The following is a 72,089-nucleotide window of genomic DNA, read 5'->3' as shown; positions in this document are numbered from 1 at the left end:
AGTTCACTGGGTTGAGGGGGCCAGTTTGACGAGGTAGCAGCCAGTCCCAAGCTTAGGAGTGGAAGCAGTTTGGCCGGGCTGAGGTAGTGTAGAGTATGATGACTTACTTGAAGGACCGACTAGAGTTAAGTCCCGCCTACAGGCCGCACAACCCTATCATGAGGAGTCAAATCATGATATACAGAGTCTTAGGAAAAGAGCACAATTATGTATGTGTATATGTATACAGTTTTACAGCTTTTTTCGTATGTAGTATAATATAACAGTATGAATGATAGAAAGTTCAAATGATACAAATATTTTAAGCTAATATACATGTGTTTTACAAATTTGTTAGACCATGTAGTTTTAAACAATATTATTATAGTTTTACGATTCGGTCGCCACACATAAGTAATAGCATGTTTCCACTTACTGAGCGTCATCTCATCCCATTACTTTACTACTTTTCAGGTGAGCCAGTTAGGCGAGCAAATTAGGCTCGCGGATAGAGAGTTGACTTGGTTACCCTGGTTGTAGGGTAAGTTCATAACATGGTTTTGTATTTTTTTTTTTTTTTTTTTGGGTAGATGATACTGGAGGGAGTTATTGTATATGATTATGGTCTGAATGAATTGAATTCTGATATTATTTGGTATATATGGTTGTATGACTTGTATATCCGCTGCGTAGATATGATTATGAATGTCACAGATTTCCTTAACATTTAGGAGCGTGGGTTTTATGGGAATTTTGAGGTCGTTACAATGGAGTTCTCACATCATCAATATATATATATATATATATATATATATATATATATGTATGTATATATTTGCTATAAAACTTATAATCATCCTAAGAGAAACAATCTATTTAAAAAAGAAATGAATTTATTTTTTCAAGAAAAGATGATAGTTATGAGAATAACCAGAAATTTCAAACTTAAAAATTATAATAATGAAAACGTGCATATATAGGAAGAAAGGAAGTAATATAATATTAATATTAATTTAGTTGTGGAGAAAGACGAAAAGGTGAGAGGAGAAGAAGATGAGCAGAGGGGTACGAAGTAGATAGCCGGAAGAATCATGGTGGGGCGCTGGGCGCAGAGATCACGGCGACCGAAAAATCCGGCAGAGCACCGCCGTACCAATTTCAGAGAGAGAGAGAGAGAGAGGAATCAATCAGTCAGAGGCTGAGCAGAGGATTTTACCCGTCTTACCAATAATTTCTACCCACGCTTCCCCGACATCAAATTATGGTGTCGGCCCACCACCTCCTCCTCCTCTTGTGTCCACATTTCTTCTTCTTTCCTATTTTCTATTTCCTAATTTACCCCCTCCTGCCCTTCTTATTTATTCTCATATATATATATATATATATATATATACATTACATTCTTAAACAATTATTTCTAAAATTACAAGCAACTTCAAACTGAGTTTTTTCCCGTTCTATTATTAAAAATAAATAAAATATTAAATAATACTCTTATTGGAAAAAAAATTTTCCAAACTGATGCTCACGTAATCTCGCAACTTGATGCTACAAAATTTAAAAACCCAGAGAATGAGAAGCTGACGCATGGTACGGTGGCAGAACAAATCTCATAGCACCAAACTGCGAGATTTAAATGGCCAACGAGTGAGAAGCTGACGCCTGGCAAATCTCACAATATCATGCTGCGAGATTTAAGTGTCCTTATTTTCCTTCCTTTTTCTTTTTCTCAAATAAAATTCTTCCAAAAAGGTAGTATTAACATATTTTATATATATATATATATATATATATATATATATATATATATAGAAAGAAGAAAAAAAAGTCAAAAAATTATGAAACACTAAAACTAGATTCAAAAATAAAATAAATAAAATAAAATTAGTATTTTAAATAATATTTATAAAATTAATACAAGTTAAAATTTAAATCGAATAAATGCTCATTTTTATCCTTGAATAAAATCCTTAATATAACCCAAAAGATAAAAAATAAAATTTTTAATAGAATATAAATTATTTAATTTCAAAACTTGTTTTTTAATTAGTGATATAGAAACAATCTTATTATACATGCACATTGACAAATAGTAAATATAATTTTTAAATGAATTTTTTTTCAAATAATATATAATAATAATAAGTGATGATAAAAGGGGGGATTTACTTATTTATTGTAAAATTGCCTCATGGTTAGGGGTGAGCATAATTCGGGTTTAACTGAATTAACTGATCGAGTTCGATTGGTTTGGTTCAATTCTAGATTTAAATAATTTTGGGTATTCGATTTTCGGTTCAGGTATGAGGAGTCTTTAATTTGGTTAATTGAATTACCTGAATTACTAATTAATTAATAATTAAGTATAAATTAGTAATTTTAATATATGATATATGTTAAATCTTAAAAATATCTCTTTTATCAATAAATTATTTTATTAATTAAGTTGGAATTAAATTTAATACAATAAGATTATCTATATATATATATATATATTATTTTTTATAGATTATCTATCAATAAATCCTTTTATTAATTAAGTTGGAATTAAAATACTGATTTTATTTTTTTTTATTTTTTTGAATTTAGTTTTAATGTTTCATAATCTTTTGACATTTTTTTTTTCTTTATATATATAATATGTTAATGTTACATTTTTGAAAAGATTTTATTTGAGAAAAAGAAAAAGGAAAGAAAATAAGGACACTTAAATCTCGTAGCATCATGCTGCGAGATTTGCCACGTGTCAGTTTCTCACTCACTGACCATTTAAATCTCGCAACTTGGTGCTGCGAGATTTGCTCTACCACCATGCCACGCGTCAGTTTCTCATTCGTTGGGCTTTTAAATCTCGCAGCACCAAGCTGCAAGATTACGTGAACAGCAGTTTGAAAAATTTTTTCCCAATAAGAGTATTATTTAATATTTTATTTATTTTTAATAATAAAACGGGAAAAAACTCACTTCGAACTTACAAAGAAGATTGTTCAACCTCATGGCCCATGTGGCGAAGTCTTACTGGGTACGACACTATGGGCTATGCTTTAAGTCTCACCTTGGAAAAAAATTATATTGGGAACTTTTTACTTTCATTTATGTATGTCTTTATATTTTAAATATTAGATATGTGATAAATTAATTTTACATTCATTAATATTTAAACGGACACAGACACATATAGAAGATGTCTTCTATAGAATTTCTCATACTCTTACTATAAAACTCTTAAACACATTAAACTCTTGAAGAAAAGTGCAAAATTTTATTTGACTTTAGAAAAATTTAACACCTTGATTGAGATTATATAAAAAAAAAATGCACACCTTTATTAAAATTTTATTAATTTTAAATTTAATTTTTAAGATACTTATAGTCTTATACCCTCTCATTGAACTTTTTTTTTTTTTTTTTTGTGTATATAAAATTTAAAGGAGGTTAGCTTTTGTGAGAAAAAAAAAATTGTAGAAAAGGTTTGTAAAATTTTTGAAATTTAAAAAAATAGTTACATGTTTTAGCCAAATTATAAGAGGAATGCATTATTTTATATCGACATATTTTTCACACAAAAAAATTATGTTAATGTTGATTGCCCTTTTTTATGTCATTTAAAAAGAAAATATCCAAATACATCTTAAATTTTATTAATATAAAACTATCCAAAATAATTTGTAAGATGGAATGGAGGGTTATTTTAATCGATAGTATAATTTCAAGTAGTTTTTGATAATTGTTAGAAACGTGTTGTGTCATAATTAGACAATTTAAAGCTAATTTCTTAAATTATTTTTTTTAAAAAATCCTTATTAATTGATATTAAAATAAATATTTAAAATGTATTTTTGATATTACTATTGATTTATTTATAACTATTTGAAAGCTATAATAACCTCTCTCTCTCTCTCTCTCTCTCTCTCTCTCTCTCACAGTTAATCTTCCGGCAAACAGGCAAACACACATTCTTTATCCATTTGTAATGCCCTAAACTAATTAATTAATTAATACCCATTTTAATTACTTTGTAGGAATTACTTGGGCCGTGTGTCCAAGGCTTCTTCCATTATAAAATTCCATTAATTTGTTATTCTTTCCAAAGCTTCTTTATTTTTGCTCAAATCTATTTTGTTTTTGAAAAGACCACGCTCAGCCATTGAACCTAAAATTTGAACATTCAAAACTATATATAAATAATAATATTAATTTTTTAATTAAAATAACTTTAAAGTTAATAACCAAATTGTTATTTTTGCTATTTTTTTATGGAGAGAGGTGAAAGGTAAAAGGAAGATTCATTGGCGCTCTTGGAAGAAAATTTGCAAACCTATCTCGGAATGGGGTATGGGTTTAAGAGATCTTTAAAAAGTTCAGAAATATCTTCTTATGAAATTTGCTTTCAGATTGCTCATTTCTAACAATCTATGGGCAGATTTTTTCAGGACTAAATATTACAAAAATGATCATTTATTAATAAGAAAAGGGGAACCAAATAACTCTCGGTTATGGAGATTAATGATGGTCATCATTCCGAAAGTTATGAATAATGTTGAAATTTTGGTGAGAGGCGGGAACTCTTCCTCTTGGTTCAATAGGTGGCTGACATCAGGCCCATTATCTGTGAGCAGTAAGGATATTTCGAACAAGAAACTGTGTATTAAAGATTGTTGGCTATATAACAACTGGAACTCTGATTTATTATTGGAATTGTTTGGTACCGATAGAACAATGGAAATTTTACATAATGTGTCGGCTGGTAAAAGTGGGAAGGATATATTCATCTAGAATGACTGGTTTTGACATTCTTTATTATCTAGAAGAATCTCGATGTGTTTATGAAAAGTCTGGTTTAAATGTTTGACAATAGATGATAGAATTCAGGCCAAAGGAATTTCTCTGTGTTCAACATAGAGGATATGATTGGTTTTCTGAAATATGATATAATTAAACTATAAAACATAATAATTTCTATAAAAAAAAAAAAGAGTGTATTTTGCATTAGTTGGGTAAATTGTACTTTTTAAGTCCAAATGATATTAAAGAGATAGAAAATATTTTTGTTGAAATTGATGTATTCCCAAGAGGGGATGAATTGGGTATTTAAAAATTCTTCTTAGGTTTAGCTAATCCAACAGCAATATTTCAAAATGTAGGGTCTTTCTAAGTATATACCAATTGCACAGATAATATGTGAAAATTAAATCATACGCAACATTCATAATATACCATACACGTGCAGTAAATAAATTGTGAAAATATAAAGTGCACGCGATATGTTATTGGGGTTCGGCCAACTGCCTACTTCCCCGACTCAGCTCGCAAGCCCGAGAATTATCACTATTGCTCACTTAATGAGTGGAGCGACACCGATTACAACCAAGTCAAATTAAAGTAAGGCTGACCTCAACCTTTACAAACTCTCTTTGCGAGGCGGAAAAGGCCCTAGGTCCAATTCACAGGACTAACCCCAACCTGATCCTTACGGGTTAGATCAAACTCTCTCAGGCCACGCTGAAATACAATCAGATAAACTTTTTTATACAATGAAAATACTTCTAACACAAACAGATTTGTACAAAAATTTAATATAGTATAATCAATGCACACCAATAATGTAAGAATTATAAGTTCGGTTTTATATATGTGCAATCAACATTCAAAGTAAAGATTATATTCAATCAGACATAAGAGTGTATTAACAAGCTAATCTTTGAAACTATATATAGATGTAAATCTCAATCACAGTTTAGGGTTTTAAAGATTTGTACCAAAAGTATTTTAAATATCTCTACAAAATATTTTCTCAACATTCAAGGCAAAAAGAGATATACAAAAATGAGCTTGTGAAAATATTCTTGCATAATATTAATGCAAATACTCACTTAGCTATAAGATTTTTTCCCACACACAGATTTATTAAATAAAATCAGGGGAAAAACCTAGCTAACCCCCCAATCCGAAAATCAAATATGCAATAAATCAAGGAGGGTCTTTAGTACACTAGAATAATTAATAAACACTCACAAGGCTTGATTCTTAAGAAATAGTAGTATATGAGTATATAGGGTGTGTATGAAGAAATAAGGCTTAGGAAATTTCAGAGGATTTTTGCTTAATCAATGTGCTAATTAGGTGCTAATCCAAGCAAATGAACCCCTATATATAGAGAAGGTTAAAATTATAATCGTTGGGGATACGCAGGAAATTATTAAATTTGTTTTAAAAACGTTTAAGAAAATTAGCCTTATTTAACTTAAAATAACCACGGTAAAAATTAGGACAACCCAAGAGTTTCGGGCGCCTGACCTGTGGTTCGGTCGCCCGAACAGACACAACAGGAAAAGTGATTTTTCAAGGTTCGGGTACCTAAATAAAGGTTTGGTTTGCTAAGCCGAGGCGATTTTCCAAAAGACCACGGTTCGGTCGCTTGGTAACCAATTCGGTTTACCGAACTTGAATTATCGGTAGCCCGAGACTATTTTGAATGTGAGAGTTCGAGCTGCCGAGGTGGTGGAAAAAGTAAAAATTGACGTTCGGTTAACCGAGGAAGATGGTGCCATTTTCGGTTCAATCGCCCGAAATTTGGTCAACTGTTTGACCTTTCAACGGTTCGGTCGCCCGAGGCAATTTAACTTGCCTAGTTCGATTGCCCGAAAACCCTTGTGATTTACCCTTTAAGTCTTGATTTAATTTAGTTGATTCCCCTGATATTATATGTGATATTGGGGACTATTTTACATGTAAGTGCAAGGACCTAGGGTCATTTTAAGGTTTTTGAGCTTATTAATTCTTACATGCATGATATGCATTTAATTATTACATACATTTCCTATATTACTATTACAGACCCGAATTGAACATTAAATAAATTACGATGAATGAAACTTTTGGGTCTTTATTCTTCAAGTCTTCATATGTCATCAAGTAATCTTGCTAAAATAAACTTGCACACAGACTTGATAAACATTAAATACCTTCTATTTGTCATTATAAAAAGAGAGATAGGATTTAAAAAGTCAACAATATATTAAAAGGAGTTACCTTTAGAATTAAAGGGATTGTTTTCATAGACCTAAAGATATAATCACTTTGGCTGTAGCCAACCTTATATTAAATATATTATATTTATTTATTAATATATATATTTATTTATTGCTAGATGAATGTTCTTTTACTTTTTTTTTTTAGCTATTATAGTCACCTTGCTTAATGAATCTTTGTTATTTTATTTATGCAAAAACAACTTTTAGGTGTACTACCCTATTCATCATAGGGCATGCATAATTCAACTCATGATGTTTATGCTAATAAGTTGTTATACTATGTGCTAATATCTATTTGCATGTCTCGTGACATGACTATCTTTTTATTTAATCTTTTTGTTTATTTATTTATTTATTTTTGGTACACGAGAAGGATAAAGCCATGTAAATAGGAAAGAAGGACTCAAAGCTAAGGCCATAGGCAACTATTGCAGCTTAATTAGGTGGGATTGGCATGCCCTAGACTCCACCTTGTTTGCCTTGACAATATAATGAGGATTAGCTAAAATCATGTTTGCCTCACTTCATCCTAGCCTATAGAAAGAAAAACCATCTCTTTTCACATCTCTCACCATTTAAAATGATTGGGTTAGGATTTTTAGAATATTCACCATGTGGGGAATGTGTTTCCTCATCCAATTAAAAAAACCCAAAAGGTCAATGTGTAACAGTATAATTTCTAATTAAATTTTCAAAAAAAATAAAAATAACAAACTTGAAAAATTTGTTCGTGCTTTCATCATGTTAGTATTTTTCATGCTAGTAAGATTCACTAGCATAAGTGTGAAACTCTGGGTTCTATTAACACAATTTTAATAATAACTAACTCTTTGAATTAATGTTGCTAAATTTGAATTGTGACTTAACATGCGTTTAAGTAATCAATGTTGGAAGTATAAGAAAAGTAATTTGAAGAAAAGTTTTTAGTCAATCCCCAATTTTTCTTTTTGATAATATTGATGGGGAGTAGTATGAACGTAAATGTATAATATTGATACACTATAAAAGCTAATTTTGAGATTAATTATGAATACACATTATCATTGAGATATGAATATAATATTGAGGTTATTGAAAATTTGAGTAGATGAGCACATTCAATTAAATTATTTATTTGTTGACTTTCTCTGGTGCACAAGTTTTGGTTTTGATGATGTTAAGAGGGAAGGTGGGGAAAATATGATATGTGTGTAATATATATATTGAATATTTGTACGAGTTAAGAATATTAAGAAAATGTTGGATTGCTTATGAATATAATGTTGGATTGCTTATGAATATTTTGATGTTTTAATGAATTGTGATGAGATGATTGTAATGAATTGTTTTATGGGTAAAATAGATGAATCATAAAAATAGTGTATAAATTGACAAATGATCAACATTTTTGTTGACAAAATTAAGAATATATTATATTACTGAAATGTTTATTGTAAAATCAAGTTGAAACTTGAATATTTATGCATTAATTAGAGGAGGAGCTTTTTGACCTCTATTTTAAAGGTAGTTTATCACCATGAAAAAAGGGCAATTGTCGGCCCGTGGTTTCTCATTAATGCAATCAATCTCAACGATAAGAAACTCTTTAGACCAATTTATCTGTATTTACAATAAAAAATCCTGCCTTGCGCCCAGCCAAATCCCCCTCACTCTTCTATTACGCAGAAGCCCTAATTTGCCGCCATGAAGCCTTGCACCCTGCTGTTTGTGAACTGAATCTACCACCGTGAATCCAAGAAGCCCAAAAATCCTACTACACGAGACATTGCTCCCTTGTTGCTTTGACGCTCTTTGAGAATCTGTCGCCATGAAGCCCTTTCCACTGGCAAGGATGCTGCATGCCTGAAGGTTGCAGTCGCCATCGCACCTCATAGGGGGCAAGGATGCCGCACGCCTGAAGGTTGCAGTCGCGGTCGCACCGCATGGGGGTCTCCGTCGTTGTTGCACGCCGCACTTTCAGATGCTGCTGGGCCAGTTGTACTCATTGGTAAGAAGTAGCTACCGCACGCCGTCCCTCTCAGGCGTTGCTTTGGAGTGCTAAGGGTAACGACCCTTGCCGCACACCCTAGGGCAAAGACGCCGCACGCCAAAAGGTTGATGTCGTCGTTGCACCACACAAGGGTCGCCATCATCACCACACGCCGCATGCTGTCATTCCATCTCAGGCGCTACTGGGTCGATTTTGTACTCGTCGAGAAGAAGCAGCTACCGCACGCCATCTGTTTCAGGCGTTGTTGGGCCAATTTAGCTAAGTTCCAGGCATATAGAACTCACTTGGAAGAAGCAGGGCAAGCTCCTCTACGTTTTCATTGCGAAAGATTGAAGTTTTGGGGGACGCTGCATGCCAGAAGGAGATTGTCCTCGCCATCACACCTTAGGTTCCATCTACTCTTTCCACAAAAGGTTTGGTTTTTTTTTAAGGCTTTCAACATGGAAAACAAGTAGTGTTGTTGGGAAGGTGTTGTACCACCTCCGATGGCCTCACCATCGGTGGGGAATGCCACCCAGGCTGGTTCGGGGAAGTAGTCGTATGCGCAAGTTGTGAATTAAAAAGTGGAGATACCTGCGTTCAAAATTCCTATGAGATTGCCAGTTAATATCAATGGTGAGTTGGGATTTATTTTCTCATAAGAGGAGATGGTTAAGGCTGAGGAAGAGTTTTGTTTTGCATTAGCGATGAAATTTTTGAAGAATCGGCCATCTATTGATAAAATTCAGTTATCAATTGTGAAAATGTGAGGCTTAACAGAAATTCCAATGATCAGTGTTATGGATGATTACCATGTGCTTATACACATGAAAAATGAACATGACCTTTTACATGGGTGGGTAAGGAAAGGTAGAACTATGGAAGACAAATCATTTCGGCTATTTAAGTGGACAAAGGATTTTGATGTCAAAAGAGAATCTCCATTGGCTCCTTAATGAATTTTCTTATCGGGGTTACCAATGCATCTTTACCAAGCGGATTTTATTCAAATTATAGCGACTTGTTTTGGTCATTATCTTAGGACTGAAAATGCAACACTTAACAATACGAGAGCCTCGGGGGCACGTATTTGCGTGGAAGTTGAACTGACGATGGAGCCGCTTAAGGGATTTCCTCTTATTTTATCTCCGAAACAATGTATTTGGTAAGAGGTCAAATATAAAAAGATGGATTTTTTTTTGCTCTAAATGTTGCCAGTAAGGACATACCTCGATTGTTTGCAGAGTAGGAGATAAGCGAAGGGATAAGAGAAAATATAAAGAAAAAAGATATGGAAACCAAAGACAAATGGCAGTTTAATGGAAACCAGTACCGAGGTGGATAAAAGGGCAAAGAGGGTGGAGCAGGAAGCAAGACCCAATAATGTGCCGATGACGAAGACGACTAAGGATAGGTGCCCTGTATTACCGGAAATTCCTGCAACTTAACAAAAAGGGGATTACGAAATTCAAAATTCTAATGTACCTCAAAGAGGCTTAGAAAATAATGTGAATGAAGGTTTAACGGAAAGTGATGAAGAGGAGTGTGAGGAAGTTAGGTGTGATGACGATGCTCAAGTTTCATATGGTGAATCTATGTCTCAAGAGAAAGTGGATCATACGGATAGTATTAAACAGACTGAAGGTGGGAACCATGGTTTGCATCAGGGGGGAATTGGCTCTACGTTATTCGTCCGAGAGAGAGGAAGGTGAAATTTTAGTGTTGAAGGGCAAAGAAAAAATATATGAGTCTGATACCGGGCAGGGATGGACATTCGAAAACACCAAAATCGGAAAGGAAAAATCTTTGAGGAAATATCAGAGGGTTCACATCCGACTGCATAAATTAAATTTATAACTGATACAATTTATTTATTTTTGGAATATTAGAGAGTTGGGCAAGTCTAGAGGCAGGTTAAAGAAGCTGATCAATAAGTTTAATATTGGTTTGTTTGCTATTTCAGAACCTTTCGTGGTTGAGGAGCGGATGGTAATGCTTCGTAATTTTCTGAATTATCACCATTTTATATCTAATGAAAATCAAGGCGGTAAATTGTAGCTATTTTGGAAGGATATGATTGCCTTAAAAGTGATTTTAATCACGACTCGGATGATCTCGAGGTGTTTCTTTAGGAACACCCACAGGATTTTGGTGAGTTTTGTTTATGCCAATTTTTCTTATGTTGAAAGAAGGGAATTATGGTGGCAACTGGAGGCGTACCAATTGGAATAAATTCAAATATCTGAGTCGAAAATCCTAATATCATACTCCTATGGTGGTTTATACGAATATGTCATTCTCTTTGTATGACCATACCGCATTTCGGTTCCTTAATATGTGGAGTTCACATAATTTATTTTTGTCGTGTGTTAAAGATGCCTAGATCAGGAATGACTTGGCCTCAGGTCATTTGAAACTTGCTATTCATCTTAAGAGAACTAAAGTTGCTTTACATGCATGGAATAAAAATGTCTTTGGGAGAGTGGAAGAAAACCTACAAACTCTTGAGAAAAGGATGGTATTTCTAGAAAATCAGCTACAATTAGGTTTTTCTGAGGAGGTCGAAGCCGATTACTTGACTACTAAGTTGGAGATTCAGGTGTGGGAGAATAGGGAAGCATCTCACATAGGACAAATTGTGAAGAAAAAAAATGGTTGATTGAGGGGGGATTAAAACTCTAAATTATCTCATTCAGTTATCAATCAGACACAGAATAAGGGCTGTATGGACCGTATGGCTCTGAAAGACGGGAGGATATTGGATGGTGCAGAAGGAATACATAATGAAGTCGCTGCTTTTTTTTTTTTCATAATTTTCTCTTAGAGTCTTCAGTGGTTGAACCTTGTGATCTCTCCGAGTTAATTCAAAGGTAGATTTCAGATGCTAATAATAATTTTCTCTATGCCGATTCAACGGAAGAAGAAGTTAAAAGAGCGGTGTACTCTATTCCCAAAGAAAGCAGTCTGGGACCAGATGTGTTTGGCTCTGAATTTTATATTTCTTGCTGGGACATTGTTAAAAAAGCGGTCTTGGATGTGGCAAAGAATTTTTTTCAGGGCACTCCTCTTCCAGGCTTTTTTCCTCTTCATTTATTGTTTTAATTCCAAAGGTGGACAATCCTTCTAGGTTTGATAAATTCTGACCTATTAGTTTGTGCTCTATGACATACAAAATTTTTTCCAAGATTATTGTTTTTGGGCTAACTGAAATTTTTGATAAGTTGGCCTCGCATAAGCAAGGTGCTATTATTCCGGGGTGTAGTATTTTTGAGAATATTACGCTTGCATAGGAAATGGTTCATTCTTTACACAAAAAAATGGCTAGTGGCAATGTGATGGTAAAACTGGATATGGTTAAGGCTTATAACAGAGTGAATTGAAATTTTCTCCTAGAGGTTCTTAAGGCTTTTGGCTTCTCTGTGAGGTTTTGCAAGCTTATAAAAAATGTGTGGAGTCCCCGTGGTTTTCCATTATGATGAACGAAACTTTTCAACGGTTTTTTCAATCGACTAGAGGCTTGAGGCAAGGGGATCCACTTTCTCCTTATTTGTTCATCATAATGGAGGAGGTTTTGACAAGGTTGCTTAGGAAAAACTATGAGACCGGTCGTATTGGACAATTTAATCATCCAATTGGGGCCCCTTTGGTTTCATATTTGCTTTATGCCGATGATATTCTTATTTTTGCAAATGGTGGGAAAAGGTCTATTAGAAATTTGGTTTACACTCTAGAGATGTATGAGAAGTGGTTGGGTCAAAAAATCAGCACGACAAAGTCTACGTTATTCCTTTTGAAATACATTACTTTTGCTATGAAACGTGGTTTATTGAGAATCACGAGTTTCATGGAAGGTAAATTCCCAGTTACATATTTGGGTGCGCTTTTGGATTTTGGAAAATTGTCTTCTAGGATCGTGGAGCCTCTTGTGGAGAAGATTAGGAAGAAAATTGTAAGGTGAAAATTTAAGTTGCTCTCGCAAGGTGGAAGATTGATTTTATTAAGACACGTGTTATCTAGCATGCCGATACATTTTATGTTGGTTATTAATATTTTGAAGGTCACATTTTCCCACATAAACTCTCTTCTTGCTAATTTTTTATAGGGAGGTGAAAAGTAAAAAGAAGATTCATTGGAACTCTTAGGAGAAAATTTGTAAGCCTACCTCGGAAGGGAGTATGGGCTTGAGAGATCTTAAAGAAGTTCAAAAATCGCTTCTCACGAAATTTGCCTTCAAACTGCTCACTTCTAACAATCTATGGTCGGGTCTTTTTAGGACTAAATATTGCAGAAATGATCATTTATTAATAAGGAAGGAGAAACCAAATGACTCTCGGTTCTAGAAATCAATTATGGCCACCATTCCAGAAGTTATGATTAATGTTAAAATTTTGGTAAGAGGTGGGAACCCCTCTTTTTGGTTCGATGCGTGGCTTATATAAGGCCTGTTAGCTATGCGCACTGAGGATATTTCAAACAAGAAGCTGTGTATTAAGAATTGCTAGCTGAATAACAACTAAAACTTTGATTTATTAATGGAATTAGTTGGGTCCAATAGAACAATGGAAATCTTGCATAATGTGTTAGCTGGTAAAAGTGGTCAGGATATATTCATCTGAAAGTCTGCTCCTGATGGAAATTTCTCTACAAAAACGACATGGGAGGCAGTGAGGAGGAAAAGTGATAATTTTGAGTCGAATGACTGGTTTTGACATTCTTTATTGCCGAGAAGAATCTCAATGTGTTTATGGAAAGCCTAGTTCAGATTCTTAGTAGTAGATGATAGAATTCAGGCCAAAAAAATATCGAAGGCTTCAACTTGTGATTGTTGCGTTCAGAGAAGTCAGGAAAACGTTGATCACATTCTTTCTTTAGGCGAGGTGGTTTCAGAGGTTTGGCATCGGGCTAGTGTGGTGTTGGGGATTCCTTTCCAACGGTTCCTTCCCTGGAAGAACAGAATTGCAAACTAGTTCCACTATGCTCGAAAATCTTCTATTAAAGGTATTTTAATCGGTCTGATTCCGTGTTTGATTACATGGTGCCTCTAGAATCTAAGATGCAAAGCGAGAATGGAAGGAGTTTATCAAAGTGCTGATCAAATGTGGAGAAGTGTTCGATCCTAGGTTAGTTCTTTAGCTGACAACTCTAATTCGTTTCAAAAATTAAAGATATCGAACATTATGATTTTGAAAGAGTTTTTAGTTCAGCATCTGGGAGTTTGTGCTAGGACTGGAAAAATTATTTCTTGGGTTAAACTCCCAGCAAAGTGGATAAAACTTAATTGTGATAGAAGCTGTAGGGGCAATTCGGGTACTTCAAGAGGTGGAGGAATTATTCGAAACTGCCATGATATGATAAAAGTGTTTTTTCAAACTATTTTGGTAATGGTACGAACAATAGTGCGGAATTAAAAGCAATTCTAGAAAGAATTCGTTTATGTAAACAACTTCATTATTTTAATGTGATTATTGAAAATAAGTCATGAATTGTTGTTGATTGGATTCGGAAAGAAAGATGTACCTTGTGGTATCTTTGAGATTTTTGGGAGGACCTCATGGTAGAGCTCGAAGAAGTGAACTTCATGGTGATCCATCAATATAGGAAAGACAATAGTGCGACTGATTTTCTCACTAGAAAAGGAAAAATGGGATACAATGTCATCTACGAAGAACAACATCTTTTACCATGTTCTCTGAAAGGTATCCTTTGGATGGATAGGTTGGGTCTCCCTTCCTTTCGTCATTAGTTTATCCTCTCGATTTTTGTTTAGTTGGTTTAGATTTTTGTTTATTTTATTATTTTTTTTATAGGTCTATTTATGTTTATTTCTTATTTAGCTTTGTTTGGACTTATAGTCTTATTTTGGTTGGTTGTTGGTGTTGTTTTTACAAGGCCTTTAATCTGTTTTTTTTTTTTTTTTTTTTTATATGTAATCTCCCAATGCTTGTCTTGTAACCACGAAATTCCTCCGCCAAAAGTGAGGGTATATCAATAAATAAATGAAGGTGCCGCCCTCCTTTAGTAAAAAAAAAAAAAAAAACTCTTTGGACTAATGTTATTATATTTGGTTTTGATTCAACAAAGTTTTCTAAGTAATGAAAATTAGAAGTTTGAGAGAGTATGAAGAATATTTTAGTTAATATTTTCTATTTTCAATCTCTCATTGTATCGTTGTGTGCTAAAAAAAATTATATGTTTTATCACTTTATGACTAAGCAATCAAAAATAAAAGCAATGGTGTATTTTGGGCATGTTCTTTTGAGGATGGTCGACCACCTTCTAAAGAGTGGTCGATTGATATTGACAATATGCTTGTATGGTCGACCAACCCCAAATGGTGGTTGACCAAGCCCTAGATAGATTATATCTATTGCCTCAATAAGGCAAGTTGATAGATCTACAACCTTAAGGACAAACCATCCTAACACAACTAACACATTGTATCGAGAAAAAAAAAAAAAAGGTACTCATTTGACCTCAAAATCGATATATACACCCTCATAGTCTAAAGGAACATCAAAAGACTATTGATATCATATTTTCTAATTGCCTACCCTCAATCTCTCTAAAATATTTAGATCATCTTCTTTTTCATGGAGATAATATTACAAAATTATAATGACATAGCTTCATCTTTTTGCTTGAGAGGTTTTATTTTACACTTGAATTTATAATTGTACATTTATCCTTGTGATGACCTTCTTCCCATGAATTAAAGCATTTAGTGTCCTTGTTTCCATCAAAGCAAGTGGCACATTTAGTGTTCGTGCCTCCATATAAAGTTAGGGGTTGTAGTTTTGCGGGTGATAGTAGAATCTTAATGTGATTGGGGTATTGAGATAATGTACATAGGATTGGGATAACAAAACCACCATAAAAGTTTGCATATCTTTTTCTTTTGTTCTCTTTAGTTGCTTTCATTTGTGTGGATTTTCTTGTGTTTACCTACATTGCTTTAAGTTTTCAAGCAAGCATTTTAAGTTTAATTAGACACAACTCACCCCTCTTGGTTTGTCTTTAAAATAACAATAAGAATGTGGACCCTACTTATATAAAATGTGAGTACAAATAGTCCCACTAGTGTAAAAAAAAAAAAAAAAAGCTAATGTGACAAAATGAGATTGGGACGTTAGAAATCCTATATAGTTCCTGGTTGCCTATAAGTGTTTTCACCTCTATAATCTTTGAAGGTGATTCCCATTCATCAATGAAGCTTTGGATTATTGTATATTACCACCCTTTGTCTTCTCTTAGATGATGCATTTGTTGAGTTGAAGAATATGACCTTAGTATAGTCAATTTCTTCTTCATTTCATTTGATTGCTCTTCAATTTCTATCTCAATCCTTTTATCCTTTATGCTTTTTTCATCTATTGGACTTATATGACTTTCACTACTAGTTGAATCACCTTCTCTCTTTATCATTCCCTCAATATCATTTAAGAATCTCCCAAATTATGAGATTGAGATTTTCCATTAGTGACAAATTCATTAACAGCACTATCAATTGACACCATTTTCTAGTGACATTCGCTAATCCCTCGCCATTATTGCCCTTACCCTTCTTAACTACCAATTATAGAACCCAAATTTGTTTATAAATTGTAACCATATTCTCCCCTTAAAGAAGCTCCCCCCCCCCCCCCCCCCCTCTCTTTCCTCCTTTAGACCTAGACATATCAACATGGATTGTGATTGTTGTAGGGAAAAAAATGAATTGAAAGATTACAAAAGTCTTAGAAATTACATTTAAAAAAATAAAGGCAACATTATAATTACACTTTAGACAAAGATGCAATGGAGGATGCTAAAATACCATCCTAACCCTAAATTCAATGGCAATAATTTTCTTATGTCTCACCTTGGAAATTCATTTAAATCCATTAAAATGACCCCATTTAGGACAAAATTTTGAACTTTCTATTTTCATCATCATTTTAAATAAAGTCATAGCTCAAATAACAAAATACTTCATTTATGTATACACGCTATGTTATAACATTAAAAGGTCAAAATACACATGATTTGTATATGAACTGGAAAAAATAATTGATTAATTATTTATCGATACTTAAACAATAAATGAATTTAAACTTTTGACGCTTGTGGTTGACTAAATATGGCGTAATGGGAAACCCATTACAAAAAGCAAAATATACGCTAATTATAAGGTTGATAAGAATTGATACAATTACATGACTGAATTAATGGGAATGGGGGCTTAATTACGTGTGAAGTTTACCCACACCATGCTCCAACTAAAAATAATTCGTTGTTGCATATTTGTGAAATAAGCTTAGTATTATGGAAATCAAATGATGCCAAAGTAAAGCACTGGATGGCTTTTTGTGACCTTTGTTACCAATTCTCCCCCACACATAATAGTTAATTATATAAAACAGTTTGACCATTCTTTTAAAATATATAGCATTATACAAAATGCAAAGGGTTTTTTTTTGTTCATTTCATTGGCATACATGTATAATCCATCAAGGAGTGGATCATTTAGGTTGTAACGACCCCAAAATTCATATAATTTTTTTCCCTTATAAACCTGTCAAACTATATAACATAACCCTAATATTCTATAAATATAATCATATCATCATCACGGGCCCAAAGTGGGTGTCGTGGTAACTTATGCATTCCATGCATACTACCTACACAGCGGAAAATATAAATATCCAAACCATATACCAAGTTACACAATACCAGAGTATTAACAAATCTACTCATATATATACAATCTACCCAAAAATCCCAAAATACTGAGGGTTGGTTAACCCTACTACTCAGCCCAAAACTCACCCTAGATCTATGTCAACTCAGCCGCCTCCTCTATCACTGAGTCGACCCTGCTCGTCTCTCTGGGTTACCTGAAATGTTTATAATACTGGGGTAAGACACCTCTCAGTAAGGAGAAATATATTATTATCAGTGTGTGACAAATGATATTATACACATAACATAACTTTTAATTAAACTATGTAATCTCTGTTTTCTATAGAAACTATATATGTACATAACTATGAAAACTTCCTTGGATGGATAGTTGTATGTCATGATTTAACCCTTCATGACAGGGTTGTACGATCTGTAGGTTGGACTAAACACTGGTTGTCCTACCAGTGCTAGTTAAACTATGTATATCTATAGCACGAAAGGCATGTTCCATTTGGTCTGAATGCCAGGAAGCCCTCTACTCTCCTCGGGCACAATCGGCATCCAACACTAAACACTATCTGAGATGTATGGTTGCACTAACTTTTTTTGAATTTTTGAGTCCGATCTCTATTTTGATGTTGACAAACACAAGCGGTTATTATGTTTGCTTTTAAGTGCGTGAACAGGTATAATTCAGGTGATACATAAGATCAAGAGGAGATGAAGCCATGACACGACTCAAAGCTCATATCTGGCATCTTCCATAGAGTTAAAGAGCAAAGAAGAAAGAAGAATACATTTGTGTTTTATTTGTATTGCATTTAATTTTTTATATCTCTGGTCTGTAATAATGCATGCATTTGCATGATGTGTTTGAATGTTTAGAACAACCATAGATAGACCCTAGGGACCAACACATTTCACCAAAATCCTTTTTCTAAAAATACTAAAATCATAAAAAGTTTTTGGAATAGCTTTAGGGTCAAAATCGAGGCTAAACGAAGTTTACAAAAACTTCAGTTGACCGTCGACCGACCCCGGGTTTTTTTGGTCGGCTCTCAAAGACCTTAGACTAGCCATAGGACACTATTATGCCTGAAAATGTTCCCTATTGACTTAAAATTTATCATCATATGTATAGGGACATCATTTTAAAGAAAAAGACCGAAATGCCCAAGGATGGCATGTTCGGTCGTCTAAACTCAGTTACACTAAGTTCGTCGATCGACTAAACTCCCACCGAGTCAACAGTTGATCGACCGGATATATATAGGCAGACCTGGTCGACCAAACCTCCTCCGGTCAACAAGTTAACCTCCCTGTCGACCGACCATAATTATATGGGAAACGCCCTGTTCGACTGAACCCCCACGTTGGAGATTCCAACCGCCCAGTCGACCGAACCTCCTAGTTTAAAATGACTTAATCGAACGAACTGCATGGATTTGGAAAATCGCCCTTGAACACCTCTCATACAACTTTCTCATTTAGTGACACCCTTGGTGATTGATTAATCGAGAAACATGCCATACCCACTGACTTTACCAAGAAATTCCTTGCAAGCCCTACATACAACTTGTCATGCTACTCACAAAACTCCTTGAACACCAGCATACTCAATTCCAGTGTTTGACCTGAGGATCTTTCTCCTAGTTTGGTTTTCCACCTCAGTAACAAGTTAAACCTAGAAAATATCTCTGACTTGTGTTGTATGAAGTTCACCAAGACCTTTCTTGTTAAACTCACGAAGTACATATGTCCACCTCATAATGCTATCATCACTGGTCCCCAAACATCTAAATAAATGTAGTTATGAATATCCTTTATCTTGTGTGTCGTTGTTTTACATACAGTTGCAGCTCCACCTACAACTGTGGTACACCATAATACATAGATATTTCCTGCTAACTTCTGTCCCTTCATCACCATCAAGTCGCCTTCACACACTTGCAGTACCCCATTTTTAGACTTGTAACTATGCTCGTTACAATCTAAAGTATCCAATGAAATTGCATTCTTCTTTAGATCTGGTACATGCGTTACATCACATAATGTTCTCACAACACCATCATACAGTTTAATTCAACTATTTTGCATGAAGCATCATTTCCCATTAAAATAGGACCAGAATTAACTTATATGTATGTGTTGAACTAATTTCTGTCATGTGATAAGAACATCCTGAATCTAGGATCTAAGAATTCATGAGGCCATCTGACCCAATGAAACAGAAAGCATATCACTATCACTGCTCCCTGAGTCTTTTTCTTCCACAAAATTTGCATATTTTGATGAACCCTCTTGATTTTCGGCATTCCCCTTCTTCCACTCTGGACACTCCGATTTTATGTGCCCAATTTTCTAGCACTTAAAACACCTTATGTCCTTTTTCTTTCCAGACTGCGACCAAGACTTGTTATAACTCGATCTATTCTGGAACTTACTTCTCCTATGATCCTAATTACCCTTTACCACAAGCTCTTCACCATATGAAATTTTATCGCTGGCCATATTTCTTTAATGAAAATCCAGCAGTGTGCTTGTCACCTCTTCCAAATTTAGGGTTCTGTTGAATTTTTTGAGTTCAATCCCTATTTTGATAATGACAAATGACAGTGTCTCATCTGTGTGTCAAGTGTATGAATAGGTTTATTTTTCTAAGCACGGATGATAAATGAGAAATGGAAGCCATAAATGTACTTAAAGCTCACACCAACCGATGTATTCTATGGGAAATAAGGATCAGAATACTTGAAAATTTTATTCATTTTTCATGTTGTAATAATAATTAGGGTTTTATGTGCATGCAGATCATATGATTAAATGGAAGCTCACAAAATGAACTTAGATTGACCATAGGAACCCCAACCTTTATAATAACCTTTCATTTACAAAGTTAAACTTATACCAAAAGGTTTTAAATGGTTTTTAAGTTAAAATAAGGTAAAAACTAACTTTTACAAAGGGGTCGGTCAACCGGCTATTAAAGCCTAGTCGACCAAACAATAGAAATGTAATGATCCCAAAAAAAAAAAGAATTAAAATTAAAATTAAAATTAAATTAATTAATTAATTAATTAATTAATAATTAATTAAACTATATATTATAATATATTAATATATTAATATAATATTATATTCATAAATTGATATGTAAAGGAAGTTTCATTCCCGGAAATTTAGGAATTGAATGTTCAATTCCAGAGACCAGTGAATTTCAAGCTCTCTCACTCGCCATTCTCTCTCCTCCGCCTTGCCTCTCTCTCTCTCTCTCTCTCTCTCTCTCTCTCTCTCTCTCTCTCTCTCTCTCTCCTCATTTTCTCTCTCCTCATTTTCTCAGCAAATATCCAATCGATCGAAAAATGGAAGATACTGTTGGGTTCCTATCTCCGCCACCGACATTCCTACCGGAGTGAATTTGTTGTAGGAGCGACACAGGCACTACTCCTAGGATAAGGTATACTCCCTCTCTTTCCTCAATTTCTCTTTAAATCTTCAGCTAAATCGATAATCGGGCACTGCTAAGGGGTCCTAGTCTTGACTGTCGTCAATTTGGCAAAAGCAAATTTTTAATTTGGAGGTCCTAGGCACCAATCCAAAGTGAGGGTTTAATTTAGGGAATTAAGAAAATTGATTATTTTTGGGAGTTTAATTGTTTATTTGGAATTGATGGGCCTAGGAAATGTTTAAATAGTATTTTATTTAGTGTTGATTTGATTGAACTAGAGTTATTGAATTAGGGTTCGGGTGAGCGCTGCAGGCATTATTCTGGGGTCCCTACGAGCATAATTCAAGAAACCAGGTAAGGGGAATAGATTAAACCAGTTGATTTGTAAATTTCACCGGTTACAATAGAAATTATATGTATATATAAATATACATGTTTAACATGTGAGTTTTAAAACAAAGCCAACTGTTTGAAGTGTGTATTTTAAGCCTAGGGTTGTGTTATTAATTATTATTTGCGAAAATGGAATGATTAAAGTAATGGATTTTCTGAATAAATTGTGAAGATAATTTAACGTGTATTTTCAGTAAAACAGATGATGAACATAGGTTGACTTATTATTTCAAATGATATAATTATGTGTATTATTCAAATCGTATGGCATGAGTAAAGTGAATATACTGTGTTGAATTATGATATATTTATGAGATGTCGGAAATATTGAAATGCGTTGAGAATATATATTATGTGTGATTGTTTAAAACATAACTAAATGTGAATGTTAAATTGCAAGTTATGGTTTGAGAACTTCGGTGGACCATGGTAGGCACAATACTGTTGCGCGTGATTTCCGAAGATCTAATGCACCCACACATCTTAGAGAGACTGTGGAGATGGGATGGTTGATTGTGGTGAGAAGGGTAGAGTCCTCCTGGAATTTAGACTAGTATGGGAACAACCATCTAACTTACAGACTGAAGAAGTTGTTTTCTGATTTAAATATGGTGGCTGACCAGAGTTAAGTCTAGTCTTTGGGCCGCACAACTCATTATGGGGGGAAGCATGACAGTGATTATCCATCTGATAGTGAGTTCTAAATGCATAATTATTTAATTTAACCATTGAATAATATGAGGACTGACCATGTGAATGCAGATGTGAATACAGAGTAGCGTGAAATCAGAGTAATGCTAAACGTGAATGTGAAACGTGGAAGTGAGATTCACGTGATGTGAAATGTGAAAGTGAATTATGTAATGTGAAATAATGAGAACATGAAAATTTGAGTAATACAGAGATAACAGATACAGAGTAAAGTAAATATGTATTGTATAATGTAGTATTATATTTATTTAGGGCAAAGTATACACTCCGCCCGAGGGCTTGCTGAGAAAGGAGAGTGCCCTAATTAGTATTTGATGTAGCCATACTGGACTGTATAACGTATTAGGGCACAAGGAAGCTACTTGTATGGACGGGTAATCTTCCCTATTCTTGGGAACTTCTGCTAGTAAAAATTTGTGTGAATGTGTGTGTGTACAAGATAAATGAATCACCTGAGGGCTTACTGAGTAAGGTAAGTGTCCTGATATGCTTCAGTTGTAACTATAGGTTGCATAAGGTATTAGAGCAGAGATGTGCTACTTGTATGGGTGAGTAATCACCCCGATCCTTAGGAACTCTCGTCGGTAAAATATTCTGCATGTGTGTGAGTAGGGATAGAGAATGGTTTCATAACTATGATACTTTTATAAATGATGATTATATATTTGTACACAAACCTCATGTTAGCCACACACTGGTGTTAATCTATTCCAACTTATTGAGATGTGTCTCACCCCATATGGAATTTTATCTTTTTCAGGAGGACCATGTGATCGAGCTTAGTGAGCTCAATGCTTGGCACAGTGTTTTTGAGAGAGAGAGAGAGAGAGAGAGAGAGAGAGAGAGAGAGAGAGGCTATAAACTTTGGTTACATTTTTGAGTTGTATATTTTGGGTTTATATAATTTTTCTGAGATGTATATATGTTTGTGAATACTGGGTGTTGGAGAATACCTTTTGAGATTATAGATATGTAGAAACTCTACTATATTATTGAGAAGTTGTTGTTATTTATGTTGCGTGATTGAGATTATGGAATCAGATACATGTGAATGAAACACGTGGCACCCGAGCCTCACTCGCCGGGTTCAGGGCGTCACAAGGTGGTATTAGAGACATATTTTAAATAACACTTCAGACCCTAGTTTCAAGTTCGAGGTGTTACAAGAAATAAGCATTTTTCTCAATCTATAACTTCTTATCTTAAAAAGTGTCAACATGAAATTGTGGGATATTCTCTTTGATTTATGTTGATACTAAGAATGTCTAATTTGGAGTTGTATAGAAAAGGTTATGACAAAAACACTGAAGGGTATTTGCATAGAAAACCTGAGGCCAGTCGACCGTATCTTCACTCTAACCGATCGAACCTCGCGTATTTGAAGCCCCAACCAACTAGAGCTTGGCCCCAGCCAACTGACCCTCTCTAGAAAGCATCCCAACAACTAGAAAACGGCTAGTTTTTAAAATAAAATAATATTTTAAAGTCCCAACAGCCATATAACAGCTATATTGGGTTTTTTTGCCTATAAATACAATCCCTAAACACTTGAAAATGTTGGAAAATAAATTGGGAAGCTTGGTTAAACAATTTTTGATTCCCCCACACTCCAATACCCTTCTTATGCTTTAAAATCTCTATTTCTCCTACTCCTTCTTGAAAATCATTTTTGGGGAAAAGTTTTTTTGGGGTTTTAAGGAGGCTTAAGCTTATATTTCATTCATAAATATAGTGCTTGAAGGCCTTTTTATTATTGTGTTTTTCAAAGATTAATTTCTCCTACACTCACTTCTTGAAAATCATTTTGGAGAAAAATATTTTGGGGTTTTGTTTTAAAAGGCTTGAGCATATATATAAATATATGTATATATATATATATATATATATATGTATATATATATATATATATATATATATATTCAAGTTTATATATATATATTGCTTGATAGCTTTTGTATGATTTTCAAAGATAACATTTCTCCCATACTCTTCTTTGTAAAAATTATTTTTGGGGAAATATTTTGTTTATCCAAGTAATACTTGAGCATATATTCAAATCTTATATATATTTTGCTCTTAAATATTCTTATATTTATAAGGTCAATCATTTTAAGAAAACCCCAGTTTCTCCTAATCTTATTCTTGAATATATTTTTGGAATTAATCATTGAAGAATTCCATTTTTGATTAATAACCGCATGAAAAAACTTGGAATTTTGATCACCCTCTAGCAACTATCACTTCTTCGCAAGCTGAGAAACACGAGTTTTCTCCCTTTCTTCCCAATAATCCAGTTCACATTTTGTAATTGTTGTGACGTCCCATACCCGCCAGAAACCACTCTGGCAAATGGGTGCAACTGCGAACGAGGAAAAAATGGTGAATTTAAAAGGTAATGGTCTTGGCATCCCTAGTGGAGTCGCCAAGCTCTCGCGACGTCCTGAACCTGCCAGAAACCACTCTGACAAATAGGTGCGGTTGCGAATTGGGAAAAATGGATGTGAATTTTGAAAAATTATTTTTCATGGAAAAACAATGTGTGATGGAGTCGCTACTAACCTTTTGGAGTGCGGTTAGAACACTTGATTGCTACCCCGATAAGGGTAGAATTAGTCTACGTTACTAAAGTTGGGATCGGGAGTACGGTTACGCGAGGGGAAGGTATTAGCACCCCCTACGCGCCCATTCTTACAAAGGGTATCATATTAATCGAAAATTATCCCAAAATAAATATAATAAGCCTTTCAAAATTACTCCCTTTCAAAAATTGAAAGAATGAAAATACTATATAGGTATTCCCTCATAACCGGGGCAATCCAATACTCGGAAGAGTCTATGGCTTTTGTTGCAATCATTGGGATGAAAAATCAAGAATATAGGATACAAAATACGCTCCTAGGGTTTTGAAATCTGTAGATTTTTCTAAGTATAAAAATAGTATTCCGGGAGGTTTTTAGACTTTGTTTGGGATGAAAACAATTTTTTGGGCCTAACAAACATTTTTGTGATTTTTCCTGTGTGAAAACATTTTTTGTGATTTTGGTGATTTTTCAATATTTTTCTTGAACTTCAAAATAACACAAATAAAATTAAGATAAAAACCATGAAGGTAAGTCAAAAAACATTTTTTTAGAAATTTTTTGAGTTTTTTTTTTTTTTTTGAATTTTTATGGATTTTATGGATATAATAATAAACAAGTGAAATGGAGAAAATCGATGTGAGCCGGTTCAGGGAAAGAGCTGGTTAAGCACTGACCAATCCGGGGGGAAAGCCAGTTTAAGGTCTTGGTCGAGACCATCTTAAGTCAACACACGTTGCCTTCCACGTGGGTTGTGTGTGTTCAGGTGCATGTATGAATGATTGCATGGATGATGACATGATGCATGAATATGTGTATGCATGGATAAGAATGAATGCGCATGCATGGTGTGTGAATGAGCATATGCACATGCCTACATGCATGAATGAACAATGACACTGACGCATGAATATGCGTATGCATGTGAGGCAAAAATGAGCATGCATGTGCGTGGTGTGTGAACGGGTATGCATATGCGTGCGTGCATGCATGAGTAATGACATGATGTAATGCATGAATATGTGTAAGCGTATAGGGCACGAATGGTCATGCATGATATATGACGGATGGGCGCACACATAGGCATGTGTATGCATGCATGCATGTATGCATGAATAATGATATGATGTAAGGCCTGGACTAGAATACTCATGCCATGCATGCATGAATGGAAAATGACCTACATGATGATGTCATGGGTGATATCGGGATGCATGAGGTGAATTGCATGCACGTGTGTGTATGAGTATGTGATTATGTGCATTGCATGCATGTACAGGCATAAGCACATGAATGTGTGTGTTCGAGTGTGAGCGCATGCACGCATGTGCATGGATGTGAATGTGTGTGTTCAAGTGTGAGTGCATGCATGCATGTGTATGTGAGATATTGCATGCATGTATATGCATGTGCATGTGAGTGTACATGAATGCATGCATGAATGTGTATGCGTGAAATGGCACGCATGTATATATATGTAGGTGGATGTGGGTGTATGTGAATGCATGTGAATGTATGGGTATGAATGAAATTACATGTGTGTGTGATTTATGTAAGTGCTTGGGTATGTGGAATGTGTGAATGTGAGAAGTTGCATGGGGGCATGTAAAGTGTGTGTGGTTGTGCAATTAGTGTGTTTACGACATGTGTAATATGTGTGTGCAGGAATGTGTTTAAACAACGTGTGTAAAGTGTGTGCACAAACGAGTGTATGGGAGATAATATATAAGTAAGTAAATGTTAGTATACAAGTTAGCATGTGTTAGTATGCAAGTTAATGTACAAGAAATTAAATGTTAGTATACAAGAAATTAAAGGTTAGTATACAGAAAATTAAATGTTAGTATACAAGAAATTAAAAGTTAGAGTGCAGGAAAGTAAATGTTAGTATACAGGAAATAAAAGTTAGTATAAGTTAGTTGACAATAAAATAAAAGTTAGAGCAATGAAATAAATGTTAGCATGCATGGGTTAGAGTTAGTATGAATGCAAGCAAATAAATAAAATGTTAGTTAAGGTTAGTATAAGTTAGTAAGTAAATTAGTAGGTTAGTTAGAGTTAGTATATAAATTAGTAAGTTAGTAAATTAATGTGTGAAAGTGTGTGTAATAGTGGGAGAATAGTGTTTGTAAATGAGTGTGTGTAGTGTGTGAAATGGTGTGTGAGTAGTGTGTGTAATGGTGTTCACTTAGGCATTTTCACAAACACCTCACAGCCATGCCAACATAACCCAATGAGAGTAGTGTATGAATGTTGTGCATAGGTGTATGAAAGCATGTTTAGTGTGTGTGTGAATGCATGTTAGCAATGTATGTAGAAGTGTTCAAACAATGTGTATATGTGGGTGTCCAAGTGTGTGTATTGAAGGTGTGCAATGTGTGTTGGTGTGTGGATAGGTGTGAGCCTTCACTTTGGCATTTTCACAAACACCTCAAAGCCCAACTTTACAAGAAACAGAATTCCCATGAAACCTAATTTCTCTCTGGCATTTCATCGAGCACGTCCCCCAAACAAGATGTGTAATGCCCTGAACCCTTAAACCCGGGTCCGATGTGTTATACCTCATAAAATCCTGATAATCCATAATCCATAATATACGCAGCGGAAAACATAAACAGAATCTCCATAAAACATAATACTATAATACCAAAGTTTTCTAGTTCTAACCATAAACCATCATGTACATTCATCACCTGTATTTCCATAAATACACACATCTCCAAAACATATTAGTATTTTTATAATCATCACTTTCTCTACAGACTTAAAACGTAAAACATAAAACATAAAATATTTACATCCCAAAATATTATCAAAATTATACCCTTTTTCTCAAAAGTGCTATAACAGCTCGAGCTCTCTAAACTCGATCTTATGGAGGTCCTGAAAAAGATAAATTCGTATTTGGGTGAAACACATCTCAGTTAGGGAAGAAACAATATATTAAAATAGCGTGTGGCCAACATGAGTTTATAATTAACATAAAATTTAAAATTTGCAGATCTTTAACATAATTTTTGAAATCATTTTCTAGACCTAATCAATCACATGCAAAAGATTTAACCCACAAGATTACCCAAGGATAGGGGTGATTACCCGCTCATACAAGTAGCACCCCTCTGCTCTGATACATTTGGCAACCCGAAGGTCACAATTGAAACATATCAGGACACTCACCTTACTTAGTAAACCTTCAAGTATTAAATTGATCTCGTACTCACACAGTTCATACAAAAGTTTACCGGCGAAGGCTCTTAAAAATAGGGAAATCTACCCGTCCATACAATTAGTTTTCCTCTGCCCTAGCGTGTTATGCAGTCTACTGCTACACCTGATACAACCAGGACACTCGCCTTTCTCAGCAAGCCCTCGGGCGTAGAGTTTGTCTCGCCCAAACGTAACATGTGCTACTAGAATAAATACTGATAATACCATAATACATTATTTTGTTTGCCGTTATTCTGCATCTCTCAACTGTTCATGTTTCCATCTTTTACTTTTCCTTTCATTTCACTTTACGTGACTCTTTCCCATTTTACATTGTTCACATTTCACATTTCATTTCCATTTCATTCATTTCCATTTTCATTTCATTTCATTTCTTACCCAGCATCTTTCAGCTGTCATACATTTACCCAGCATCTTTCAGTTGTTTTACCCAGCATATTTCAGTTATTTTACCCAACATTTTTTAGCTATCATACATTTACCCAACATCTTTCAGCTGTTTTACCTAACATTTTTCAACTATTTTACCCAGTATTTTTCAATTGTCATACATTTACCCAACATCTTTCAGTTGTTTCACCAAACATATTTCAATTGTTTACACGGTTGCATTAACACACACAAGTAGCATATTTCATATAACATTTTCATACTCAGTTCATTTCCTGAATTTCATGCATCTCATACATATATCATATTTCCACACAACACTCCTACTTACTCATGTCACACTATTTAGCAGAAAAATTCATATATATTTCCTATAAAATAAGCCAACCCACATTTAACATTCACATACTAAAAAAATACCTTTAATTTCTTACATAATTATTCTGGAAAATGTTTCACTTTCATCAGTTCAATTTCACATATATATGTATCTAACAAACAACCCTAAACTCAAAAAAACATAATTTAAATGATTGGCATTTTAAACTCATAACGAAATATATATACGTATTTATAACACAATTTATTTTCCATTAAATTCATAAAAATTCTAATTTAATATATATTTTTTCCCTTACCTGATTTCTTGCACCACGCCAACATGGACCCCGAAAAGATGCCTGCGGTGCTCAACCAAACCCTGATTCAAAAACCCTAGTTCCATTAAATTATTCCTAAATAAAATACTATTTAAATATTTCCTAGAGTCATAATTTCCAAATAAATAGTTATACCCTCAAATATAACCAATTTTCCAAATTTCTCAAATCTCACTCTCGCTTTGGAGTGGGGCCTAGAAAACCCCAATTAAAAATTTTTTCATGTCAAAATGACGACAATCGAGACTAGGACAACGTGGTGGTGCCCAATCGTCGATTAAATGATAGATTTAAAAAGAAATTGAAAAATTAGGAAAAAATTGCTTTACCCCAGAAATGGTGCCTACGCTACTCCCACGACAAATCTATTCCAGTAGAAATGTCGGTAGTGGAACCAAGAATCCAATGGCACCTTCCATTTTCCAATCTGCCGTAAATCCGTCGAGAAATTGAGAGAGAGAGAGAGAGAGAGAGAGAGAGAGAGAGAGAGAGAGAGAGAGAGAGAGAGAGAGAGAGAGAGAGAGAGACGGAGCGAGCATTTGGCACGCAAAAGAATTTGAGGGGGGTTGGCTGCCTCTGTTCTGTATCCCCTGAAGGTTATATATATATATATATATATATATATATATATATATAATATTATACCATATTATATTATTTAATTAAAAGTATTTGTTTATTTGCAGGCCTGTGTATATGAATTTTGATTCAAGCCTTGCAAAGAATGAATTTGATCTTTTTTTATGATAATCAATATCACATCCACACTCTTCCCAAAATTCAGATTTCAAATAAACCTTCCATTAATAGGTTTTGGGTTGTTAACCAATCAACGTACTCCCTTAAGGTTTCCACACATTATTGATCAACCAACGTACTCCTTTTTAGCTTCTGCAATCCCAAAAACAAATTAAACTTCAGCTTATTTAAAATCCAATCCATGTAGTTTTTATGATTAAGAAATATAAATCATCCATGTAGTTAACCTAGGCTGAAAATAAAAAGATAAGGGAAAGAGAGTGACAATGAGTTTTTTACGAGGTTTAGCTTATCCCTAGCCTACGTCCTCGCCTTAGGCAAACCACCTAAGGATTCCACTATATCAGTTCCTTTCTAGGCAGAACAAAACCTTACAAGCGATACCCCACGCTCAAACACTCCTTCACTAGGCTAGAAAGATACCTCTCCAAGCGATATCCCACGCCTGGGCAACAATCCAAACAATCCTTGAATTGTCAAATCTACAAGAACAAGATCAATAATCTGTGTACAAAGAATTACCCTCAGATAGGGAGGATTAGTACAATTTTAAATACTATATACTTCAATCAAAATATCAATATGAAATACAATTGAAGCTCAAAAAAGATTTCACCAAGTTTTCCTTCTAGATAAGAATCAACAATTCAGAAACATATAGAAGGATTGATTAGTTGCTTCCAGAAAATCTCAGCAATTCAGATGTGCAAAGATGAGAGCATGAGAGCTTTAAGAGTATGAGAGTTTCAGCTTTGAAAATTGATTTTCAATTGCTTGGTATAATTTGATTTGCAAAACCACATATTTATAGGCTTAGAAAAGTATTTTTGTGATGCCCAAGTTTACTTGGAATATTTCCCAAGTTTTCATTAATTTTCAGCCGTTTGAGGTTCCTTAATGCTTTGAAAAATTTGAACTGGACAAAGGGTTAGATGTCTGAAGCGTAGGTTCAGATTTATGAAGTTCTTGTTCAAACGACTGAAGTGATCGTTCAGACGTTTGAAGGTGTTCTGCTTGTTATGTGTTTCAAAAATAAAATCTTCAGTCTCTGAATTAAATCTTCAGACGTTTGAAGAAATTCTTGAATCATCTGAGGATTCTCCTCAATCGTCTTGGCATACCACTTTCAGTTTCTTTTTAGCTTTCAAAAAAAAATATTTTTGCTCTCTTGCTTTTATTTCTTATAAAACTTTTTCCGGGGTTTAAAATAAGGTCTCTAAGTCCATAATTAACTCTAGAAGTGATTCAAAAATACTTCAAAAGATATTCAAACATGAAGTACTTACAACATGGTCCTAAAGCTTAAAACTATTTTCTTCAAGCCTTCCATGGTATTTCTCTTTAAGATCTTTTTGGCTTGAATTCTAAGTCAGCTTTAAGTGTCCTCATATTCTGCTCATATTGAAGTTGTTTTAAGCTCTCTTTTTGAATCTTTTCTTCATGTGAATAAGACTTTGTGATTCTTTGAGCTTTCCATTTTTTTCCTCATGAACTTTGTCTTATACTCAATCTTGACATCACCACTCAACCAACTCATATTAGATTATCCTTTATTTGTTATCATTAAAACAAGATTGAAAAACCATGCAAGGCCAAAAACATTCAAGATTTGAAAAAAATTCTATGCTAACAAACCCAGCCCTAAGCTCGCTAAGTTCGATCACGCGGAGGTCCTAAAAAAGATAAATTGTAGAATAGGGGAGACACATCTCAATAAGACGAAATAGATTAATACCGGTGTGTGGCTATCATGAGTTTAGTATATACAAAATATCATTAGTTGTTAATTAACCACAATTATAAAATCATTCTTAGCCCATACTCATACACAGACACACAATTATTTATAAGTGAAAGTTCCTGAGAATAAGGAAGATTACACGCCCATGCATGTACCTTCCCTCTGCTTTAATAACATTACAACTATCAGGGCACTCACCTTACTTAGTACACCCTCGGGGTTATGTTTATAAGCAAAGTCTCCGAGAATAGGGAATATTACACGCTCATACATGTAACTTCCCTCTGCTCTAGTACCAGACTATAATTATCAGGGCACTCGCCTTTCTCGACAAGCCCTTGGGCGAAGAATTTACTTCACCCCAAATACGTATAATACTACTATATCTAATACATTTAGTACTTTGTTACTTTACTCTATATGCTATTATCTCTATAAAACCCCCAACTCTTCATAGTCTCTGTCTTTTATATATTACCCGACTATTCATAAGCTCTGTTTTCATGTACTTCACTTTGTTCTTTTATCACAAACCCTGTTTTCACAATTCACATCCTCTATCTTCATATATTCTGTATTCACATACAATGTTTTATATTTACATGCACTATTCTATTATACTCGGGTTAAATCTATATATATGAATTTAGAGCTCACTGCCAGATAGATAAAAATCGACATGCTTCCCTCCATGACGAGTTGTGCGGCACGTAGGTTGGACTTAACCCTAGTCGGCCCACCAATAGTTAAATCAATTCCAAAATCTTTAGTCTGCTAGTCCGATTGGCTTTCCCATGCTGGTCTAGACTCCAGGGGGAACACTACCCTTCACAGTTCAATCGACTATTTGTTGGCTATTGAGTCCGTTCTCTGTTTTAGTGTTGACAAACACAAATGTTTCTTATGTGTATGTTTTAATTCGTGAACAGGTATTATTCAGATCTCACATAAGATCAAGAGAACATGGAAGCCAGGCAGGTCTTTAAGCACAAATCTGACGTATTCCATGGAGTCAAAGAGCAAAGGAGGAATAAGAAGACATAATGTTTCATTGGTATTGCATTTATTTTTATATTATTGGTCTATAATATTGCATGCATTTGCATGATATGTTTGGATGCTCAGTTGGCCATAAATAGACCTTAAGATAGACTTTAGGCTTAATTGAAAAGACTAGACCATAGACTGTCCCTAGGTCCTTACACAAGCACTTAGGAAAGTCCCCACTATCAACTATGCAATCAGGGATAACTCATGATTTAATACAAGGCTTAGAACCTAAAATGAAAGCACTTTGGGCGACCAACTGTATGCATTGAAAATGCCTCGGTCGACTGAACGTTTGATAAGTCAAAATGATGACCTGACTTCGGGCGACCAAACCAAAATGAACTAAGGGTTCTCGGTTGATCGAACTTTTATTGAGGACTTTTTCATCGTCCACGAGCGCCCGAACTTCACGTTTATTTTGACGTCGGGTGACTGAATTTTGAAGTTCAGCAGACCGAACTATGAATTGGGTAACCAAACCTCGAGTGTTTAGAAAATTGCCTCAGTTCAGCCACCCGAACCTATCCTCAGGCACCCAAAGTTCAAAATTCAACTTTTCCAGTTGTGTCTGTTTAGGCGATCGAAGTCAAGGTCCGGGTGACCAAATCTCTTGGATTGCCATATTTTTACCACAGGTAATTAAAGGTAATTGGTGTTAAAAATTTATTAACCATTTTTAATAATACCCAAGGTGTCCCAACAGTCATATTTTTCGTAAAAACTATATATACCCCTTCATTTGTCAAAATTAGCAACTTTGATTAGTAAATTTTTTCTCTCTAATTTTATCCTTATCAAAGTTCCCCCAAAACATATTTCTATTGCAAAATCCTTTTGGGGGTTATATTTTATACTCTCCATTCTCCTCCATTCATTATTTTGAAAATCTTTTTTAAGAGAACATTTTATTTTGGGCATCTATTTCTTGCATTCATAAGAATTTACTCTTACATACTCTTTTATTTCTGAAAATCATTTTGAGAGTAAACTTAAAGGTTTCTCCTGATTATTTTCTTCATAGATATTTTTGGAGAAACTTTTTCTTATTCTTGGGAACATTTTTGCACATCATTTTCAAACCAAAAATCATGCATACTCATTTGTGCAAAAGTCCCTTTAGAAGCAAAACCCTAGGTTCTCTGGTTACACCTTGATAAAATATTTTTGAGAAAATCTTATTAGGGTTTAAATCTTTGAAGCATTTATTATATACATTATCTTTCAAAGATTAGAAATTTATTTTAAGAAAAACACCCTTTCTCTACTGACCATTATTTCATATCTTTAGAGAGTGCATGTTTTATAAGCTTAATGTGTACATTCATACCTATATTTTTAGAAGCACTATTATGTACAAAAATGATTTTAATGTACCGGTTAGGTTCAGTCCGGAATTGAACTAAGGAATCTCAGCCTCGTAAGTGAGACCAGTTCGGTTCAGCCCAAAAATTGAACTGGGGAGTCTCAACCTCGTAAGTGAGACCGATTTGAGTCAACTCGAAAATTGAACTGGGGTTTTTCTCGCCCCATAAGGAGAGGATGTAAACAGCTTTTGCTCCGCCCATTTAAGTGAGAAGGGATAGTGTAATCCTTGGAGGCAAGGCGGGGACGTAGGTTGGTTTGGCCAAACCTCGATAACATATATGGTGTCGCTCTCTCTCTATCTCATTTAATAGGCATGCACACCTTTATTTAAATGAAATATGCTACACGTGTATGTTCATACTTATAGCATAATTATTTTTCATACACGACCATAATTAAAAATGGGATATGAGATGTCGTGAATTGGCATAATTGTTTAAATTATCGAAAAAGTTTTAAATGTCCAATTCACCCCCTCCCCTCTTGGGATCACACCAATTCCAACACTATTCAATACCAACACTCTCTGAGATGTGTGGTTGCACTAAGCTCTCCATAACTCTCGCAACAGTATCGTGCGTACTATGGTCCACCGGAATTCTCAAACCATACATTGCAATTTAACATTAATATTCTACTCTGAATAAATAATTCCAAATATAGTATAATCCTAACACATTTCAGTATTTCCACATGTTATACATATTTCATAACTCAGCACAGTATTTTCATTTTTCCTCATGCCACACAATTTGAATAATACACATATTTATATAACAACTGAAATAACAAGTCAATCCATGTTCATTATCTGCTTTACTAAAAATATAGGTTAAATTATCTCCAAAATTTATCATATACCAAAAATAAGCGTTAATAAGCAAAACGGAAATAATTAACCCTACTAACCTTGACCAATTTTAAGAAAATGTAAAACAATGCCGACCAATCATTTCAACTAGTAAAATTATCCATAGAAACTATTACTTAAATCCTATAGCCCTTTTCTTTATTTTAATCGGTTCATTTTCGAAAATAATAGCTTTTAACTTAACCTTAGGCTTAAAAATCTCTGTTTAAACGGTTGGCTTTCAAAACTTACATGATAATCATATACATAAACATATAATTTTCATTTTAACTGGTAGAATTTACAAAGCAACTGGCTTAATCTATTCCCCTTGCCTGGTTTCCTGAAGCTACGCCTGCAGGGATCCAAACACTTTGCCTGCGGCGCTCGTACGAACCTTGAATTCATAAATTCTAATTTAATCAACTCAACTCTAGGTAAAATACTATTTCAACATTTCCTAGGCCCACAAACTCCAAATAAATAATCAAACTACCAAAATCATAAAATTTTCTTGATTTCCTAAATGCCAGCACAGATGCTATGATATTTCAACCAGCCCAGATATCGTGACTAGAAATATTTATAACAGATATTCAAAAATATTATTATTATGACATAGTTTACAACGGAATCATGAAACAGTATTATTACAGCTATTAATGAAATATACTATACTATAGCATAACCCTGATGGACTAAGTATGTTATGAGCATGGTGTCATAGCTAGCTAACCAGATCAGACAGTATAACCCCTGTGAACCAACCTGAGAAGTGTTGTGGAGAGACCAGGTTGGTGTTAGCCGACAGTGCAACCACACTATTCATAAAGTGTTGGGTCGGAGGCCGATTAGCCCCGAAGTGTTGCGGAGAGTAGGATACCCACTGTGTGCCGACCCAAGAAGTGTTGCAGAGAGTAGGATGGGTGGACCAGGTTAGGTGGGTAATCGTGGGTAGTTATATCATGTTTGACTTAGCCTGGTAGTCCAACCAGAGTTACATCCAGCCCACGGGCCGCACAACCCGAATTGTAATAACCCAAAAAAATGTAGGAATAATAATAATGGTCATTTAGTTAGTATCAAAATGAAAATGTTTCTCTATTAGGATCCTGGATTCTATGTTTGATGCCTAAGAAAGACCTTGTCTAAGCGAGTGCTCAGAGATCATTGTGGCTCAGTCACTCCCTAGAGGTCGCTTAGTCAAAATGGAATTTCATAGGATAAATAGGGTAGACACTATTTGTACACGTAAATAAATACATATACATAAAATAATGTCTTGACCGACATAATTTGTAGAAATGTATGATAAAATAATAATAATAATATAGGTATCTTATGCGGAGCCCACAAGACCATATGAGGCCCACATGAGTTTCGAAACCGTGTGTGGTCCACTTGAGTCCTGAAATTGTGTAGGGCCCATAAAACCGTGTGAGGACTATTGGAGTTACATAGGACTCACTTGGGTCTCGAAGTTGTGTGGGACCCACAAGACTATGTGGGGCCAACATAAGTTTTCGAACTTAATTCGTTTTCATTATATATATATATATATATATATATATATATGTATATACTAAAACATAACTTAAAAATAATAATGATTTAAAAAAAATTAATTTAATGGGAGTGTTGACAAGCACTCCCATTTTCCCCACATGTACCCCCATCCCCATCTCATACCTCCCATCTTAAGCTCATCCCATGTCCATTCCTTGCACATTCCTTTATTTTAAAAAAATTATAATTTCACCTCCTTCTCCACACTTTTACAAATTCTATTATCTTCCCCAAAATTTTCTTATAAATAGGAAGCTCTCAACCTTCATTTTTCACAAAAAATTTCCCAAGGAAGAGAATGATTAGTAAGTGAAAGAATCAGTGGTGGAGGGAGAATTTTTGTTATAATTAAAATTCTCACTCACCCACTCTTTTCGATCTCATTTTTTAAAGATATTTGTTGTGATTGTATCACAAGGTTAAATAAGAGGTAAGTAAATTTAATTATGTTATATTTTTATTTAAAATTTATACCCAAGTTTATTTGTATGTAAATTTTGATTACGTTAGTTACTTTCATAAAGTTCTCCCGAATTTATTTTTACGCATATTTAAGTATACTAGTTTTATCTTTAATATACTTGTGTTTATTTTTGAGTTAAGAAATGTTCTAAATCCCTCAGGTATTTTACAGCATTAATTTCTATTCAAGAAAATATTTTTAAAACCAAAATTGTGTGGCATGAGTTTATTTCTACATTACATATTTCACAAAAATATGAGTAAAGATGACATGAGTTGATTTTTAAGTTGCGTATTTTACAAAAATATGAGTAAAAATGAGATTTTCATGATATTATTTTAATTGTATATAATAAGATGTTTTCAAAACCCCTTATGACTCAGACAATATAGAAAATTATGAATGCTCGGTAGCGCAACTTAAAGTTTAAACGGATCAGAGTACACTCACACTGTTTATAGAGTGATTTTATATGATAGTAGATTTCTCCTGAGTGCACGCCTGGGTCAGACCTTAATAGGGAAAATCTCCACGCCGTCTCAGCATCCCCGACGTTAGAGCAAAAACTCTGGCTGAAGCCATATTCCTCTGCTGGCCTTCACGTGGCGCCTGATAGTCTCCCCAGTACGGTCTAGGAACAGGAGCGATATCTGGTGGTAAAAGGGCAGTCTCGCACCAATTGTCCCTATCTACCACAGCAATAGCAGACAGCTTATCCCATTCAACACTCTCCGCAGTGCCTCCTCCCACAAGTCTGACAGATAGGAGGATTCTACACTGTCTGAACCTCACGATCCCTAGTCTCTTATCTCCACCCTCTCCCATAGTTTCCTCCCCTCCTCTGATCCTGCCTATGACTCTGTTGGTAACTTGAAGAAGTAGATCTCTTCTTGTGTCCCTGCTCCTCTACATCCATACGCTCACCAACCTCTGCCAAGGCTGCTCTATTGACTAACTCAACAAAATCCTGAATTGTTAGTACCACCACCTGCTTGTATATGTCTCTCCTCAATCCTCTTTCAAATTGTCTTGCCTTCTTTATCTCATCAAGAACAATATATGGAGCGAAACGAGAGAGCTCTATAAATCATGCCGCATACTGCTAAACCGACAACTGTCCTTGCTTCAGACTCATGAACTCTTCTACTTTAGCTTCCCTGATAGTAGCTGGAAAATACCTGTCAAAGAATAACTCTTTAAACAGGCTTCACGTCATAGCTATCGGCGTCGTCCTCTGTTGCTCTAGAAGTCTCATAGTAGTCCACCACCTCTCAGCCTCACCCGTCAGTTTATAGGTGGCGAAAAGGACCCTCTATTCCTCCGTACATTGTAGCACCGCCAAGACTTTGTCAATCTCCTGCATCCAATTCTCGGCAGCTGCAGTATCAACTCCCCCTAAAAATGCCGAAGGATTCATCTTAGTAAACTTCTCTATAGTGCACCCATGGCCTGCAAACGGACCTCTCTGCTCTCTAAAACTCCTAGCGATCTCAACCATAACCTGTTGAGCCATGCTACGTAATACTGCATCAGAATCAGTCCCGCCTGCACTCGAGGGCCCTGCTCCATCACTGTCACTTGCATGGGCACTACCTCCTCTTGGATCCATCCTGAAAAACAATAAATGTAACTTAGGAACCCTATACTTATAGCTTACACACCTAACATAATTCCTCATTTTAACTTCCTCAACTTATTCCTAACTCTAATCCTACATTCTAGAAACACAACCTGACAATAGTTTACTATGGTTTTCTTAAAATCGTCACCCCAGGATAAATACAAAAACTACCACGGAAGTCCTGCTTCTAGACTGTAGAACAAAATCTTAAATCATTTTCCTATACTCTAGTATCGTTTCCGCTACTCTAAAGTCTACAGAACCTAGGAACCTAGGTTCTGATACCAAACTGTAACAACCCGCTTATTTTACCATTTTTTTCCATAATTATAAAAACCAATAAAATAAACCCAACAAGTCATAATCAACCTGAACACGTGGGTATCAGAGATATATCAAAAATACAACACGAAAGTCTAAGCAACAGGAAACATAAAATCATATACATCTCAAAGTACCATTCAACACAATACCAAAATTACTGCATCCATTTTAAAGTATATACAACCCAAAAGAGTCCTAGGGTCACCTCCCACAAAATCCATCTAACCCTATCAAAATACTTACCCTTCAGAAAGGGTAGATCAGTTGTAACTACCTCTGCGAAGCTTTATCCGCTCTCCTATCTAGGGCTCCTAAAATGTTTGTATAATTTTGGGGTGAGACACCTCTCAATAAGGAAAAATAAATTAATACTAGTGTGTGACAACATGAGAATTTTCGTGTTATACGTAAAACCATACATGAGCATATTTAGTGAAACTGTCTGTATCATATCTAGGAAAACATATATAATCATATCATGACAGAGCATACTAGATTTCCATAAACATATTTCATCTCATATGATAATAATACAAAACAAATCTGGTAGGTTAGCTAGCTGGTGTCATGTTTTACCCCCACATGACTGGGTTGTGTGGTCCGAAGGCGGGACCTGACAATGGCTGGCCGACCACTGCCAAGTCAAAATAAATATCTATAAATATGATGGGTCTGCCAGACCTGGTTCGTACACCAAGGGCACCAACACTTCAATAAACCACATCGACTATCCATCCTCACGCTGCACCGTACGACAGTGATAACACAATATCATGGTGATCATGAACACATAACTACGGTACCGTGCACGTGTAAGCTTAAACCAAGCTAACCAAGTATTGATAATATATAACATATTTTCAAATTGTGATGCATTGCTATTCCATAGTAATAATAATTGTCAAATCAATATCATCATATCACATTTCATATATAACGTGAAAATCATTGGCCCTATGGTCGACCGCACCTAAAAGCTTAAGCCAACCACCTGGTCAACCGAGTTCCTACGTGTGTTTGGCCAACCACCTGTTCGACCGAACCACTTAGTTCAAATCTACAAGGTCGATCGAACCGCGCAGAAATTGAAAAATCGCCTTGGAATCCTGTTGTCTGGTCGACCGAACTCCCAGTTTAAATTTTACATGGTCGACCGAACTTGGACACTTGGTCAACCGAACCTCACCTTCGGTCGACCGGTGCTCTCAGGTTGCCCTATTATTTTTACCGCGGTTAAAATATTTAAATAGGGTCAATTGGGTTAAAATGTTTTAAAACAAAATTAATAATCCCCTATGTGTTCTAGACGACTATAATCAAGGAGTGGTCTATATATACCCCCTCATTTGAAAGGATTAGCATCAGATTAACAAACTTGATTAGTGAAAATTCTCTAAATTTCAAAATCTTTCTTACTCACTTCCAAGCATCCTACACTCATACTTGCATTGTCATACTGCTAAAAATTTGTTTGTAAGTGTGAATTGAGTGTTTTTGTCTTATAGGTTTGCTCTCTCCAATTTGTGATTGATTGAGATTATTTTGATTGAGAGCAAGACCTCAAGTTATCTTAGGAGACTTTATCAATAAGTCTTTCCTAAGAGGACTTTACTTGAGCTTCTAAGTATTACACTACTATTGCAATATATTAAGGAGTTCTCATTCGATTTTGGTTGCTAAAAATATCTTCATATCATTTTCAAATATCTCGTGTGTTTCATTTTGAGAAAAATTCTTGAAGAGATATTTGCTTATGTTCTAAAGATCTTTGTTGCAATATTTTTTATTAGCATTATCTTTTGAACACAAAGATCATATCATTTTTGCCTATATATCTTTTAAGGCATATATTTTGAGAAAAAAAATATTTGTTGAGATATCTAAAGTGTGGCAAGTATCTTTGTTTGAGCATTGTGATTGAATATATCGTGTGATACAAAGATCATATTATTTGCACTCTCACACACTGATTGCGACACTTGCATAAATATTTGAGAGTAGATATCTTAGACCACATTGAGTTTACTTCATTATATCATTTGGTGGTATTTGTGATTGGCTATATTAGGTACATATCTGTTTAACATAAAAACATAATTACTGTATCATTTGATTGAGAAAATATTATTGTATTTCCAAGCATGGCCTAAGGGAGCGGTAATCCAGTTCTGTAAGGATTGAGTGTAAAGGTTGAGGTCAGCCCTGTACTAATTGACCTGGTTGTTTAGGTGTCGCTCCACCCGTTTAAGTGAACATTATAATGGTAATCCTTATACTTGTTAGCCAAGACGGGGACGTAGGCAATTTGCCGAATTTCGATAACACTTCTGCGTGTCACTTCTCTTTATTGCTTTCTGGTATATGCTTAGTTGATTAAAGTGTGTTATTTAATTTCTACTACATATTACAATTGATTTATTATACTTACACTAGATTGACTTTAGGATTGTGAATATACTGTTGTTAGGATACTGACCTAAGACATTAATTTTAAAAATACTAATTCACTCCTCTCTTGGGATCATGGTAAAGCTAACAAATTTATGGAGTGCAATAAAAATTAACATAATGCAAAATATTTTATTTAATATTTTTTATAAACAAAATAAATAAAAATATTTATTTTTTAGGTTATTAGAAATCCACGCTAAATTTTTACTATAAAATGACGATAATCTTTTTTTGATCTTATACACATTTTTAATCTTCATAAGATCCAAAAAGTTGTATACAAATATCAAACTTTAACTATTAGAATGTGATAATATATATTTTAAATTTTATCATCGACCATAAACTCACCATATCATGGCGACTCCCCCATTGCCTACTAAGAATATATTTAAATTAGATTAATTGCAAATGACATGATCTCAATCTGGAAGGCACAGCATAATTGTTATAGAAACTCTCGTATCATATCATCTTCTTAAATAAACCCCAAATCTCATTTGGAAATTCAATATTTCAAATTTCAATTACACGAGCCGAGGCCATCCCCAGCCGACCAAAATCGTAGGCGTCAGAATCCTCAGTCTCTCTCTCTCTCCCTCTCTCTATCTCAATAAAGCCCCACTCCTCCCAACGCACCTCCTCCCCTCCTCGCTCTCCGTTTTCCAAATTTTTGTCTCTTTCTCCCGTCCAAAACCCTGAATTCGCCTGAACCCATCAGCCCCTACACACTCAATTATCCCACCGTGAGTGTAAAATGTCGTCGGATGCCGGGGAACGGCGACCGCCGAGATCCCAATCCATGGGAGGCGCCCACCCGCCGGAGCCGGAGCACCTCCCCTGCCCGCGCTGCGACTCCACCAACACCAAGTTCTGCTACTACAACAACTACAACCTCTCCCAGCCCCGCCACTTCTGCAAGGCTTGCCGCCGGTACTGGACCCAGGGCGGCACCCTCCGCAACATCCCCATCGGCGGCGGAACCCGAAAGAACTCCAAGCGTTCTCGCCCTACCACCACCGCCGCCGCCTCCAGTAATTGTGCCAGTACCGGCGCAGCCACTTGTGGTTCAGCGACCCGCGACCCGGTACCCGCACCCGCCTCCGCGGTCGCGATGCCTCCGTTGGTCAAGCCGGAGATGTCCGTGCCGAGCGATGCAAGCCTAAACGGGAACGTTCCTGGGAGCTTTACTTCGTTACTGAACACGCAGGGTTCGGGGTTCTTGGCTCTGGGCGGGATGGGTCTTGGGGTTGGGCCCGGGTTCGACGACACCGGATTCGGGTTGGGACGCGGATTCTGGCAGTTCCCGGAGATGGGCGAAGGCGTTGTCGGCGATCACGGAAGCGCGGGTGCCGTAGCAGGCGGCGGCGCCTCCGGTTACGGCGCCTCTGCGATTCCACCTTCTGCTTGCAACTCGTGGCAGTTAACAGGGGTTGAAAGCGGGTTCGGCGACGGCGATTGCTTTTCTTGGCCGGACCTCGCCATTTCCACGGCAGGCAAAGGTTTGAAGTGATCGATCGATAGCAAGCTTTCCCTTTCGCAGGAAAAGCTTCTCTCCTTCCCTTCCCGTATTTTCCCTGCTGGGTTTTTGTATCCTGTTAGTGGGGTACTGTCATCAGTCATATGTTGGGGTTTAAGCTCTCGCTCTCTCTCTCTCTCTCTCTGTGTCTGGTGTTTGTGGGTTTTTGTTTTTGGGGGCATGGGTATAGGGTGGTGGGTCTAAAAGAGACCATAGTTTTTTTTTTTTTTTTTAACAATGAGAGATTTACTCAACTGGGAAAGAGGGTCTGCCAATTTGGTAGTCAGATCAGTGTGTTGAAGATTTAGGGTTTTGTTTTCATGTTTCTGTATATGTCTGTGTTTGCCTTGAACACATGATCTTTCTGCAAAACAAAGTGCAGAAAGAAAATGACCAGTTTTCTTTTTGGGAAGTTTCTCATCTTTGATTGTCTTAATTTCCATCTCTTGCAGGAGTTCTCAACTTAAGCATCTTTAATTTTCCTTCTGCCAGAAAACCCCAGGACTGCATCATATATGATACATATGTCTAGGTGTTTGTTTCTTGCGAATTGATTTTGAATTTAAGCGTCGAAAGCATCATAACCCGGAGTGATTTGAGGTGTAATTGAAGTAAAGTCCAAACGTGTCCTAACACGGAGGACCAAATTTGGAAGGGCGCACCTAAGTTTTGAAAAGCAAGCTTTGTAATGGACCAGTGGTCCGAACCATCTGTTTTAACTTTTAAGCTGAGCTAAAAAAGATGGTGTCGGGATGGAGGAAGGTAGCCAGGGATCGCTGTGGTCAAGTGCGGGGATGTTGATGCGATGGGCGCATCATGGCCGTCCAGAAATGGATGATGGTTGTCGATGGATGTAATGGGAGCGGGGGGTGGTGGAATGACATGCCACCGACTGTGGACCCACGGAAGGAATGCATGCATGTCACTTCCATGCGAGGGATGGATCTTAATTATTACGTGCTTAATTTGCAGATAATTAATTAATTAGGGATTAGTACTGAAAAACCCCTGCTGAAGGGTTTTGTGCGTACAATGTCACGCAGCTTCCTCCCAATTGTGCACGACAACTTACACCATAAATTCCTAATTAATATGGAAGTCTCAATTTTTAGTTATTGTGATGTTTTGCAAGGGGTTTGATTGGGATGGATGAGGACGAAGTTGCTTAAGCAGAAACTAAATGTACCATTCGATCGACAGCTCGATTTAATTTGGATTGATTAGTAAAAATCAATCATAGTATTTAACTTAATCATAAAACGATCAATTCCACCAAATGTCATCCTTAAAATTGAATAGTAGAAATATATTTATATTGAACATAATGATAAAATGTCATATATATTAAAGTTCACAAGTTGCAAATTTAATATTACATTTTTATTTTTTTATGGGTCGGCTAATATTATATTGTTAGTTATAAATATGCTTGAAATCTTGAATAGCTGATAAAACAGTCTTCATTGGATTACACTAGATTTTCATCTTCATATGAAAGGGATTAGATTGAACTAGTTTCTTCTATTATTATACGTCCTTTCATATTCTTCATTTATTATTCTTTAGATCATCCTTTTCTCCATTTCATATTCTCTACCCTCTCCATATACTTTTTCATTTTATCCCTTCCCATTCTGCTCCTTCCTCATCTTTCCCACCTCGCCTAAGTAATCTCTCATCCTTTTTTCGTTCTATTTCTCTGATCATTCTTTCTCCCCATTTCGTTTATGAAGGGGCACACTGGATTTCCATTTTGATTTACTTTCCTTATTATTGTCTATATTCATTGAAAGCATTTTCCCCTTTGTGACACAGTAGGGATTGTTTTAGTATCAATTATGAAGAACACAAACAAGAATCTTAATTAACAAGTCAAGTCATAATGATGAAAGCAGTTAGGATTAAACCACCATGTCAGCGTAGGGAGGCAGAACACACTACCTCAAAAATGGTTTTTTTTTTTTTTTTGGGATTATGCACCGGGTATCCACGTATCCGTTTTACTATTCACGTAACTAATCCTGCGCCTCTTGAAGTTGATCACATAACTCCAAAGGGAGGGTAAATTCAGGAGTCTAGGGACGGAAACGAACTCGGGATTGTCATAGTATCGACTATAAGGAATACAAACAAGAATCTTAGTTAACGAGGATGTTTATACGAATCCTAATTTAAGTCACAATGATGAAAGCGGCTTAAATAAAGAGTCTTGTTAGAATAATTAATGCAGACACAACGAATTCAAAAATTAGAAATCATCTACTTTTATTCCTAACTTCCCTTAAACTATAACCTAGTGGGAACAATCTTGCTCATATATATTGATTAGATTGCATTGCTAGAAGGTACACCCTACAATAGTTACTAATAAGTGAAAAGGATTGAATCTTTGGGTATTTGATTTCTAAAGAATTTAAAGTAATTGGTATTATCAACTGAATGAAAGATATATTTATTTGGATCACCTTTACCAAAAACTGTCATTCCTATTTTTATCATAAAAAACTTATAATATGGACTTGTTTAGTATTAGTATCGCCAAAACTCATAAAAATGAAAACCACAAATGAGAACAAAAATTAGAACTAAAACCTAGTTAAAAATTAAATATTAGTAACTTGTTTAGTTTTATTTTTACAATTAAAATAAATTAAATAGATTCATGAGCACATTCCCTTTTATCTCCTTCAATAAGATAACATTTACTTATCATACCATCATTGACTTGCCCCAATGTTTTTAGTCAAAGTACTAAACAATTTAATCAGCACCACTATGAAACCTTAATAATAATAATAATAATAATAATAATAATAATAAAAGAAAATTAACTATACAAATAAAAAGATTTGTCTTCATTAGTGTAAAGAAAACAAAAAAAAAATATAAACAAAAATGATGACAAACAACCCTATACCTTTTATATCTAATGCTCTTATTCTATTTTGCTTGAGTTAACAAAAAAATATTTTTCAACTAAGAAAAAGGAAACTATTATTATTTTTTTAAGAAAAAAGTAATTTCCACTTTTCTTTTTTGGGATTAGGAGAGAGATCTACTGTTTTATATATATATAGGTATTTTCTGTTCCTATATGGAATATATATGCATATTATCCCTTAACCAAACAGTGTCTTAATTCACTAATTCTACCTTGATAAGGACAACCTAAAATCTATATAAAAAGACTGAAAAATATTTTAAGAATTGAGCATAAAATCTTTTGGTAATATATTTATATATATTTTTCTACCAGTCTAGAAAGCCATAGATTTTATTTTATTTCAGATTGACTAGCTGACTTGCATTTGACAATAATCATTGGAAGAAGATTTTGGCACAGCCATAGATGCAGCTCTAAATTATAGAGCACCAAAACTGTAAACACAGAGTGCACACTGCTTGAAATTAGAGGAAAGGACAAAAAATTGCAGCAGAAGCCACACTTCTAAGGTCATCCCAGGCCATCTTGTTCCCACTTGAGACTCCTTCTTTCTTGTGTTCTATATAAAAACAAGAAGAGGCCGCTCTAACCCATCTGCACCCCTCACTCCCAACCACAAATTGTGAGTGTATGTGTATCTTAATTGTCAACTCTGTTGCTTTAAATATTTGGCTAGTTGGGAAAAGGGCTTCTTCTTTTTTTTTTTTTTTATCTCATTCTAGCTTATATTTTATTATTTTTAAATTTACGGGTAAAGGAGAATGATTTTTTCATGACATTGATTGAAAAGAAGTATGCATCTCTTTTAAACTTTCGAGGAGGACACTGATCTCTCTTGATGTATATTCAAAGACATTTATATCCCTTTCAATAATTAAACTTGGGATGATTTCATCAATTATAAGTTCTACAATAGGGTTGTGGATGAAAATTATTTACAAACATAAGGCGGCTATGGAATTTTTGGAGATGGATAACAACAAAAATATTTGTGTTTATAGCCTTGTCATGTCTTCAACGGATTGTGCTTGATCATATATGTTTTTATCTATAATCTTTGAGTTGCATGTTTTTATCTATAGTTTTTTCTTTCTTGATAATGTTAACCATTTATGTCGTTTTTTTAACTTTGTGATTATGTTTGTGTCATCTCTAAACACACCATAAAATATGGCTATCATTGCTTAGGCATCCAATAGTCTCCTAAGTCACTAGGCAAGGCAAACTCTTATCTCCTAGGTGATACAAGAATTATAAAAAAACTACTTAGGCAGCAAAGGTCACGTTGTCATCAGATGATGTTGATAGGCCAGTCGTCAAGTAACAAAGTGAACAAACATTGGGCAAACGTGTAATAAATTGAACCTTTGATAATACGAAATGGTCCCATTTTATCATTACGTTTTAATGTTTTATAAACAAAATACATCCTCTATTATTAGAACTTAATATTTTGAATTTATGATTTTGTTACCTTAAATGTTGGTTTGACCTTAAAGAGGTATAAATAGGTATCCAACTTCTCTTGTAAAGATCTCTCATTCAATTCAAAACACATAATGTAATAGCCCAGTGCTAGGATAGGCTTCACTATTTTTTATCTCTCTTATCTCTTTATTTCTTTGTCTCCTATGGCCTTCCCTCCTTATCTCCTTTTCCCACCTCTTCTAATCTAAATCCTTTCACCTCCGTATCCTTCTCCCTTTTTTTACAATTTCTACAAATTCAACTATTCTATCTAAACTCCTTATTCCACAATGTATCCTTATGCAAAAGGACACTATCTTTATACCTTTGACGGGGGTTGGCATAACAAGACCAATTCACCATCTCCCCATCTTAGTCTATCCCTTAAAAAGTACTTGATCTTTGGTCAAACAAATGAGGCTTATGGACCCCAAGCATACCCTATTTTTTAGCCAAAGTTTTGCATTTACATATCCAAGTAAGAGAGCCTTGCATCTTGGTCCCTTCTCTTAGGGCCTAATCTTTCTATGTGTTGATCTAGACAATCTACAAGCAACTTTCTTATATGTTGATATAGACAATCTACAAGCAACTTCCTTATGTGCTGATCTAGACAATCTACAAGCAGCTTCCTTATGTGCTGCTCTAGATAATCTACAAGAAATTTCCTCTTTCGATCTATTCAAGAGCTAATTTACTCTTGAAACAATGAGTCTTTCAAGATATTCCAAGCTTGGGTCTCTCAAGTAGATCAAAATATTAAGGGGCTTAGGTCGATCATGTGTGAAGCTTTGTAAGACCCTTATATATATTGATCGATACAATCATAGTTTATTGATTAGCTTTGCTATATTTTTCTAGTCAACTTTTATCAAAATAAAACTTTTATGTAATAGGGAGGTAGATTTCATGATGCCCTAGAATTTTAAACTTTTTTTGTCTTCATAGTAGATCAAACTCATTGAATTGCAAGTTGTTCAACCCTCTTGTCTTCTAACTAGGTTGGATTCACTAAGAAAATTTGTTCAAGGAAGGTCCATAGTGCTTGGACTACCACTTTCTTCAACTTATGCCATTTAGCCTAAGTGTAGCGAGTCAACCAAGTGGACAAACTACTCTATCCAAGGTAGATTGGTTTAGTGCTATATAGGATACTTATTTTTTAATCAAAGACCATTTTATATAGTTGTAGCAAGTCAATTCAATAGCTGAAACGCTATCTTAGGCACTAGTTGAGTAACCTCTTTATGCACATTTAATTTTGCGACATATAGAAGTCAGCTATACGGGAGCTAAAGCATCTCCCAATTTGAGCTTTCTTTTTGCTATTCCTCAAGTTTACTTCTACTTGCAAACAAATCAAGGAGGGGTTACTTATCTGCAATTAGACTTGGTTCTCTTGAGTTAAATTGTTTCTTTGTACTTTATTATGCTAAACATTATTCTTGAGTAGTAATATGGGGGAAAAAAGAAGAAGCAAAGATGGATGATTTTGGATAGCGCATCTTTCATGCAGTATAAAATTAGGCACTAATACTGTGTCATTGCATGTCAACTTATAAGAAATGAAGTTAAGACACCATTACTATCATTGCAGGTCAAAGGAAATTAAAGAAACTCTTAGTTATAATCAAATAAGATATTGCACATTTAGGACAATTATAACTTCTGTCAATAAAGACCTCCACATAACCTCTGATCACTCTCGTAATGATTCCCTATAAATGAAAAATTAAAGAGAAGGAGCCTATATACCTATAAAAACAAGGTGCTCCAAGAAGAGATAAGGCGTCCAATACCATTTTATCTTACATTGTTACGGTGTGTTTTTACACATTTCCATTTGCCTAACTTATGCATCGAAATGATTCTCTTAAATACGTCATAAATCTTTCAAGTCTCTTTTACTTCTTATTTTCAAAGTACCCAAATTTTTTACGCTAACAACGTCAATAATCAATTTTACAATCTTAATTTAATATTCGTCCTATAAAGAATCTTATCAAATAAAATTTTCAAAAATTAGAATTAAAAAATAGTCATAAATGTCTAAGTTAGAAACTTGTGTTTGTGTGACCTCTTTGAATTTAGCATCTTGTATTACCAATCTTGTATGGGATAATATAATTTTACATGCTCCCGTCTCACCCTTTCAATTGTTGCACTTTTTGTGATACTTTGGTAGCCCAAAGACGCAGCAAATTACTCCAAATCATTACCCCCAAGCATGTTCCTAGCAAGAGGGTCACAGGCGCAATTAATGTACTAATGGGTGCACCCTTGCGGGTGGACCTATGATGAAAATGTGGGGCCATGGTTTCCACTTGGACCCACCCACCCACCTAAGCCACGCTTGCCCCTTGCTGCTCTGCCTACTCATTACAATGAGAGCCCAAAAGCACATGCAGCTACACGCCCCCCCTCTCCCCCTTTACTTGTTTATTTCTATTTTCATTCATTAAAGTCTTTCTAAGAAGAAGAAGCATCTATGGATGCCCCTCTTGTTTACCCACTTGAACATTTTATTTTTGCACTTTTTCTTCTCTATCTCCTAACTTACGCAATCAAATATTCACATGTCATTTTCATTTCACCCTTTCTTGGCACATGGTAAATATTCCATAGTCATGACGGAAATCCCATCAGGCACAGATCACATCTTCCATTTCTTTTAGCTCAAATGGACTATTTGGATGGGCTGCGCATCAACCACTTTATCACATATTTTAATACTTAATTATTTCATTTGTCTTGATATGGATTTAAGAAAAAGTGATCAATGACTTTGAGTACTAGATGAAAAGGATCGAAGGATTGATCTATTTTGGATAATTTTTTTCAGGTGTAATCATACGAATTCTTTCTTAGTAGTCAAAAACTAATGTTAAAATCGAAGTAGACAAATTTATTAGTTGACTATGGACTATTTAAGGGTGTAAGCGTGGTTCAATTCTTAATGATTTTTTCTATGAATCTATTTAGAAGCTTTTTAGATTTAGATTATAAAATGAACATAATTCATCTCGTGACCTGCTGAAATTTTCTCTTATTTTATTTTCAAAATTGGAACATCTAATATCTAACATAGGAATTGCATTATGAGTGTAAATGCATTCTCAAACTTTCATTGGAATGTTGAAATAGTGGTGCATTGTACATGCATAGGGGCACTATCACATGCGTTGCCTCCTTCAATTTTGTTTAGAACATGTTTTCAGAAGTTAAGGATTGATAAATCCATCACTAGGTTGCTTGGTGCATTGCCAAAATTTAAACAAGATCTAGATTCTTGATCCAATATCTAGTCAAAACTCAAAAAATAAATATGTAAATATGATACTCATTCATAAGGCCCTAAAAAGTATCATGGAATTAAGGAGTATATAATGTATGCACACTTAACTCCACTCTTGGAGACTCCACCTGTAATTTATACCCCTTATCCCTCACTTTCTACTTTAAATCATTGAATTACGATATGAGCTTTGAGTTCTTGCTAAAACTCGTATCGCTTGATCAAATTTTCCTCACATTTGATTTGGTAGAAATGTGACTTAAATTTGGGAGTACCTTTTGGAGAATCATTAACAATCCATAGGGCAGAGTTTGGTCAAATCACGGGAGCAAAGTGAATTTTTTGTTTTTTATTTTTTTTTAATTTTGTTTGATTTTTTAAGCAAAATAAATAAAAGACATGCCACTTGAAAAAAATAAATTATAAGCTTCTAGTTGTAAAATGTGAACCATACCAAGAAATGGGGGATGCTAGACCCAAGAGGTAAGGATAGCTTAGGCCTATCAAAACTAAGGAAAAAATTTCTTTTTTTCCCTACTTCTTCAATTACATGGAATAATAGGTAATTATATACAAGAAAAAAAAATCTATTTTGGATTGTCCCTTGTATCAAGGGATTTACAATCAAAGCCTTGATACAAGGGATTTACAATTATGATTTTTCCCTAAAATCTCTCTTATTAACAGCAACTCATGCCAACACTCCCCCTCAGGTTGGTGCATACAAGTCTCACATGCCCAACTTATCAAGTGAGTTGTAAAAGATTTTGTTACATACAGCCTTTGTGAGTACATCTATCAACTGGTCTTCAGACTTAACAAAAGGAAATCGAATTGTCTAGCCCTCAAGATTTTGTTTGATGAAATGTCGATCCACCTCCACTGTTTAGTTCGGTCATGTTGGACATGATTGTGTGAGGTATCAATTGCAGCCTAATTATCACATAATAGATCCATCTCACAACTTGGGGCAAAACATATTTCAGCTAGTAGTCTCTTAAGCCAAAGAAGTTCACAAAGATCTTTAGCCATTCCACAGAACTCAACTTCAGCACTTGACAAAGCGACCACATTTTGTTTTTACTTCTCCAAGTTACAAGATTCCCACCAACAAACATGAAGTACCTTGAGGTGGGTTTTCGATCTGATATATTTCTTGCCCAGTCTACATCTGTATATCCCTCGACTTAGAGGTGTCTGTTTTTTGAGAACATAAGCCCTTTCCCTATAGATGACTTTAAGTATCGAAGAATTCTGAGCACCGCATCCATGTGACCTTACCCTGTTGATGCTTTAAGAATAGTGTATGATCTGAGTTGCTCTGTTGATAGCCATATTTCTTCATTGTCAAGCTAAATAGTCTGAACCATGCTCTAGGTGATTGTTTCAAGCCATACAATGCTCGTTGTAATTTGCACACCACCTCAACTTCGAAAGTTGTTGAATAGCCTGGTGGAATATCCATGTAGACCTCCTCCTCCTCCAGATCTCCATAGAGAAAGACATTTTTTACATCAAACTAGTGCAATGGCCAATCAAGGGTTTGCGGCAAGGGATAATAATACCCTAACCGAGTTCAATTTTGCTACTGGTGAGAAGGTCTCTTGGCAGACTACACCATATGTCTAGGTGTAACCTTTTGCTACTAGTCTTACTTTGTATCGATCAATTAAACCATCTGCATTGTGCTTAATGGAGAACACCCGTTTACACCCTACCATCTTCTTTCCTTTGGGCAAGGGAACAAGAGTCCAAGTTTTATTTTTATTTTTTCAATGCCTCCATTTCTTCCTTCACAGCTTGGGTCCACTTTAGGATTTGTCAGAGCTTCTTGACTATTGGTGAGAACACTACCCAAGGGGAGTAAATGTACAAATTTCCTGAGTGGTTCGGAAAGCCTTTTGGTAAACATATAGTTGGCGATTGGATACTTTGAGTTTCGTCCTCCAATGTCCGGAGAGTATCTATTTGGTGGTTTTCCATGATTATGCCTGAAAGGTAAAGTTAGCCAACATGGATATCTTTTTCATTAGAGTTTGAAGGTCTAGGAGTGTTCTCGAGGATATTCTCAGGAGATGGGTCTTCGGGTACTTCGTTATGAGGGGGGTTTTCTATTTCAGCTTCAACTTCAGGTGATGTAGACATATCTCAGAAACCTATATCCGCTTTCTCAGGAGAATTGGGTAAGGAGGAAGAGAAAAATATCTCGGACTCCAAAAAAGTGACATCCATGGTTACATAGGTGTGTTTGGTGGTCAAATCATAGCATCGATGCCCTTTTTGGTGTACGCCATATCCCAAGAAGAGGCATCGAATGGCACAAAGATCCAGTTTTTTGCGTTGATTTTTATGAAGGCGGACAAATGCAACACATCTTAAAATTCGAGAAGGAAGCATCAATACCGTAGGTAAGGGACCATATGTAGGTGGGGTCTGTAACGAAGTCTTGAAATTCAAGATTTTGGAAGGCATCCGATTGAGGAGATGCATGGTCGTAGCAGATGCATGGTCGTAGCAGCAGTATCAGTCTAATGGTCACTAGGCACATAAGCCCCAAGTAATAGGTCCTGAGCAGTTTCAAGAATATAACAGTTCTTTCTCTCAACAACATCATTCTGTTGAGGAGTCTATGTGCAAGAGGTTTATGGATAAGGCCATGATGCTTAGAAAAAAAATCTTAACTGGTTGATTCATATACTCACCACCATAATCCAATTGAAGGAAAAAAAATCTAATTTGAATTGTCTCTTATATTAAGGGATTTACAATTATGACTTTGCCTAAAATCTCTCTAATTAAGAGCAACTCACACCAACAAGGCCCACAGAATAGGGGTAAGTTGGAATTCCCATGCCAATTCAAACTTCATTTTGGGCTACCATAGAGAGCATGCACACACGCAACATAGGACTCAAACAGGGTAATGAGTTACAGGTAATCACTTCACCCCATTTCTCATTTCACTATTTGTCTTCAACCCTTGAAGAGGAGAGGAAAATCAGTTTCTTCAATTGCGCTTAATATTTTAAGTTTTAATCTTAAAAAGAAAGTATAAAATGAAAAAAAATGAATCATCCTAATTATGTAGTTCAAATTCAGTAGTTCAGTAAACTATTAATAGACCATAAAAAGGGGGGGAAATGAAAGAAGGCCAATTTGATTCATGTTCAATTTCAATTATTCGAAGATCCTTCCATGCGTCTGAAAAACGATAGCGACTTTACAATCTATTTTTCTTTCCTGTACTGACATACACTTGATGTTCACGGCACTGACAGTGTTATTGCAGGCAAAAATAAGAAAAACAGATGTTGGCATTCCTCACAACTCAATATGAGACAATTCTTTAGCACATATTTATGGAATAGGCCACTTAAGCATTATAACATCACAAGCCAACCTTGATTACATTGCCAGAGACGAACCAAATTACATTACATAAGGAACATGACAGCACTTTTGAGCTAGCTGACCGTTCAGCTGCACAAATGAGCTATATATTATGCTTTCAGCCCACGTCAGTCCAACAATATCATTCAACTCTCACATAATTCTACGAGTTTGAAATCTTCCGCACCCGTTTTTGTTGAATTGCAGCGATGAGCTCAGTTGGGCTTAAAAAATTTCAGTTTAAGTCCGTTGTTTACTATACTCCAAATACCTCCAATGGAAAAGGCCAAGCTAAAGGCAATCCCCAACCACCCCAGGATCCAATTGAAATACCAATTGAAACTGAATTTTGCTGGCCTCTTTATGAGAACCCACATGAAACAAGGGTATGCAAAGGTGACAGGAAGAGTGAGTCCACCCAAGAGACCAGCAAGACTAGAGAGGAAAGGAAGTGCCACCCCAATGAAGAAGTTGACAAATCCGTAGAAGACCCGGAAACCAGAGCGGACCCAGATCGAGCAAGGGCGGTTGGTACGGCTGGTGTAGCTTGCTTCAAAACTGTCAAAGACGGGCATTGAATATATTTGGAAACTACTCAAACAGTTGAACACAACTAGCAGAAAAGTCATGGCAAGAAGCCCTCTTGGAATGTCATGAATGTGAAACCTATACAGGGCATTGAGAATCCCTCCAGAAGGCATCTGCAACAAGAAAAAGATAGGAGTCCTACCGTTAACAAGCAGACAAGAAATTAATTACAACTAGCAGTTGAGGCTGATGACAGCAAATTAAATTGTTCCAAGCAGCCGTTGGAGTATGAGAAGTACAAAATTCCCAGAGGAAATTATTAAAGGGAAAAAAAAAAAAAAACGTCATGGAAGCATTTTCTTTTCATCTTACTTATTTGTTTTTTCTTTCCTTTTTTTTTTTTTTAAAGTTGGGGAGCGGGGAAGGTTCCTTACCTGCAATGATATGACACATTTTGCATACAACAAACATGTTCTATGACAATAACATGAGAAGTGCTGGAACAAAAAGAAATAATCACACTCGTTCAAAATGTTTTAACAGTGACATAAATCTTTGCTGTGGACAGTGAGAGATCTTTAAGTTTGATGACAACTTTGATCTCTACTAGTGTTCTTTTTCTGAAGAGAGTAACTCCCACTGAGAGTTGTTGGAGAAGCGATGTAACAAGTTGGGTAAAATTAATAAGCCTTTCAATGTTCTTTAAGTTTTGAGTTGAGTCAAATAGAGTCGACATAGTAAAATATTTGAACTGGACTTGACTCGGCTCAAAAAATGTTAAGCTCGAAACTCGTCTTCAGATCAATCAATTTTATAATCGTTAAACTCGAACTCGACCCGGCTACAAGTTCATAAAATTCAAACTTGACTCGATTATAAATTAATATTAAGTATACATGTAAATATATATAATGTACACATAATATTAAATATATTTATAAAATATATATTATAGACATATAATATAAAATTAATAAAATTAAAAAGTCTGATTAGGCTTGAAACTCGGCTTGAACACTATTACTAAGTTTGAACTTAACTTGTTAAAATACCCAAGTAACTCAAAGTCAAAATCAAACTCGAGCAAAGTCGAATCGAGTCGAATTAGAGGACAAGTCGAGTCCGAATAATTCACAAGTAAGCTTGACTCACCTACCTCCATTTCTACATACAACTCTCTAGAGGATTCAAAACCATCGCTTGAAAATGTTGGAATATTTTCTAAAATATATGATTTTTTGGGTTTTCAAAGCCTTCCATTTATGAATTTTCTAAAACATTCATGAGGAGTGTTTAATGTTATGTGGGTTTGTCCTACATTGGAAAGGTCATTACTAAATGATAATGTGGAATAATCTCTTAAAGTTGGTTAAGAGATAGTGCTAGTGTGTACTCTAGTGCACCCTAGGACGGTACCGTCCACACTCACGTGCGTGGCGTAGGCAGTAGGGCGCTAGTGGTGCATTTAGTTGACGCACAAGCACTTAACACGCTTGCATCGTTGTGAGATCATGATCGTTGATCATGACTAGATGGTTAAAAATTAATCTTATATTTTTTAAGATTAAGTAGCGCGACCTGATCGACGATACCATCGACTGAACATGAATTCGCGAGAGTCTTGACCCGGCTCAACGCCGGGTGCGACTAGGTCAAATACGCTTCGTGATTTGAACAGATGCAACATTTCAAAGGCATAATTTTGTCTATATAAAGACAGAGTTAACTCCATGAAAAATATAGAAAATTTATCATTCTCTCCTTCTCTTTTTACAAAAAGCTTCCACAAATTATATTTTTTTCAAATCGAGATTCTATTATCTGCAGAAATAGAATTCCAGAAAATTTGTTCAGATTACTCTAAGGGTGTTTGTAATCAGTTTTCATTTGTGTATAACGCAAACTGATATAAGATTATATTCTAGGCTTCACTGTATTCAGGAAACGTATTAACTGACCCAATACACACCGATCTGGTGAGGGTAAATAACATTTTAAGGAAAACAACATTATAACGTGCCTTGAAGCATCTTTTAATCTACAGTATTTTCCTATCTTATTCCTACAGAAAATTGTGCCCTTTATTTGTATGTTAATATGCAATGAGCAGCTCCACTTAGTTTCAACACTATTAGAGTAGTGCAAAATAATGATGGATTGTTTGGTTTGCCGTAAAGGTATTCCTTGATGAAAATTTTGGAAATGTAGGTAATATTTCTTCATATGTTCCTTATTATTTCATTCAACATCTAATGAGAAAGGAACAAACGTTCCCATAGTGAAATTTGGGAGTAGTTATTCCATGTCTATTTCTTGTTATGGACTCGTAAAAAATTTCATTTATGTTTTTGTATTAACATAATTTTTTATATAACTAAGTGTACTTAGCCTACTATAACTAATCTATTCCGAAGAATAGACACTCCGTGCAAATCAAACACATAAGGTAAGATTTTCTTCATCTTATGTTTGTTGTTAATGGGCAAATCCCTCTTTCATAACTTCCCACATGCACCTGTATCTGATAGAACAGCAAATAAAACAGCTGGTATACTTACAAGGTTTCCATAACCCCAAAAGCCTCCAATAGCAACAGGGAACAAGCACATGGCAATGAAGAAATAGGCAACTTTGGCACCCCTCCACATCGGCACATGAGCTGGGTGCTTAAATGTTGATGGCATTGTTGCCTGAAAGAAACCAAACTAACTTCTTAGACGATAAATTAGATGATCAAATCCACATTTCCAGCTAAATTTTTTGTGTGCACGTGTGTGAGGGAGAGAGAGAGAGAGAGAAAGAGATAGAACTTATTCAATTGTGTTGTATGTTACAGAGCACCTACCTGAATCTCCAAAGCTAGATTGTGGCCTCTGAATGCAAAGGCTATGATTCCAAGTGCATTCATGACTGAAAATACAGAAGCAGAGAACGAAGGCAAAGAAAGGGGCTGGTAAGAAATTGTGGGTGGCCTCTGTTGGCTTACAGAGAGGACCCACACCATGGTTGAGTAAGTAATGGCTGTCACTGCCCCTACGAGGGAGAGCCCAGCAATTGAATTGAGGTTCGGAAGCTGAGATAGAACAATGCATAAGGAAGTGAACACCAGATACCACTCCACTGTCGTTAGAGGATTAGATGAACAGAGAGGCCCACAAACTATCTGGAAGAAAAGTTTCATGGTCTCCCCTCCAATGAGAATCAAAGCAGTCGCAGTCCCTGCTGATAAGTAAACAGTCGGGAAGAGAGCAAGCCAGACACCTAATCTTTCCCCTGCTCAAGGAAAAAATGCATTCAGAGTAGTTCCATTGTAGCATGTCAAGAAACAAAACAAAATCTTAAAAGACAATTAGGATCCCTAGTTAAGCAGACTGGATTATAGCATGTCAAGGTATTTAATTTTCTTGACTAATTGGTAAAGGTGTCAGAATGCAATCTCACCGAATGCTGCTTGTGCAAGCTCCACGTATCTGTTGTACCTCTTCCCGGGAACTGCTTCATGTAGCTGGACTAGAATCCAGAGAGTATAGAGTTGCCAAAAGTAGGCTATGGTTAACGAAAGTATTCCCCAACTCCTGCAATGCATCAAAAGAAATAACCAAAGAAGCCAAAACCATGTCAAGCCAAGGAAAGCAATAACAAACTTCCAATGTCATATTTTGTATGTTCAAACAAATAATATAGCACTCAATTAAATTATGTGGAAGGCTAAGAAGCAGAGGTGAAAATGGAAAGGCAGGGTCAGGGGGTGGGGTATTTTAAATTTGACAGAAGGAGCTGAGGATTTATCTCAGCAGTTCAAAATTCTGGATGCAAGGGCCACCACGCGTTTTGAACTCTTCTTGCATGCAAAGTAGTATGCGATCGTCGTAAGTACAATATGTCTTCCCACTAGACATCTTCAGCCTTGAGCCATTGCTTTAATTTGTCAAGGAGTCAAACCCCACATGAAGGTTTAAGATTGAAACTGAGAGATGAACAGGGGAACTCTGAGCTCAATACAGTGCTTACTGTTTTATCCAAATATAGAAGAACAATTATACGTTCTAAATGAGTAGTAATTGAGTAGGGACTCAAATTGTCTTGCTAGAGCTGAGAAAATTCCTCTTTCAAACTTTGGAAAATAGGGTCTATTTTGATCAAGAATTTTGGTTTGGGGGGGGAAAGGAATGGAAAGGAAAAGAGAAGAGAACTCTTTTTTCAATGTATTTTTTCTCTGTATCAAATACTATTAAAACTGAAAATTTGTTTAACATGATTAAAAATTAAGAAAAAATAAACTTGAATAGTATATAGAACCAAATTTTTAATAACCAAATTTTTAATAACCAAACATGAAAAATTTGATTCCTTTAAGTTTTTCTTTCCTTTACTTTTTATTTTCTAAATCCCAAATGGGTCTTAGAGAAAGGAAGGAAAATGCAAAATAATAGGAGTTTGTTTCGTGGTGGAATTAAAACATTTTCTTTTTTCTAATATTTAGTTGTCTAAAAAATTATAAAAATTTTGCCCTATTTTTCAAGTTTCAAATTGAAAAGGTAAAAAATAAATAGTTTGTTCAAATGTACAAAATAATTTTTCATTTTTTATTTCTAGATTTCAAAATAATCACACAAAAAAAAAAACTTGTTTTTTAATTTTTCAAAAAATTCATATAAGGTAATATTTGATATCATGGATTTTGAAACTTGAATTTAGATTTGTGCGGATTTAGAAAAAATTATAATATATAATTCACACAAATTAAAGTTCAAGATCAAAATTTCATGCTCCAGTACACAAAGTAAAGATTAGAAACCTAGGAAAACAATAAAAAGATATTTTTCAACTTTTCTTTGCAAATTTTAAAAATTGAAAATAAGATGACGCTTTTATAATTATTTGAAAAATAAAAAATAGAAAATAAAACTATTTTCACGTAAAAACTATTTCTAATAGTTCATTTATTTCATACAAATATTGTAAAAATTAAAATTTAGTTAGTTTTTTTAAAAAAAATTAAAAAACTAAAAGAAAAAAGAAAAAAATATTTTTAACAAGCACTTAACATGGAGGAAAAAAGTATAGTATTCAGGTAACTTTAGAATAGAATGAACGAAAACTTTAGCAGTTTGCTTTGGGTTGCCGTGTGAGGTGTGAACCTAGGAGCGACATGCGCATCGTGTCATCCTGAATGGGAAGAAGCATCCTATGTAACAATCTATGGGCTACAAAATGCTTTTCGGTCTTCATTCTCTAAAGAAGAAATCGAATTATGGATTGTCCCCCATGTATGGCCGGCATCCCTGTTCAACAATTGATTTTGTGTTCTCGAAAAAAGGAAATGCAAATGATGAAAGGAATAAATTATCAGTCGCCGCAAGGATGTTTCTTCCTCTCATTCAAATCAAACTCAGTGATGTAATTTCCTGGTAGACCCACCAACCATGATTGTTGTTCTGGCATTCCTCAGAGAGAGAGAGAGAGAGAGAGAGAGAGAGCGCTTGAAATAAAATGTAGACATGAAAAATAAAGTAAAATTACCATTGAAAACTGTATGTTAAATTATATTTTTTTTTAACGAAAAATATGAGGAATGAAGGAGAACGAAACGGTCATGAGCCGGAACTGCGTTTACAGCAACGTCGGCCGGCCAGTTCAGTTCACTACTTTATTTAATCCTGAGTTACATACCACAGAAGCAATCTAACTCTTCGACCCTTAACAATAAATGAATAAACAAAAATGAAAACAAAACAGAACTGGTGGCGGCTTTTAGAGTTTAATCTTCATTTAATGCACGAAGTACAGATATTAGATTAATCCCCAATGAAAGGGACCGGGGAAGACGAAGCATCATAAAACGAACTCGACCTAGGCCAGAAGGAAAATTATATTTTAAGCATCAATCGTTTTCCCGCAATCTTTTCAAGAAACAAAATCCCACAGATCAAACAACGAGGATTAAGATTGACAGAGAAGGAGAAATTAAAAGCGTACCAGCCGAGGAAAGAGAAGGCGACGGGTAGAACGAGGGCTTGGAAGCCAACGCCAGCGTTGAGATTGTGGAACGCGGCGTAGTGGGCGTTGCCATTGCGCGACTCTGTGATGGGGAGCCAAGCGTCCTGAGGATTCAGCTTCGTGAGGTGACCTACCTCCTCCAAGTACCCCTTCATGTTCACCAGCACCCTCTTCATCGGCGTCCCTATCGGACTCAGAAACCTCGGCGATATGAACGACGTCGGTGTCCACGTCGCCGACGTCTTCGCCTCCTTCGGCCTCGGAGACCTCTGCCCCGACGGAGTCTGTATCTCCGGCGTTGACGCCCTTGGCGTCGCCGGTATCGATATCAACTCCGTCTCCGGCCTCTCGTCCATTCCCCCAAAAACAAAAAACCGAAGAGTCGGTATTGGCGGTGGAGGTTGCTTCTGCTGCCCCTTTTCTTCACTGTCGCTCTCTCCGTAACTGCACCTCTGCAACCAAAAAGCAGAGCGTACGAGAAGAAATAATTGGGGGTTTTTTATTTTGTTCTGATATTTTTTGCCCTTTTCAGATTGTCCTTTTTTCTCAACCCAGCTTCATGAATTCTCCAACGGCGATTCGAAAGATCAGTGTCATGAAAGTTTGCACATTTCCGATCGCCGCCGTCGGTTGATCAAATCAGGCTGGTCATATATATATATAGACGTAGAGTGACCAGAGTGACAGAGTGAGTGAGTGAGTGAGTGAGTGACGGCCTGATCGGGTGTGGAACAGCGCAGGGAGCTTACAGTGCGGCGGAGAGGGGAGGGGGTCCACGTGGCGCCGTGTCGGGTCGCGTCCATCAATCGGAGGGTCCATGAGTGATCATTTCAGGTGGGTCCGGGTAGGGGCCCGGAAATTTCGATTGGCGGATTGGAGAAGTGGGGGCGGCAGGCACGCGGTGAAGTGCGCGTGGGGGAGCAATTATCATTTTGGAAATCAGAGCGCTTAGCGTGCAAATCTATGCTGTGTTGGCGTTTAATACTAGGTGGCTGTATGGAGTTTGACTCCGGATCCTGCTTGCACCTGTGAAACGACGTCGCATAGGGTCCAAATCTCAGGTTTTTACTGGGATTCGTCAAATCTTCAAAATGGGATTTTGACATACTGACAGCAATCATATTACTCCAATAATGATTATTGTACTGATTTGCATTGACGATTACTCATACTGCTTAACTAAAATTTAAAAAAAAAAAAAAAAATACCATTTGGTAGAACATGAGGTGCCATGTTTCAAAAATAGATTGCAACAAAATCATTGTAGGACAGCTTCAAAGTTACTATTTTAGTATTTTAGAATGTTTTCTTTCTTTTTTTTTTGAAAAAAAAAAATATTGAAGAATTCAAAAGGAGGCAATTAGGCTTTTGATTTTTGAATCAATGTTTAATTAAGAATAATTCAAGGGGATGATGATTTTTATAACATTTTCTTTATATTAGATCGAAAAAATAAATTATATTTTCTTCTCTATGAGAATTAAACTTTTCTAAAAGGTGACATTGCGTTTGATTTAGATAAAGTTAAATATCCTAATAATTTTTAGAAATATAAAGTTGAACAATATCTTAAGATATATTTAGTTGGAAAATAGTTTTACCAACTAACATTATTTTTTTAATTTTTTTAATCTGTGGAGAATTTGCAAAACTGTAATGAAAAAAAAAAATTTTTCAATTTTCTTCCTTCTATATATATCCAAAAATATATATTCTGCATTTTATTTATTAATCTTAAATATAAATGTGAGGTATTAACAATTTAGGATTCATTTCATAATATTTCTCAAAAATTATGAAAAATTAAAATTAATAATAAAAAATTAAAAACAAAAAACTAACAATTTTTTGGGTTAATATTTTTAAAATTAAATCATAAAAAAATTGATTGAATAAATGCTCACATTTATCATTGGACAAAAAATTTTGAACTATTATTAATATAGTAAAAATAAAAATAAAAAATAAAAAATATGATAACATAGATTAAGCTATTATAATTATTTTACTTAATTATTATATTTCAGAACTCATCATTTATTGCTACAAAGCAAATCCTATTGCATTTGACGATGAGGACATTTTACCTAATTTTTATTATTTTAAATTTTAAAAGATTTTTGGATATTTTAATTTTAATTCTATTTCAATTCGATATTATAATTGTATTTATAAAATAATTCAATGTATAAAAATTTACTTTGAATATTGAATATTATAGCCCCATATTTCCAAAACAATTAATTCTAAAATTATTTTTTTTTATTTTTAAAAAATAACTAAAAACCAAAAGGAAAATTTTAAAAGTAAAAATGTAAATAAATACTTATAATAATTTATTTTTTATTTTACACATAAAAATAATATAGAGTTCAATTTTTTCATACTAACAAGTAACCGTCCCACAGAACTAGCTCTTCACAATATGAGGTCCTAGGCTAATGATTTAATCAGCGATCCTTAATATTTTGTTTAATATTTTCTTTTTCATATCCGGATTCATATTTTCTCGTTGACATAATTAAATTTCAAAATTAAGACTAACTATAAATTGACAAATTATGTAAATAAATAAAAATAAATTTAATAAATCGATAAAAATAATAGATTGAAACAATATAACCTGATTATTATTATTATTATTAAAAATCGATCGGCGAGCAAGACTTTAGAGATATCGGATTCTTACCGAATACGATGTTCTAGGTTCAAAACTTCCAAAATTTAAGAAAAAATAGAAAAAAAAAATTCAGAATAAAAATAATAGAAAAATAATGCATAAATATTAAAATCAAAATTAGGGTCTATAAAAATTACAGAGAATCGGAGATCCGAAAATAATGAATACAGGAGTCGGAGCAAAAAATCATAGAGAGATTGAGATATGAGAGTATGAGAGATGGAAAGATTTTTTTAGAGATGTTAAGAGAAAGAGATGAGAGTAATAGATAGTTAAAAAAATAATAAAGTTGTTAGTTGAAAAGTTAATAAGATTTTGAAAAAAAAAAAAAAGAATTAAATTACATTTATTTTACATTTTAAAATATAATTTTATTTATTTGTTAGTAAGTGAGAAGAAAGTATAATAAATAATGTTAATATTATTTAATTAAAAAATTTTAGGATCCTAAAAATATATTATTATATTAAAAAAATTTGAGGAGGCAAACACCTCAACAGCCCAATGGTTCTGGCCTGCGTCCCATTATTACTATCAAAATAAAGTTGTATAATTTTATTTTTTATATTAAAAAGCATCCCTCGCTTCCTCAAAATCCACCTTGTAATAATTTTCTAAATATTCAAAAATTAATTACTGGTTATAATATGGACCCACGCATAAATTATCGTCTGGGGGTCCCACAGTGGGTGTCGGCGTGCAGCTGAGCTGCTGCGCAAATGAGCCGGCAGCGGCGGTGAAGATTGCGAGCATATGCACATGATATGCGCGTGACGATTATTAAACTGCGCACGCTAGAGGTTAAGGTTTGGGGACGGTGGGCCCACACCTCCCCTCGATTTCTGGCGTGTCAGTAACTTTGAAAAAGCCACCCCAGCTACATTTGAAAAATGCCATGTTTGTCCGACACTGGCACGTGCGACTCCTCGCCGCTCAGCCACGCACTCGAACGCCCGCCTCCCGCGCGTGCTGTGCCGCCGCTCATTGCTAACATGCGCCCTGGGCGACACTTTTCCAACTCCCACCACCCGGTCTAGCGGTCTCGCTTCTCACTCCGACTTTCTTCTTCATTTTTTTTACCCTTTTTCCTTTCCACATATTTTGACTTGGCAAACAAATCAAAATAATATTTCTGTTATAAAATAATATGGGAATAAATAAACGTGGATAATCAAAAAATAATGGACACAAGCAAAATAAAATAATAATAAATAATAAATAAATGTAAGACTGAATTTATGTGGTTTAGTTTATACTTATTCTACGGATGGATAGGATCTGAAATCCACTATTTTAAGAGGAATTATAAAACATACCTGATTTTTATACAAATATCTCACCTTTTTACCTTACAAAATATCTCACTTTTTCTTTTCTCTTCTGCTTCTTTCTTATCTATTTTCTGCATGCTCAATATTCTGCACTCTGTATTTTGCACTCTACACTCTTCGTTTTTCCTCACCTTATCTTAATTAGGTGATTCCCTTTATATAGTCATGGGAGGAGCAAGTGGTTTTGTCTGATAATAATAATGGATTCACATGCATGAGAAACATAAGGGAGATGGGGCAGGTATGATGAAGACATGGATGGTGACATCCACCATTCATTTCACAACACTCCCCCTTGGATGTCACCCATATATTAACTTATCTAACTAAGATTTATAAGATGCTTCATTCCGATAAGATGAACCAGTCTCTTGAATGTTGAAGTTGGCAAAATTTTGGTGAATAAATCTGTTAAATTATCACTTAATTGGATCTGTTGCACATCTATATCACTATTCTTCTGGAGTTCATGCGTATGAAAATTTTTTTGAGAGATATGTTTTGTCCTGTCACCCTTTATGTATCCTCCTCTTAGTTGAGCTATACATGCGGCTTTGTCTTCATACGAAACTGTTGGAATATCCTTGATTGATTGAAGGCTACAATTTTCTTGGATATGAGAAATCATTGATCTAAGTCACACGCATTCTGTACTAGCTTCATAAATAGCTAATATTTCAGAATGATTGAAGGATGTTGTTGTAATCGTCTACTTCACTAATTTATAAGATATAGTAGTTTTTCCATAAAGAAACACATATAGCATTGTGAGGATCGGATAGATATCCAACATCTGCATATCCTACTAGTTGAGATTTTGGAATTAAATGAGTAAAATAGACCAAAATCATACGTACCTCTCAAATAACGTAAAATGTATTTAATTTTATTCCAAAGTCACCGAGTAGGAGTAAAGTTATATCTTACTAGTAGATTCACAGCAAATGCAATGTCAGGTCTAATACATATTTGTCAGATACATCAAAAAACCGATAGCACTTAAATATGGTACTTCAGGACCAAGTAATTCATCCCCCTCATCACGAGGTCGAAATGAATCTTTCTTAACATCAAGTGATCACACCATCATTAAAGATCCCAGAGGATGAACTTTATTCATATAGAATTGTTTCAATACCTTTTTAATATATTTAGATTGATGAACAAAAATTTTACCATTTAAATGTTCAATCTGTAGGTCAGGACAATATTTTGTCTTTCCTAAATCTTTCATCTCAAATTTTGCCATTAAATAATTAGCAGCTTTAGTGAGCTCGACAGGAGTCCCAACTATCATCAATATAAACAGAAATTATAGCAAATCCGAATTCTGATCTTTTAATAAAAATGCATGGACAAATTGGATTGTTTATGAATCATTCTTTCACTAGGTACTTACTTAATCGATTGTACCGCATGCGCCCAAATTGCTTTAATCCATATAAGGAAGGTTGGAGTTTGACTAAATATAAATTATTAGGTTTTGCTTCAGAGCAACTCAAAAGCTTCAAGGATTTTCATAGAAATTTCACTATCAACGATCCATATAGGTATGTTGTTACTACGTCCATAAGACATATGCTCAGTCGTTCAGCGACTGCTAGCCCAATTAGGAATCTAAAAGTGATTCCATCCATTATAGGAGAATATGTCTCTTCATAATCAATTCCGGGTTTCTACGAGAAACCTTATGCCACAAGTCTTGCTTTATATCAAGTAATTCATTATTTTCATTTTGCTTGCACACAAATACCCATTTGTATTCAACTGGTTGGACATCTTCTAGTGTCTAGATTACAGGTCCAAAAACTTTTCTTTTTAAAAGAGAGTTTATTTTTTATGTAATAGTCTCTTTCCATTTTTGGCCAATCACTTCTATATCAACATTCATCCACAGATTTTGGTTCAGGATCCTCATTACTTTTGGTAATGTCAATAGCTACTGCATATACAAATGTATTATTGAAAACAACTTTATTTCTATCCCAAATTTCTCATGTGTAATGTATTGAGATTTCATTATTATTTCCAGGTACCTGTCCTTTTTCAATGGATATCTCTTCAAGAGTTTTCTCTTCAGGAGGTTCCTCTTCAAGAGGAGATCTCTCTTCATAAGATTCTATACTAGGGATTTCATTTTTAGGAGAAATAGGTTTGTGAATATCGATTGGATTACTTACCTCTCTAACCTCTTCTGGAGCATTTACAGATTTCAATTTTCTCCATCTAGGAGTCTTATCTTTTGCACCAACAGGTCTTCCACGTTTAACTTGCGGCTTAGATTTATTAGCTGGCTATTGTCCTTCAGGGACATCAATACGTGCTGGAGTATTTGTAGCAGGTATATGGGATTTTAGTATTGCCTTGGTATCTGCAAAAGAATCAGGTAACTGATTTGCAATCCCTTGTAAATGTATAATCTTTTGAACTTCAAGTTCACATTAATTTGTACGAGAATCTAAATGAGATAAACTTATGGAATTCCATGTGATTTCATGTTATGCTTCAGGCACTAATTTTGCTCCCCCTAATGTAGGGAATACTGTTTCATCAAAATGACAATCTTGAAACTATCCTTTAAACAAATCACCCGTTAAAGGTTCAAGATATCTAATAATAGAAGAAGAATCAAAATCAACATAGATACCAAGTTTACGTTGAGGACCCATTTTAGTTCTTTGAGGAGGAGCAATAGGAACTCCGCCTGCGATGCACTTAACGTCCTAATTTTTTCACACACAGCCAGTCCCAAGCCCGGATTAAGGAGAAGGGTTGCATTAGGTAGCTGACAGCCAGCGTAAAATTTGTTAGATCACTATGATATGAATCCTTACCGAATGTTTGCTGGGGTGTCCCTTACAAGTGACTCGTTGCACTTTAACCACCCAGGTGTAGCAAAAAGTGGGTGAGGGTGGGCTAGGATGTAAGAACCTGAACCGTGATAGGTGGGTTTAATTAATTAAGAGAAGGGTAAAATTGGAATTTGAGTAGGCTTCTTCGACGAAGCCAGATTTCGTCGACGAAGGATTTGTTCTGCTTATCGACGAAGTTCAAAGGCTCGTCGACAAGGAGAAATCAAGAGATTTCGGGAAACCAAGAATCTCAGGCTCGTCGACGAAGTCATCGTCTCGTCGACGAGTTGTCTATATGACCTCATCGATGAGGACGCTATTTCGCCGACAAAGGCAGCCGAGTCAAGGGCTATAAATATCAATTTCTATTACTTCTCAGCTAAGAAATCTAAATATCCTCTCTCTATCTCTCTAGAAACTCCTCATACACTTCCTCTCTCTAGATTTATTTGTCATTTATTATCTGATTCGATGATCCGAAGTTACCATAAGGATCAGTGAAGGATTCTCTACAAGTTCTGTTGATTGGAAACTCATTTCAGAGATTTTTGGGTTTCGGCGTAAAATCGAGGTAAGGCTCGGTTTTCATTTCTAATTTGGTAGTTTTGTAGAGAACAGTGTTGTGAGTATTTTCTGTACTGGGATTTGTAGGTTTTGGAACTCGGTACGTTGTTTAGGAGCTTTGGAGTTCGGGATTTTCCATTTGGGGGAAAGGTAAGGGGAATCTGTTTATGTCGGTTATTTTCGAAATTGGACTTGGTAGAACTGTGGTTCACTATCCTATGTGTGTTTTGGCTACTCATTTAGGGGGATCTAATGGGGAAAAACTATGGGTTTTTCATGATTACAGTTTTGAGAAAAAGGGGGTGACGGGCTGCATCCCTAGTTTTGTAGAAAACCTAATGTATATGTTGATTTATACTATGTTATAGGAATGGTCGTACCTTGACTTGTTTAAACTATATATGTTTGGAAAACCATGATTTTAGATTACCAAATGAGTGTGGTTTGTTTGGTTATATGAGCATGCATAGTTGTGTTTTGTGGAAATGCGAGTAAGAACGACGTTCTGAATTTGTTCCAAGTACTGAGAGTGTCCGGTTCTATATCCGTGGGCGTATGAAATCGCTACACCATGTTTGGCAAGAGTGTTCGACTCTATATCCAGGGGCGTGAGCCTTACCGGCTGATCACCGAAGGGTGTGGATCCACCAATTTGCACTGGTACGATGCCATAGGAGTTTAGGACTAGCCATGTGTTGGTGGCGCCGTGTTTCGCGGGTTGGCTACAAGCCAACGCCAGATATCATAGGCCGGCTTCGGGCTGAAGGGTATGACGACACCGGGATTGCTTGATCATGTGTGTGTGCGTGTATGCACTGTTGTGGAATTAATACTAGAACTGCATTTAACTGTGTATGTATTACTGTCATAATAACACTCAAATGTCACACACCGATATAACCTGTATTCTTCCTTACTGAGAGGTGTCTCATCCCTGCTATACGTACATATTTTTTAGGTCCTTCGAGTAACCGGAACTAGCGTCCTTGTATTAGGATCGTAGTGGCCGGTGTACTGCGGGTAGTGCTTGGGTAAGTGTTAGGACTTTTGTTTCATGGGTTGTCATTTTGAGATTTATTGGGCACCTGGTTGTACGTTGTATGATGGAGCCTTGACTATGTTTGTGTATAGACTCTGGTATGGTACCATGTTTGTATAGAATGACCTTTTTCCGCTGCATATATTCTGTTGTGTATGGTTGTGTGTAGGGTGCCTGAGAACCCAACGGGGTCGGACCCTCATCCACTTTCCTGTATTTCAGTTATATTTGTTTCATACAGGGACAAATTAGATTACATTTTCACCCCTAAATTCCATTTTTGGGTTCGGGTGTGACAGTTTGGTATCAGAGCTAACCAAGTTGTTAGGTCTTGTAGGTTAGGCTTAGCTGTGAGTACATACCAGAGTATAGGATGTTGGATGTGGGTAGAGTTGGTTGAGAGTTGTTCCGTTACTAGACCGGTACTTGTCGGCGGTATTCCGTGTTTTTCCTAGAATGACAATTTCAGTAAAAGTAGGGCAAACCATTGATGACTTTCGTGTTGGTGTGATAGGATAGACCTGGACCTATAGGGAATAGTTAACATGATTAGGGATAGATAATTGTGTTAACTGTATGTCTGTACGTGTTATAAGAGTTTGATAGAACTCTACTGTGTTGCAGCATGGAGCCCAAGGATAACGACCTAGGAAATGGCTCCAAGGAGACTGTGAGTGACGAGTCTCCCACTGTGCCTCGAGGTTTGATGAGGCAACTTTTGCGGGAGATCGGGCGGAGTGTCAAGAGACGCGAATGCTCTCCTACTGTTGCGGGGTGCACCATTGAGAGGTTTACACGCATGCATCTTCCGACGTTCTATGGGGGACCTGACCCAACGATAGCATAGGACTAGGTGGAGAATACTGAGAGGATTTTGAAGGTTCTACACTGTGCAGATAGGAAGTGAGTCCTCTATGCTACCTTCCAGCTATCTGGGGAGGCAGGTCGATGGTGGCCTGTCATGAGTCTGCTGGAGAAGCAGAGAGTTGGCGTCTCTGAGATGTCATGGAGCCGTTTCAAGGAGGTGTTCTTTGACAGATACTTCCCGGCTTCTATACGTGATGCGAAGGCGCATGAGTTTTCTGCTCTGACTCAAGGAAGTATGTTGCTGAAGGGGTACGCTGCTCGGTATATCAAGTTGTCTCGTTTTGTGCCATATTTGATCTCAAATGAGTACGATAAGACTCGGAGGTTCGAGAAGGGCCTGAGGAAGGATATTTGCAGATTGGTGGGGATGCTTCAGATTCATGAGTTCTCAGTTTTTGTGGATAAAGCCACTGTGATCGAGACTGGTATCCAAGAGGATGAGGTGGATCAGGAGCTGAGGAAGAGGTCAGTACCTTCTAGTTCTCAGTCTGGATCTCGTCATGGATCATGGAAGAAAAGGAACAGGAGATCGAGTTACCAATAGAATACCGAGCATCAGAGTTCTCAGGCGAGCCAACCAGGTGATCGTTGTACCAAATGCCACAAATGGCACGAGGGTGAGTTCCGATCAGTTGGGGGTAACTGCTACAACTGTGGCCAGTTAGGTCACATGTTTCGCGATTGTCGTGCACCGAACCGAGATGTGCCTGCATCCAATGTGAACCAAGGTAGCAATCAGATACCTCAGGGAACCATTCAGGAAAATATAGCTCTGTCCAGAGTATTTTCTTGATGTTGAGCATGCAAGGAACATAGTGACAAGTACCTTATTATTGCTTTCAAATAAAGCTTCTATTTTGTTTGATTCGAGTGCAGCCCATTCTTTTGTATCCGTGAGTTTTATTGGATGATGTGGGGTTAAGACCCGAGTCATGAACGGGGTGTTATCTGTTACTACACCATTTGGGAGTATATCATTATGTAGGAGGATGTTAACAAACTGCCTAGTGGTAATCCAGGGGAAGCTGCTATCAATGAATCTTGTGGTATACGACATGTCGGGGTTCAATGTAATTCTGGGGATGGATTAGTTGTTCACCAGTTATGTTGTGATCGGTTGTCGTAGGAAGGTGATGTGATCAGACCTCCTGCGGAACAGGAGTATGAATTTGTGGGATCGTGTGTGCGTTCGACGCCATAGGTTCTATCGGCATTAAAGGCTAGGAGGTTACTCTTGGACGGATGTCAGGGGTACCTAGCTTGTGTGAATGAACCACCGTGAGATAAGTTGAGGCTCGAGGATATTCGGGTAGTCAGCGAGTTCCCGAATGTGTTTCCATATGATTTACCCAGTTTACCTCTGGATCGTGAGGTGGAGTTTGGGATAGAGTTGTTGTCGGGCAAGGCACCGATCTCTAAAACTCTGTACCGGATGGCTCCAGCAGAACTTCGGGAGTTGAAGGAGCAGTTGCAGAAATTATTGGACAGGGGTTTCATTCAACCTAATGTTTCCCCCTGGGGAGCTCCAGTATTGTTTGTGAAGAATAAGTACGGGTCGATGCGTAAGTGCATTGATTACAGTGAGATTAACAAGTGACTATGAAGAATCGCTATCCTTTGCCTCGTATAGATGACCTCTTTGACCAGTTGCAGGGGACGTGGGTTTTTTCGAAGATCGAATTGCGGTCAGGATATCATTAAATGAGGGTTAGATCTGAGGATGTAGCGAAGACTGCTTTTCGAATCAGATACGACCACTACGAATTCTTGGTCATGCCTTTTGGGTGACAAATGCTCTGGCTGTATTTAAGGATCTTATGAACAGGGTTTTCCATGAGTACCTGGACCGGTTCATGGTGGTATTCATGACGATATTCTGGTATACTTGAGGAGTACGGAAGAGTATGAGGACCATCTGAGGTTAGTATTACAGATTCTGCGGGAGAAGAAATTGTATGCTAAACTGAAGAAGTGCGAATTTTGGTTGAATCGGGTTGCATTCTTAGGCCATGTGGTGACTGGAGATGGTATATCAATGGATCCTAGTAAGATTGAAGTTGTGGTTGACTGGGTAAGGCTGAAGAGTGTGCAGGAGGTTCAGAGTTTCTTGGGACTAGCGGGTTATTATCGTTGGTTCATGGAAGGGTATTCTAAACTATCTGGGCCTATGACATATTTGACCAGGAAGGGGGTAAAGTTTGAATGGACCAGTGATTACGAGCAGTGTTTTCAAAAGTTGAAGCATTGGCTGGTTACTGCTCCAGTTTTGACCATTCCTTCGGGGGATTTATAGCGACGTGTCTCTGAAAGATTTGGGATGTGTGCTTATGCAGTAGGGTAAAGTAGTAGTATATACTTCTCAACAATTAAAA

The 72,089-nt window shown here is 35.7% G+C and overlaps 2 protein-coding genes across 2 annotated transcripts; one reads left to right on the top strand and one right to left on the bottom strand.

The window, feature by feature from the left end:
* Positions 1 to 41,757: 41,757 nt before the first annotated feature.
* On the top strand, positions 41,758 to 43,172 carry LOC131161542 (dof zinc finger protein DOF3.4-like). The gene has a single exon (XM_058117372.1). The coding sequence runs from the start codon at positions 41,999 to 42,001 to the stop codon at positions 42,752 to 42,754; it is 756 nt and encodes a 251-aa protein (XP_057973355.1). The 5' UTR covers positions 41,758 to 41,998; the 3' UTR covers positions 42,755 to 43,172.
* A 10,590-nt stretch (positions 43,173 to 53,762) lies between these two features.
* On the bottom strand, positions 53,763 to 61,102 carry LOC131161541 (lysine histidine transporter-like 8). Its single transcript, XM_058117371.1, has 5 exons — positions 60,364 to 61,102; positions 57,826 to 57,959; positions 57,230 to 57,657; positions 56,943 to 57,074; positions 53,763 to 54,557 (listed from the first exon to the last, which is right to left on the bottom strand). The coding sequence occupies exons 1-5, from the start codon at positions 60,738 to 60,740 to the stop codon at positions 54,072 to 54,074; spliced, it is 1,557 nt and encodes a 518-aa protein (XP_057973354.1). The 5' UTR covers positions 60,741 to 61,102; the 3' UTR covers positions 53,763 to 54,071.
* Between the last annotated feature and the right edge of the window lie 10,987 nt (positions 61,103 to 72,089).

Source organism: Malania oleifera, chromosome 8 (genome assembly GCF_029873635.1).
Source record: "Malania oleifera isolate guangnan ecotype guangnan chromosome 8, ASM2987363v1, whole genome shotgun sequence".
In the NCBI taxonomy this organism is placed as follows: Eukaryota; Viridiplantae; Streptophyta; class Magnoliopsida; order Santalales; family Ximeniaceae; genus Malania; species Malania oleifera.
Note: the sequence above shows the minus strand (reverse complement) of the source record. Positions and strands in the feature narration are given on the sequence as shown.

Excerpts from the sequence above, each read along its gene's own strand:
- LOC131161542 (XM_058117372.1), top strand. The coding sequence starts at position 41,999 with ATGTCGTCGGATGCCGGGGAACGGCGACCGCCGAGATCCCAATCCATG.
- LOC131161541 (XM_058117371.1), bottom strand. The coding sequence starts at position 60,740 with ATGGACGAGAGGCCGGAGACGGAGTTGATATCGATACCGGCGACGCCA. Across the intron at positions 57,960-60,363 it reads GCCTTCTCTTTCCTCGGCTG|GAGTTGGGGAATACTTTCGT; the intron begins GTACGCTTTTAA and ends GATGCATTGCAG. Across the intron at positions 57,075-57,229 it reads ATCTAGCTTTGGAGATTCAG|GCAACAATGCCATCAACATT; the intron begins GTAGGTGCTCTG and ends GGTTTCTTTCAG.